Below are 67193 nucleotides of genomic sequence, written 5' to 3'. Positions count from 1 at the left end.
GGTTAAATAAAAATTATTTTGAGAACTACTAATAGAATTTATAAAAAAATTTAAAAATTTATATAATATGAAAAAAATTTAAAATTTTTGAGAAGCCATGCCTTAAGGAGGCTCCGCTACTGTTCACACATGAGGAGAATATTAATTTGTGATAAGTTCATTACTTTACGCATGAGGAAGATATTAGAATGATTTAAATTAAAAATATTTTCAATATATTATATAAAATCAATTAATTGTAAATTGAATAAGGTTTTAAAAATTTCAAGAATTTCCTCGTCTTGAATTGAAGTATTCATGCCGGTGAGCGTAGCATGCACGTAATTTTTGTCTCAGTCTTTGTCGTTTGGTGCACAGTTTTGATCAAGCGCACGATTACATTACTATCGGCCAGGCATAGTTGGAATGGTCTCTATTCCTATATATACTGAGAACAACCCTCTCTGAAAAGTCATGTACCAACATAATAGCATTTGTAAAGAATCCAGTACACCGAGTGAGAGAGTTCTTCCAAATTTCCAAACCCATTTCAGGGGTCAGGATGACTTCTTTTAGTCCACGTTGCACTCCAACAATTCACCCCTTTAAAATCAAAAGGTTTTAATCCCTTTGGCCCATTAGTGATGTGTAGTTCCTGCGTGGTTTAAACGCTTGTTAAGAATATTCTTCAAAAAAAAAAAAGAAGAAAAAGACCTAAACACCAAAACATTGTCTCCACTGCTTTTATGTAGTCAAAATATTACATTTTTATTTGCTAAGAATATGACATGTGGGCTTTTTTGTTAAAATGAAAAAAAAAAAAAAAGCATCTGATCTCTTCCATCTTTTGTTTAAAGATTAAAGATAAAAAATTCAGCCAATATCAAGTCATCTTTAATTCCCTATTTTATTGGAAGAAAAGAGTGCAAAGAACTATTGATGAACTTTCTTTCATAATCATTTTGCTATTTTTTCTGGTTGAAAACTTTTTATTACACTAACCAAGCCGTGGGTTGGCAGTGGAAAAACATATGTTCCTGAAAATGAACTAATTACACGCTATGCACGATGTCTTTATTCCACGATGCATACATGCGTTTTCTTCGCGGCAGTACTTTTTCTATTGTTTTTAGGTAAAAAGTAAGTCTTAGATTTATAAATGAAAACCTTTCTCGATCTAACATGCATATCTTTTCAATTAAAAACGATAGCACTTGTGGGTTTATAAACCATGATTTTTCTCCACTTAATATATATATCTTTTAAGTATTTGTGGGTTTATAAATTATAGTTTTCCTCTACCTAACAAATATGTTTTTTTTTTTGGAGATAACTGGTATTAATGTAGAATCAAACTCAAATCTTCACTTACATGAGACTTTCATGAGAGATGCTAAGATTGAGGTAGACCAAAACTAAAGTGTGAATTCCATAATAGTAAGTGATAAAATGAGTCTTGAGTTTATAAATAAATGTTTCTTTAACCTAATGACATGTTTTTTTATTTTGAAACGTAGGCATTTGTAGATTTATAAATAAAGATTTTTTTTCACTTAATAAATATGTCTTTTGAGTTGAAGTGAGCCCGTGACAAATAGTATCAAAAGATGAGACTCTTAGGAAAAACAGTAAGGTCAAAGCAAATTGGATTAAGATGTGGTCTCTCTCCTCTATGCGTAAAAATAAAAAGAGCTAGTACAATGATAACATAGCACAATTGAGTTGAGTAAAACATCATAAATCTCATATCAATAAAAGATTGATGAATCAATGCAAGATTTATGACTCTCCTCAAAACATAATAAACGAATTTTAAAAAATAAAAATATCCCAAATTTGAGATTACGAGTGTTGTTTATATCCATATTGGTACTATATTTCATCTTACTTGATCATGTTATATATTTGTGCGAATTTGTTTCCCCTTTTCTTCAAAAGATTTTTCTTTTTCTTCACCAAATTATATTAATTAGGTTATATTAATTACCCATGGGAAAACTTGACCAAATAGCTAGTCAAGTCAATTTTGCAATATGTTAATTAGTAGCACCTTTTCTCTCTATTGGCTGATAGCAGTGTGTTGTCGCAATATGCTGTCGCAGTATGCTCATTTGACTAATAAAGTAACACCCTTTATTTGACTACACTGTAATAGATTAGGAGTCTATGACAGTGTGTTGTCGCCTTTCCAAACTATCAAGAGGCCACTGCCAACCTGTTCATAGTTTCTCATAATTCCACGTCCACATTCAGCAAGAGGTGAGCATAATTTAATTTAGTTAAAACTAAATTAACCACAACATTCAGTTAATAAGTAATAAAATATCTAAAAATCTTTTAAATTATTTAACAAAATTTAAATAAATTTTTATATTTTCATTATTTTCAACATCAATATCATATTAGTGTTATGAAGATATAAAATGATAAATAATATTTTTTACTAATGATAATTATTTATTTATTTATCTTTTAAAAAAAATTAATCAATTATTAATTATAAAAATTTATTTAATTCAAAATAAAAATATAAAAACTTGAACGTAATAAAATAATAAAAACTAAATTAATTTTTTTTTAATAATTTAAAAACCTTTTTGAGTATTATGCCTTACTAAGTTAATTCGATTAATGAGTTTGGTTAACTTGATCGCCAGTAACGAACCTAAGATTTTACACGAGAGATAATTAAAAGGTAATTATATATATTTTTTAAAGCCATCTAAAGGGTAATTATATAAACTCATAGATTTATATATCTCATATTTTATACATATAATAATAAAAAAATTAAAATTAAAAAATTGAGAGATGATAACTACTATCACTTGTCATTACCTTGGCTCTGTCACTATTCGTAAACACACATCTAAAAAAATTCAAAAAAAATAATAAAAAATATAAAATAAAATAATAATAATAAAAAATTAAGTGTACGCCCAACCATCCCTTCCCTCAACCACCATGAGTGATGAGGTTTTGATTGCCACCTCCCACCATTACGGGTTATCTAAATTTTTGGATAACTTGACTTTTAAAAAATTCACGACTTAAAAAAAAGAAAAAAAAAAGCAGATTTTGAAAAATCAGAGAAAACGATAAAAAAAAACAATCTTTCAAAAAACCAAAAACACAAAAACTACCAAAAGTCCTCAACCTATAGCAATTGGAACCACAATCCACAAGAACCAAAAAAATCAAAAAAATTAGATAAAAAAAAAGGTAGAGGTAGGGGTAGTTGGGATTTGCGATTTGGGTTTCTAGGGAAAGGTTGGATCGAGATTTTGGGGGTTAGATCTACCCATCTGTGGCGGTAGAGAGAGAGAAAGAGAGTAAGTGAGCAGCATCGGCTGGGAGAGAGAAAAGGAAGGAGAGAGAAGAGGAGAAAGGTGTGATGCCGGCAGGGAGAAAGGAGAGAAAGAGAAGGAGAAATAGAGAAGAAAAAGAAAGAAGAAGCCAGCGGGGAGAGAGAAAAGAAAGGAGAAAGAAAGAAGAAAAAGAAAGAAGAAGCCAGCAGGGAGAGAGAAGGGAAAGTGAGAAAGAGGAAAAAAAAATAGAAGTAGAAAAAGAAGAAAGAAAAAGAAAAATACTTAGAGAGAAGGGAGAGAGTGACGGCTAGAGAGAGAAAAAGAAAGCCAAAAATGAAAGAGGAAAGAGAAAATAAGGTTTAAATATCTAAAGGCTTTGCTGCACCTTGGTTCAAAAAAGAGCTCACACAAGGTAAGGCCTTCTTCCCTTTTTGGTTTTTTTTTTTATTTGGTTTTGATTAAGTATATTGTGAAGTGGTTAGTTTAGTGTATTGGAAAATATTTTAGTTAAAATATGTGAATGGTTTAAATAAAATGAAATAAAATATTTAGAAGAATTATTTAGTGTTAGGGAAAGAATATTTAACAAAAAATAAATAAATAAAAAGAGACGGTAAAATATGTAATTGGGATTAATATTCATATTTAGGAGAATTTCTAGGTTTGGTTTTAAAAAAAATCAATTAATAAATAAAAATAAAATAAAAAATAAAAAAATAAGACCTAGTTTGAAATTATTAAATATAAAATATAATGTTTGATTTGGAATCAATACCGATGATGGGATATTTGTACGGAACGTCAGAAGTCTCAATTTCGAAAGAATTTCTTTAGGTTAAGAATTTCCTTAGGTTAAAAATTTCGATTAAGACTCCACTAGTATGATGAGAGGGTCTTAATTCGAAATTTTAACGTTTTCAATTTTAAATAAATAAAATATTATATATACTTAATCACCAATTAATCAAAAAAATATATAAAGAAATGTGAAACCAATTATAACAATAAATTTGTTAATCATAATAATAAAAAATGGATAAAATACATATACAAATAATAATAACTATGTATAGTAAAAAATATGTGATCTAAAATATAAATAAATAAAGTATATGATGAAATGGAAATGTTATACAAAAACAATAAATAAATGTAAAATATTTTGTTCATGATAAGTAAGCTCAAAGAAAAGTATTAAATAAGGAATGAACATTGAATTTATGAGTACGTCGCGTATCATGGTCGCATTGTTAAATGTCATGGCATATAGATATATTCTGTGTACGGAGTCTAAACCTCGATGATGGGACTTTTCGAGAAAGCTTGAGAAGGCGAGTTTCATCGGTAAACTCCTTATGTGAAAAAATACCTCCGAACTCCACCAGTACGATAGGAGAGTCTGAAGAAATATCTTTAATAAAAGGGTTTTACTCGTATTAAGATTTGCATTAATGAAAACATTGTTTTTTTACTCACAAACGACTATCCCGATGATGGGATCTACTAAGTAAACTTGCGAAGGTAAGTTGCTAAGGTATTTCCCTAGGTGAGAGAATACTTCCGGATCCCATCAGTACGATGGACGGATTCGGAAAGTATACTCAATAAAGAATTTTCGTTTGGCATTATCCCGATTTTATGTCACGCATTTCACAATTGCATCATGTGCATGTTAAACCCGTAAAAAATGAAATAAAATATTCTAATAAAAGATAAAATAAATAAATAACAATTAAGAAAACATAAGAATAAAATTAATGGGTTAGGATAATATATGATTAAATTGTACCGTTTGTGGAACGGGCGTTACGGGGTGCTAATTCTTCCCTGTGCGTAACTGTACTCCTGAATTCAACTTTGACAAAAAAAAAAAATAGACCAGTTCTCGTTCTTTTGACGGACCTACAATTAATTTAGGATTTCGTCGATTTGAATCGAGTTAATAGGTGACCAATCACACCTAAATAAAAAAGATTGGTAGCGACTCTAATAAATCATACCACGTCTAGCAATCGGATTTCCAAACTTGCACGTTACGACACTATTAATCAATTTTAATTTTATTTTTTTTTTTGATTATTTGATTCAACCTATCTATAAGTAAAGATAATTGAAGTTTTGTCACTGCAAATGTTTTTTGCTTTTTATTTATGGATCTATAAATACCTTTTCTCTTTTGTTTTTCCTACTTTTTGGGATAGTTGTATTTAGGTTGTTTTTGTCGAAGTCATGGTGACAAACTAACTTGCGGTTGGTTTGCTGAGAAAGTGTTTTGGGTTCTTTCACTAGTAAAGTCCCTCAAGAACTTAATAAAACTCTGATATCATGTTGTGTAAAATAAAGACACAAAAGATGGTCCCTAAAACAGAGACTTAACAAGCCTTACACACTCTTAATACATGATGATCACACAGTGAAAATAACATTATAAATAAACTTATACATGAGCCTGCATCTGTATTAACATATTAACGCTTGTTCTAAAGAGATTAACAAGTGTAAAAAACCATGAAATGGATCCCATGCACACTACCACGTTGAGTCTTCAAACCAGCAACAAAACATAGCTATGTGCATGAAATACAAGTCGATTTCCACGTGTCACAAAGTCTACTTGTCAAAGCAAGCATTAACTTCAACAGTTTTGCTTTCGGGATGGGTTGTATGCTGTTGGATGTCATGCGTTGGTTTAGACTAAAGGCAAGTTCTTGTAATGCTTCATTAAAATCTAGGGATTCAGAACCATATAATACTGACTCTGATGAAACCCTGTATTTGAAACGAAATGCCATGAAAATGTAGAATACAAGGTTGACTGAAAACCATTGCGGCTAATGTCCGGTAATAATTGTCCTGGCGACTCTTGTTCAGGGTGTCCTGAAACCAACTAGGCTTCCCTCTCCTGTCTCGGAAACCTAGTTTATCGAGGGAGGAACCTGGTTGAGAAAGAACCAGCAACACTTCTTTCCAAAAATTTATGGTAACAATCACTACTCGAGCCCCACTAATCCTATTTTGTTGCTGAAGATTTATGGTCGTCGACGACTGTATAATTTCCACCCCCTTTGACCGGGTGATTCCCCTATTACTCCAGTCCCACTAATCCCTTTTTGTTGTTGAAGATTTATGGCCGTCGTCAATTGTATAACCTTCCACCCCCTTTGACAAGGTAATTCCCCTTTTATATTTGGGCATTCCGGTTTGTGCCTTCCACGAGCAGAACTAAAGAATCAAACTTGCCCACACACAACCAAAATGTCTACATTATCCGCCCCTGCATTTCCTTCTTTCTACCTCAAGTTTCTCCTGCTTGCTCTCTTCCTTACCCACGTAAGCCCTCAACTGCATGACGAATCAGAACAAGCTCTCTTACTTAAACTAAAGACATACTGGCAGAACCCGCCGTCCTTCAACCATTGGGCCCCATCATCAAACTCATCCTCACATTGTAGCTGGCCTGAAATCACCTGCCTCAACGACTCAGTTACCGGGTTAACCCTTGCCAACAAAGGCATCAATGAAGCAATCCCACCTTTCATTTGTGACCTTAAGAACCTCACATCCATTGATCTTAACTACAACAACCTCGTAGGTGAATTTCCAAAAACTTTGTACAATTGTTCCAAACTTGAGTACCTGGATCTCTCTCAAAACTACTTTGTTGGCACAATCCCTGATGACATTGACAGCCTAGGTCAGCTCCAGAGCTTGAACCTTATGGGTAATAATTTTTCTGGTCAAATTCCAGTAGCCATTGGACGGTTACAGGACCTAAGGAGTCTTCTGCTCTGTTCCAACCAGTTCAATGGTTCTTTCCCGCCGGAAATTGGTAACTTGTCTAAACTTGAATTTTTGGGATTGGCATATAATACGAAATTCCAACCATCCAACTTACCTCCCACTTTCAAACAATTGAAGAAGCTGAAGACATTATGGATGACAGAAGCAAGTTTAGTTGGTGAAATCCCCGATATGATTGGAGATATGACAGCTCTCGAGGTGCTGGATTTATCTAGCAATAACCTAACGGGAAATATCCCGAGTGCTTTGTTCTTGCTAAAGAATTTGGAGGGAGTATATCTTTTCCACAGCAAATTATCTGGAGAGATTCCTCAAGTAATTAAAGCTTCGAATCTGAGGGTTATCGATCTTTCTCAAAATAACCTGACTGGAAGAATCCCGAGTGATATTGGAAAACTAGAAAATTTATCAGGTTTAGTTCTCTTTTTTAATCAACTGTCAGGTGAAATTCCAGAAAGCATTGGACGAATCTCAACACTAACAGACGTTAGACTATTCAGCAACAATCTATGGGGCACTCTGCCTCCAGATTTCGGTCGATATTCAATGCTCGAGTATTTCGAGGTTGCTTCTAACAGGCTTACAGGGAGGTTGCCTGAGCATTTATGCCACGGAGGTAAGTTGTTAGGACTTGTAGCCTTTGATAACAATCTTGCTGGAGAATTGCCAAAATCACTTGGTAATTGTAATAGCTTGATAATGGTCAACATTCGCAACAATGGTCTTACTGGGAGCATTCCTAGTGGTCTATGGACATCGTTGAACTTGTCGATGTTGATGATAAGTGACAACTTTTTTACAGGTGAGCTTCCCAAAAAAGTGTCACATAATCTTTCTCGACTTGAGATTAGTAACAACAAGTTTTTTGGACAAATTCCCGTTGAGGTGAATTCATGGAGAAGCCTGGTTGTCTTTAAGGCTAGTAATAACCTCTTTAATAGTACAATTCCAAAAGCATTGACAGCTCTTCCTTTTCTCACTACTCTTTTGCTTGATCAAAACCAACTCCATGGCTTCCTTCCATCACCTATAATCTCATGGAGGTCACTCGTCACTCTAAACCTTGGTCAAAATCAACTTTCTGGCCAAATTCCAGAGGATATTTGTGTCCTACCAAGCCTTCTTGAGTTAGATTTGTCGAAAAACCAATTCTCCGGCCAAATTCCTCCTAAACTTGGCCTTCTGAGGCTTACTTCCCTCAACCTTTCTTCCAATCTTCTCATCGGTAATATCCCAAAGCAGTTTGAAAATGCTGCATATTCCAATAGTTTCCTTCACAATCCTGGTCTCTGTGCTAGTTCTCCATACATAAACCTCGAGAACTGCAGTTCACCAAAAAAATCTAGCATAAGGGCTCTGCAAAATCCTACTAGGATTTGCGGTATTGTGATAGGAATATTTGTATTTATTTCGGCATGTTCATTCTTCATGATTAAGTATAATAGGAAGAGAGAGCATGTATTGGATCCAGAATTGAAGCTCACCTTCTACCAAAACTTCAATTTTACAGAATCAGACGTTTTGTCTAGATTGATAGAAGAAAACAAGATTGGAAGTGGAGGATCAGGAAATGTGTATCGTGTTGAGTTGACTTGTTCTGACAATGTTAACAAACATGCCAACGTTGTTGCTGCTAAAGTCATTCGGAATAATCGAAAGTCGGAGCATTTACTTGAAAAGCAATTTCGGGCTGAAGTTGAGATATTGGGTAAAATTAGACATTTGAACATAGTGAAATTGATATGTTGCATTTCAAGTGAAACTTCAAATGTTCTGGTTTACGAGTATTTGGAAAATCGTAGCTTAGACATATGGCTCCATAAGCATCGGGCAACAACTCTTTCCTGTTCAACACATAATTTTATCTTGGATTGGCCTAAGAGGTTACAAATTGCAATTCAGGCTGCCCAAGGACTCTGCTACATGCACCATTATTGTTCAGCACCCATTATTCATCGAGATGTGAAGTCAAGCAACATTTTATTAGATTCTGAGTTCAATGCTAAAATTGCTGATTTTGGTCTTGCTAAGATGTCAATCAAGCGAGGAGAAGAACCTATAACTGTTTCTGGCGTGGCTGGCTCCGTTGGCTACATAGCTCCTGGTAAGTACTTAATGGTGCAAAATTCATAGACAAATGCTTCTTTCTTCCATTCACTAGCAATGGGTTGATATAGAAGTCATATGAGTTGATCATTTTGACTCAAATTCCATTTAGTATAGAATTTTATCGATTAGGAAATTAAGTGGTAGCAAATGGCCGAAAAAATTTATGTGGTAGCAAAGGTTTCTTCATAGATAAGTTTGCTTAATAAACAAGAATCTAGATTGCTAATAATTTTTGGTAGGCAAGCGACAAAGGGTGTGTATATAATTTTTATAACCAATTATCTACTTTCACACATGTGAACATAAGTAAAAATTGTCAATACATGCTAAATTTCTCCTTCAGTGTACATTTAATTTTGGGGCATACGAAAGAAGGTAGCACTTTTTTATCCTACAAACCTCAGTTCATTCATCTCATAATTTGAACTCCAAAAGGCATCTAATGAAACTAAGAATGGGAGCTCTTAAGTGTGAAGGGTTTTGATTCTGAGTCTAAGCACATGGGAATTAGAGGTTTCAATATGTTAATACAAACGTTTGATTTCGGTTTTGATGCCTATAATTTCTACAACTACATTGAATTTTCCCCTTTCTATTCATAGATTAAGAAAAGGATATTAAATCACATTAAATAATTGTCTCGTGTGAATTTCTATATTGCCCTGTTAATTTCAACAAGTATATTGAATCTTTTCCCTTATATTCATGGATGTAAGAAAAGAATGCTGAACCACATTTAAATAATTGCCTTCTACGTGAATGTACGTATTTCTTTGCTGATTTAGATATGATTAAACTTTGTCGGGGTGGGCAGTGGATTGAATTTAACAAATCTGTCCTCTAAATTGAATTGTAGAATATGCTCGAACAACAAGAATAGATGAGAAGATTGATGTATATAGCTTTGGAGTCATTCTTTTGGAGCTAACAACAGGAAGAGAAGCGCACAATGGAGATAAGAACAGATCGCTTGCAGAGTGGGCTCAGCATTACTTTCAAGATAACAACTCAATAGTGGATGCATTAGATGAGGAGATCAAGGAAGCTTGTTATTTAGATCAAATGTGCAATGTCTTTAAAGTTGGAATCCATTGTACTAGAACATCACCATCAAGAAGACCTTGCATGAGGAAAGTTTTGCAAATGCTACAAAAAAGCAGTCATTCTCGTATTATTGAGGACAAGAATGAAAATAGATGGGACAATAATGGTGTTGATTCGGTATGAAATGAATGGAAGGTAAAAGATTTCAGTTTTGACAGAAAAAGAAAACAGGCAATGGAGAGAAGTGAAAGAAGAGGGAGAGGGGTGGTTGATTGTTACAGTCGCAGTAGAGAGCCATTAATCTCACATCTTGGAGGATGTCATGGTCTCAATGAAAAGTCATTAATCTCACATCAAGGGAGGATGTCATAGTCCCAAAGAAGAGGTATGAATCTCACATCGGTTGTATATTAGAGTGAGACTGAGCATTTAAATATTCACACAATTTTTAACTTGTGAGACACTTCTTGTGAGATAAAATTGAAAACCCAATGAGCTAAAATGGGCAATACATTATAGGTTAGTATGGATCATGATAGTTGGTATCAAAACAGTTCTAGGTATTAACGATATCAAGCTTGGGAATGATGTCATGGTTTTAGCACCACATCTATTGTCCTCAATGACATATTGTTAGTACCTAGAGCTTGCTCTACACTAACCTACAAGATATTGTCCACTTTAGCTTAATAGCCTCGCAGTTTTATCTCACAAAAGGCACCTCATTGGTTGAAGATGATGTGAATCTTTAAATGCCTAGTCTCACTCTAATATACAGTCGATGGATTCATGGCTCCTCGTTAGGATCCTCGTTGGGACCGTGACACAAGGTGACATATTACATTGATCACCCCCACCCTTTCTCTCTTTTCCCTTCTTTCTTTCTATCTCCTCAATTTCCATGGTTCTTTGGCTTACTTGGAACGTATTCCAACAAAGAAATCCCTTGTTACAAACACTACAACATTTTTACCCTTTTACTGCATAATTTTCACTGCATTTTTCTTATATAACTAAATTCATCATATTACTCTTAATACATTTTTATTTAGTTACAGTATTTGAAGTGTAATCCCATAAAAAAATTAAGAGGAGAAAAGCTCACAAAATAAAAGCAGCCAATGGCCCATGAAACAGCCTAATAAAAAACAAACAAAAGCCCCTTACCTTTTACATGCAATGTTTTTTTTTCTAGAAAAATCACCTAAGTTTATCTCTCTCTCTCTCTCTCTCCAGTTGCTCAGATAAACTAGATTCTCTTGATTTTTTTACCATTTTTTTCAGTTTTGCTACTCTCAATTTTTCTAAGACAAGTAAATCTCTTTTTCTTGATTCATCAATTCTCTTTTTCTTTCTTTGTCTGCTAAGAACATTCTCGGTTGACGCAGATCTAAAGAAATCCTCAATGATTTTTTCAACTCTTTTAATTTTATGTTATTTTTTCAAATATTTTTGAAATTTGATAGTTGAGAATTTTGAACAAATGTTTAATAGAGTTTTTTATTGTGTTCAGGCAAATGTTCATATTCAATTCTCTAATTCTGATTCAGGTACTCACTCTATTTCTCCTCTCATTTTCTTTTATTTTAAGCATGATTTATGTAGTTTAAGTTTAGATTAGGGTTTCCTATAACACTAATTATGGATTTTGATTACAAATTAGGGTTGCTTAGGAAATATAGATATAAATATAGGGTTGCTTAAGGTTGTTGGTCTTTTTGTTATTAATTTGTGAGATATTTTTAAGTTGGATTTTCGTTTTCATTAATTTTCTCTTTCTTTTATTTTCCACTTGATTGCAGTTAATGTTTTTCATTTTGTCTCTTTGATTCTAGGAGTAAGATGACTTTGGTTGCTTGAGAATCTGACATAGGTAAGTTTCAGTGCTTTTTCCTTCAATTTCTTTTGTGTTTTAGTCAATGATGGAATTGACTTAAAGAAACTCTATTATAAGCTATATGATAGTGCTTATCTTCACCCAAAAATAAAGATTTTATGGTGGCTTGCTTTATCTCACATCATTATACCATGCTTAATCAATCTCGTGGGTCAAAAAATTTCATGATATAGGGTTCAAATAACCTCTAATGCAAGCAAGCAATCGGCATAGTGTGAAAATAAATTGACTTGAAGAAAAGTTAAACCATTCTATTATATGGCTTAATCATAAATAATAAACTAAAGGAAAGGTACACAAAAGCAATCTCTGAATTGAAATTAGATAATGAATAATACATTTGTCTAGTAATAACAAGTCTAGTATCTAGGTAAAGGGAAGGAAAAGAGGTGCAAGTCAAGTCAGATTATAATTAGTAAGCTTTTGACATTAAACAACGTAAGTTGGATCAAGCAAGAAATGAGAAGGGGCTTTTTCTTTTTTATCTAAGAATCTTTGTTTTCAATCAAAGATTGAAAGCTTATAATTAGTAATCTTTGGTTTTTTGAGAGGAGCTTCTGTGTACAGAGGAGTGACAAGGTAATGGCAAGAAAACGACCTCAATGATAAAATTTCATAATTGACTGCATTTTGTAGCCTTTTCAATTATAATAGACAATAATAAGCTAACATTATTATATAAACTTAGATGATCTCAGTTCTCAGATGTGTATGCTTGGTATGTTATTTTAAATGCCATCCAACTTTATATCTATCAATCTTTCCTCTTACATGTCAAGCTCTCTTCTTTCTCTAGGTAGGCAACATCAGCATGGAAGGTGGCAAGCTAGAATAGGAAAGGTTGCTGGAAACAAGGACTTGTACCTTGGAACATTTAGTAAGCTTTGGTTCCTTTTTTCCTTCTCCTTTAACTTTTGGTTCATTGTTTAGAAAGTGCCATGTCTCAACATCTCTCATAACTGTTCAATTAGTTCAATTATTATAGACTTTGAAGTTAATGATTCTAGGTTTCAAGATTGATTGCAGAACCATTTATGATGGAATCAGATCCAGTTTATATTTAATTCTTGCATTAAGTTTCTTGAACTGTCCCACCAGTTCATATCAATGTTTCTTTTATTTTTTTCCCCTTATAATCGCCTTTATACTGCTCAACTAGGTAATTCAAAGACATGCTCTGATGAAATTGGCAGCTGGATTATAATTTTGTCCTTCACTTTTTATTTATAAAATTTAATGTAATTAAGCTGTCAATTCCCAAAGAATCCTAACTGTGATATGCAATAATATAACTTATATTCTACATTATAGGCACACAAGAAGAAGCAGCTGAAGCTTATGATATTGCTGCAATTAAGTTTAGGGGGACAAGTGTTGTAACCAATTTTGACATAAGTAGGTATGATGTAAAAAGAATTTGCTTAAGCTCTACTCTTACTAATCTCAAGTCAAGTCAGCTTATAATTAGTAAGCTTTTAACATTAAACAACGTAAGTTGGAACAAGCTAGAAATGATAAGGGAGTCTTTCTCTTTGATCTAAGAATCTTTGTTTTCAATCAAAGATTGAAAGTTTATTAGCATTTTCTATAAAAACAGATTAGTAAACAACACCTCCATATCTGTTATATGTATATTAACACCTTTCCAAGCTATTCATTATTAGTACAATAGTATTAGTATCTTTCTAGTTGTAATACTTTTCCTAGCTAGTAACAATCACTACAACATAAATAACTTTAAATGACAATTTTAGATGCAATTTTATTTTTTCATTTAAATATTTTGTTACAATATTTGAATTTAAGATTTAGATTATTTTTTTATACAACTCATAAAAATCTAATACCTTTTATGTTTTTTATTTTAATTAAAAAATAAGGTTAGAAAATATTTTTTTTAATTAAAAACTATACTTGTCATGTGTACTTTCTCTTTCTCTCTACCGATTTCTAGTCTCTATTCTTTCACTATTGGTTCATTTCTCTCTCTCTCTCTCACTCTTACAATACACAAAATTCTTGCTTCTAACAGATTTCAAATTCTTGTTTTCTTTTCTTTTCTTCCTCTTTTCTATTCTCTCTCATGGTTTCTTTCCCTTTAGATTTTCAAATTCACGATTTCCTCTTTATCCAACGTATATATGTTAGATACGACTTGAACATGATATTTTGTGCATGTAAAGGGAGATACTGCATTTGAGCATAGCATGCCTTTAAATGTAGTTACTTTTTGGCTATTAAGAAGCTCTGAATTCTTTTAAACTACTTCAACATCACATCTGGGAGTAAAAAAGTAATACATATGCTAATCTGACCTTGGGATATCTATATTTTTCTGTTTTACATTTTTTAACAATTAATGGAATTGTTAATAGCCCATTTTCTTTCTATGTTAGATGGCACCTTTGTTACCCTTGCAATTGAATTTATTTCTTTTATGGATAATATTTATATATTTTGGTTTAGTAATATCATTTTTTATACTAACACTTATTGCATTAATGTCATCTATTGCTTGCATGTTTTAACTACAGTTACCTGACTTTAAGAAGTTGCTTGATACCGAGTTTGAAAAGGTCAAGGCTAGTTCATCTTCAAGTCCACAGAATCATCCACTGATACATTAGTTCCGGCAAGCTATCTGGGTATGTATTTTAAACACATCAAGGCAATTTTTGAAATTATTAAGATGGAATAAGTTAATGATTATCTTTTATCCGTATGTTGTTTTTATTTCTTTTTATACTATTAATCTTATTTTGTATTTAGGGTCCAAGTTCATCTTGGTCTTTGAGTCTAAAACATTATATTATTTTATATGTATGCATGTAGACAAAAGTATACATGTTTGTTTCTATATATATGCAAACTAGCTACTATTTAGGGGATGAATATGAATAGTTTTCAATCTAAATATTCTGTCTTGTGCTTTTTGTTACTGTTTTAATGCTAGTTATTTTTTATAGTGTTGTTATATATTTTTGTCTTGTGTTTTATAGAATTATCATAAGTAGACTTACTTTTCAATAATATTTTTTTCAATGAATTTGGATGGTTCTGTAAAGATAATAGATAAGAGTTGGATGTGTTGTTCTAAATTAAGTAAAGGATACATAGATGGAGTTAGGCAATTTCTTGATTTTGCATTTGAAAATGGGTCAAAGAGAGGATTGATTTTGTGCCCTTGTAAGACTTGTAACAATTGTTTATGGAAAGATCAGGATGAAGTTTATAATCATCTTATTTGCAAAGGAACCGATCAAGGTTACATCCATTGGATTTATCATGGGAAAAGGTCATCACCCTCTATGAATGTTCATGATGATGTAGGTATGGGAGATGAGTCAAATATGCATGATGACGTAGAGCAATTAGTGCAAGATGTTATGAAGCAAGAAGGTTATGATGATCATATGGGTTTTTTTTTACATTTTCTTGTTTTAAAATTCTTTTAATATTTTTGTTTCTTACTTTTTTATGTAGGTTTTCAACCAAAAAGACTAGCGGGCCTACTAAGGCTCTTCTAATTCGTGGATTGACTGAAAACAATCGCAATTTCATCTTATTAAACACAAAGAAACCAACTTACTGGTCCCACTGATGAAGCTTTTAACAATTTAACCACTTTCTTGAGAACTTTGGCACGTAATGCTATGTTGGCTCTTCTTGTTTATGTTGATTGGCGAACAATGCCTCAATCTAATAAAAATGATATGTGGGATCTAGTGAAGGTATTACAAACCCTTCATGTTAAGGAATCTTTGAATTTTTATATATGATTATTTCTCAATCATTATACTAATAATAGTTGTAATTCAATTTTGTAGGCAAAGTTTGGCATTGAGGCACGTGCCAAAAAATGGGTCCTAAGCACAATAGCAACTGATTGGAGGAATTACAAATGTCGATTGAAGAGGAGTTTTTATTCTATATATAAAACAGATGATGTTCGGCTTAAAAATTGTCTTGAAGGAGTCCCTTTTGAACATTGGAAAGTGTTAGTTGCATTTTGCAGTTCTAAGGAACGAAAGGTATGATCTTGACTTCAAGTATTAGTAGAAATAATTGTTACAACTATTAAGAACAAGTATTTTAGTGATAATTATATTGTATGAGTTGTAGATACGTAGCCTCAGAGGTATGAAATCTCGTAAAAAGCAACAATGCATACACATTACTAGATCTATGAGTTTTGCTCGAGTTCGTGAGAAAGAGGTAAAAATGTGCAATTGCATAAAGTTATGTGTATGGAATACTATTGATTAATTCCAACTGCAATAATTTTATAATACAAAATTTGGTCAAAGTTCATAGCAAAGTTCATTTACTAAGGTTTATTAAAGGCACCAAATACTAGCAGTCACTTAATTCCCCTATTGTCATGTGAACTTTTATGAATGAATAGGCCATTAGACTAGCTTTCTTAGTCTAATATATTAGTATATTCTTGCCATAGAAGCTAAGCTGCACAAATTTGATTCATTATGCTCTAGAGTGGTTACAAGGGTGGCTACTAGTTTAGAGGTCTATAACTTTAGCAAACAACATCCTATCTTCACTACTGTCAGTTATCAAGTATTTTATTTTATTTTCCCTTCCATCTTTCCCCTTCTCTTCCATTATACCAAGTATTTTTTATTTATGATGTTCTTAACTTGTAAGTTGTTTTGTTAGTAATGTATTTTTATTTTTTATGAATACAGAAAGTTAATAGGGGAAACATAGAGGAAACATCCCAAGCTGATATGTTTCTTTTGACACATGAACACAAGAATGGAGAATTGGATGAGGAAAGCATGAGAATTTTGGTATGACTACAAACTTTATATTGATATGATGTAGAAAGATCATATAAACATGAATAATTTAATTATAATTATTTATGTTTAATTCAGTTTGAATATAAGCAGTAAATATCTCAAAATTTAGAGAATTCTAAAGATCTTGAAGCTCAAAATGAAATCTTTGCTCATGTAATGGGGCACGACAAAACTGGCCATGTGTCTCTTTACAGAAGAAGTGTGACTGCTTCAAATCTAAAGAAAAAACCACCTTCATTTGATTCCATGGATGCCTAAAGAATGGTTGAAAATGCTAGAAGAGTTGCTATGGATGAGATGAAAGAAGTGAAAGATAAATTAAAAGAGGAGATGCAAAAAAAGTTGCAGCAACAAGTACAATCTATCAAGATTGAGATGACAGATCAAGTTCTAACGATCAAATTAGAAATTTTGCATCAAATTAACTTGTTGATCTCACAATTACAAATGAGGTTTCCTAAGCCAGCAACTTCAACCATAAATGACCGACCATCAATTTCTTCACAAATGGTATCATCTATTGCAACTATTTTTTATTTTCTTTTGATTCCCAAGTTTCTTTACTTATAATAATTTGTAGCTTAATGAATCATCATTGATCGATTGTCAAGAAATGGAACAAATAATCAAACACCAAATATTTGATAATATATCTTTAAATCAGATTTGTAAGGTTAGTAAGTTGTAATCACTTTAAAAGTTTTTACAATTTTAAGGTTCTAATTTGTAATATAATTTAAGATTTATGATTTGTAATGTCATTTTTACTTTTCTTAGATGGTGGAAGTTAATGTTCCTCAACTTCTCTTTGAAGAATAAAGGCACAACTTTGAACAAATGAGCCTAACAAGATCCTTGGAAGAATTGATTCCAAATGCTGCTATTGATGACTCCTGTAAGTCATTTTATGTTAATTTATGTAATTGCTTTGAAGATAATTTTGTTTTGGCATTATCATTGGAATTTGATGAAAGTGACTGGTAATTGCTTTATTGTTTGTTCAGTCTGATTATTGTGGCATGGTATCAACAAAATTAATGGTATTTGGCTCTTGATTAATTGATTGTTCATGGCTGGACATATTTAGATTGTTGTGTTTCGTTTTGAATTATTATTTAATTAAAATTCTTAAAGTGTTGCATAATTTATACATGAATGGAGTTTGGGATTTTAAAAAAAAAACAAAACAAAATGTGGTTTTGATTCAGCAATGAGAGATATATAAAGGATTGAAACAAAATGTGGTATTTGGCTCCTTCTGATTGCGGAAGGGTGAGGGAAGCTCCTTGGATCCCTATCATGGTTTTCTAATGTATTGTTCTCTGCTAGGGGCTTACTTGTTTTTTATGACTCGTGATCCTAAGGGTCTCTTTTTTAATTTTCTGGTGGCAGTTTCTATTAGTGAAACGCAACAAGATCCTGAGGTCTGTTGGTTTGGCTCTAATTTTACTTTTGTGATAGGAGCATTTCTTATTACCTTGCTTTTGGCTCCTGTTGTTTTCAGTCTTCCTTATCATCTTGTCTTTGCTGAACTTTGCCACTTCATGGAGATTTTATTGTAATTGTACAGCTCTCTTACCACACCAACTTTTATGCCACTAAAGTCTTTAGCTAATAAGACAAAAGACTTGCCATGGCATTCATTGGTGATGGATTAATATAATTACGCTTTTTAGAAAAAAATATTACCTATTATATTACGATTAACTGGATATTATCTTGCTTTGTCTCATATTACATTATGAATTATTTGCAAATTGATATTATCTTGCAACTTAATCTTTGTAGGTAAGGAACGCTGGGAACTGCAATGTCAGCTGGTTTTATTAGGATGGAGAATAGACAAACAAATATGTATAGAGAGGAATTAGAGAGAAGAAGAGAGAAAGAGAGAGATGACTAAAATTAATTGAGGAAACCCCATATTGTAAACATTGTAGAGACCTTTGAAAGTGGTTTCTAAAGCATTTGATTTTTGAGGCATTAGTTCTACAATTTGATTTTAGAGGCACTTTATGATTTGTGAGCATGTCTTTCTATCACATATTAAAAAGTTATATGTGTCTCTATCTTATACCTTTTAACTGCACATTTTATATGCTACCATATGATTTAAGATTGCAGTCATATAGCATACAGCTGCACTTTAATTTTGCTATTGAATCCCATAAACAAGTGCAGCCATACTTTTTCATACATTGGCTAAGGCTGTACTTAGAAAAAGTGCAGCCTTAATCTTAGGTTGTATATTTTTCACCTATGACTGCAATTTTTTTTGCAGCCAAAGGTCCAAAATGTCGTAGTGAAAAATGGCATACTTTTTCTATAGTATGGTCAGTTTGGAAAAGTAAGAATGAAATAGTGTTTGAAGGAGAAGGGTGGGATACGGATCAGTGTTTGAAGCTGGTAAGGCTTAGAGCGGCTTCCCGGGCTAACGCAAAATGGCCAAGGGAGTACCTGCCAGTGTTGGACATCTACAAACAGCCTCATGTGCACACCCAGTAAAAAAAAAAAGTGGCAAAGGAAGAAAAGGAATAAAGTGAGAGGAACCACAACAAGGGTAAATGAAATTCAGCATAGACAGAGCTGCTAAAGGATGCTCGGGCCTTGTTGGGATTGGTGGTATCTTGACAAAATCAAGTTAAATCATCTTCTCTAAACCCATTGGTACAATGTATTCCAATCTTGCAAAGATATTGACAATGAGGGAAACATTTCTTGTCTTCTCTACGTCAAGGTGGAAAGAGGATCATAGCCTTGTCATCAAAAGTGATTCAAGCAACGTAGTTAAATGGGGTCAACACCTAGCTACAACACCTTGGAGAATGTGAAAATGGCTACTTCAAATTGAAAGAACGAAAGAAAAACTGGAACGTTGGGATGAGGGAGGCAAGTTAGAGTGCTGTCACCTTAACAAAGGAAGGAGTGCAGCTGTAGTCAGAAACCTTGCGAATATTTCTGTATGTCTATTACTGATGCTGAACAACTGTAGTGATTATGAAGTTGCGTAGGTTGTTTTGGGATACTGTGGGATGGGGGGAGATAGGGTTTTTATATATAGTTCTAGTTATTGGAATTTTTGTTTTCAGGGTCTTGAATTGAAGGTTGAGGGTTTTTTTTTTTTTTTGTTCTTTTTGTGTACAAAAAGGTTAATAAGGTTTCAGTTAATGCCACCTGTGATATTGTAAAGTGCAAGATTGATGGTTTTTGGTTGTTTTTTTTTTTTTGTATATGAAAGCGGGGGACTGAGTTATCAAAATGCATTGTATGTACGAGTCAGAGATATATTGGATGGGTGTACTTGTTTGCAAGGTAGGGTATATCGACCAATATCCGTTGTTCTTGACCGGCAACCCGGAAATGTAATTGCGAAAGGAGGAAAAATTCATTCCCTTGATATTAATGAAAGCAAGAGGATAAAACATGATTATGATGCCTCATGTCACCGATCTTATATCAGTAAAAAATAGAATGAGTTTTGAACTTATAAAAAAAAATCTTGCTCTATCGAATAAATATATCTTTTGAGTTAAAAATATGAGTATGTGACATCTCACATGGTCTTCTATGAGCCATAAAATACATAAGTTATATAAGTTCCATTATGTATTCTATGATTAACATTTGACAGACCAACAAATTAAGATTAAGGAAAAAGAGTTATCTTATTTTTTATAGTCTAATTTATTAAAATCCTGAATTTAATAAAAAAAATACACAATTGATTTCATCCTAACTAAGTTACTTGTGTGACAAAAATATATCTATTAATAAAGAAAATCTTCTCTATATTTAACTAAGTTGCGTGAAAAAAGAATCATCTATTAATACAGAAAATCGTCTCTATATTTGTATTTGTCGTATATTCTCAATTAAACATAAAAAACTATTGAAACTCCCTTGATAGGTAAATCTCATAATTACTTAACCTCTTTAATTAATGATTCTATAGAATAAAAAATTAATCTAGATACGTTGTTGACACAATGAGTCAAGACCTCGCAGGATTTCCTTTAGTGACATATGACTTTGTTGGAGGGACTGACTTGCTGCTAGACAAGTAGAACTTGGTTGATCGACCAAAAGCCTTAAAGCATTTTGGCTGGCTGTGCTACCACGCTATACTATTGTTTTGAAAATAAAAGTTGTTCAATTGGTCGGCTCGACAAAATTATAATGTCGCAACATATTTAATCTAATAAGAAAAATTACCTATTAAAGAAAATTTACCTTGATAAGAACTTCAATATTAATAAGAAAATAAATAAGAATAATTAATCTAATCTTTTAATTTTTCAAAAAAAACACATTTAATTGAGAATAAAAGATAAATTAGTTTGATAAATTGTTAAGAATATGCATGTCATTAAATATTTACATTTTTAGAATTCATAATTTTGTATATAGTAATGAAAATGACACTATTTTTCAGTTTTTACTCCCAAATGGCTCTTTCTTTAACCTATCCCACTCTTTCTTCTCTCTAACAGAGTGAAGAAGGAGAGACAGAGAGAGGTGAGAGGAATTTGTGTTTTAAGAGAAACTTAACTTCAAAGTTAGAAATTATAAGCATCTAAATGTAAAGATCACACAAGGATTCAAATCGAAGACTGAAAGAAGTAATCAAGTCTATTACTTTTAAGAGGAAAATCGCCTCAATCGCAGGCAAGAGTTACCGGATTCGATTGATACTTTCATTTTCTAGGAGAAAATATGCTAGCTTGTACAATTAGAGAAGCCAAGACTTTGTTAACTCAAGGGGAAGGAAGAATGGTCGACTTGAATGCAGCAAGACTCTTATCTCAAGGACCAAATAACCTTGAGCACTGCTGGAAACAATGCACTATAATTTATCTGGTATTCTTAGATAATTGTGGGTATTCCTTAACAATGGTGCATTTGCTACCAACCTTCAGCTCCATTATGAGGAGACGCCACTAATTTTGTAACTCTATTCATATAAGGAAGCTGGGAGTCTGGGATCTGGTCTAATCAGTTTGTGAGTTCTTAAATTGATTGTTTGGGGACAGGGAAGGAGAGAAACGGCCAATTCTAACTCCCTGGTTAACCATCTCATCACTCACAAACTAAATGTCAGCTAGAACGCAAACAATTCAAACAAAACAATGGGCATATGTTTACCTGCAAGTTTACTTCTTATTCTCAATGAGCAAAGATCAAAAACTCAAAAGAGGAGTTTACTTACCCCTATCTTATTATCTTCTGATTCAGGAGATTAAAACTTATATATGGGTGTACTAGTATAAACCTCCAACACCAGGAACGAAGCAGAGTGAAAAGTTACAGAAATGAAGCTTACCTTCAGGCACTTGCACATTTGATCCATTACTCAATTATAAACTCCAGATGACCATTAACTTAAGGATTTGGTGGCACAAACTCTTGGATCAGGAGATGCAAAGAGCTCTAAGTTCTGGATGAGTTGCAAGAAGAACGCAAAAGCTGAAAATATACAAAAATCCCCATACTTGTGATTCTTTAATCTACCTATACTTCAATCATCTTCAGGATTCCTCAACCTCAATGTATTGGGAGTGACAGGCTGCCAGGAGGGTTGCCCCAATGCCAGAGCCATCATTGGAGTGCTCAATGACAATATTGTCAGAGACTTCATCTCCTAACAACTCCGTGAGGGTGTTCTCCATGCAGGTCCTAAATTTAGTGTAGTGCTCATATAATCCACCATCTAGAGCTACCACTGACTTCAGCTTTTCACCATCTTTCACTATGTCTCTTCCCAGTTTCTTGAGGATGCCAACGATTCCGGCAGCAGATAGACGGGCACCACGAGTAGCAACAATGTCGCACAGCTCAACAATAACTTTTCTCATTTTCAGGGAGGTATTAGATATCTGAAATAATACAAAGAAAAGACAGCATAAACATAAGAAAGCCTATTAAAGCAGTAAATTCACATGAAAAAATCTCATTTAATCTCATGTAAAACTTCTTTCCTTCAAGATGAGAATGTTTCCAAACTTAGTAAACATCTGTTATAAGGGAGTTTGCGGTTGAGGTTAAATTCCTTCTGCTCTTAGTTTCTTCTTTTCTTAATTAATTTAAAGATTCCTAACAAAAGCATTCAGAAGAGAAAAGGGAAAGCAACAGAAAAGATTTCAGAAAATTATGCACTCATACAGGAAATTACAATCATATTCTACCTCTAATATATCCTTTAGTTTGGTTGCAACCACTTTCAGATCAGGAGACGTGTCATGATGCATTGCAGACATGTGAGGAGTTCTGCATATTTAACAGATAAATGTTAACAGCATTGAAACTCTTATGAAGCCCCAAATCAAAGCCTGCTATATTTAATATGTTGCAGAAACAATTATCTTACAGATGAAGAATTCAACAAAATTCAACAAGTACCATGCTATAATAACTATAAACTGCCTAATTCTGTAACTAAACAAATCATTAGATCAGGTTATGATTGGGTTGGTTAAGGCTTCACGTGTTGTTATACATTTAATGTGGGCCTTGTGTGGGGTTACTATCAAGTGCTAGGACCTAGGAGCCATGTCATTCTAAAACAGCTACATGATCAAAGTTCCATTGTAAAATATGAAACGTGGAAAAATTAACTGTACCCTTCATGATGAATGAGTTAACAAGAAAGTAAAACGAAGCCAATGCTTAAAGAAACTAGTTTTAACAGGGGAGCAAATATTATGGCTTACCTTAATATGAAAGGAATTTTCAACTTTGGTGGAACAGTATCACCAAAAAATTCAGCTTCTTCAGCCATCTTGTACAAAACTCTGCGTACAATCTCTCCCAAATACATACCAGAAATCATTTTTTCAAAAATCTGGAAAAAGTAGTTAATAAAGTTAATTCTAGCTTATGTGAAAATTAATAAGCTGGAACTAGTAACTTGAACTGAAGAAAGTGACCTGTTCTCCAGGGTTTAGACTGTCAGCATCAAGTTCTTGGTCATATTCTGTTAGTGGAAGGTGTGAAGACCGAAAGTTACCCCACTCCATGTTGATAACCTGCAGAACAGGGGAAAGGTTTAGAACTCTTGACGGAAATAGTACAATAGCTAATTGAGGGTTGCCTATTAAGAATCCCTGTCACAAAAACAGGGAATAAGTTTAGCGTAACAAGGTCGATGTATATTTGATCAGACATTAACAAAAGCAGAGAAAATATGTTTCAAAACTGCTTACCATGTCTCCTGATTTAGGTAGAAGACCATGCCATTTGGGAATTGCGTGGGCACGCTCTACATAAGCTGCATTTGTGCCTGTACCCAATATCACAGCAGCAACAACATCTGGGTTGTTGTATCTACCACCAGCCAATGTCCCAATTGTATCATTAACCTGCATGTTCCATAAGACATTTGGGAATACCAACTCAAACATGTATCCAAGTAAAAGCACCAGATCACATCCATCTAAGAGAAATGAGAAAAGTAATCCACCACGCCCAACAGCAGAAACAAATTAGACTCACCAAAGCTGCCACACGCATGTCAAGGCCAACCCTTTCCATGGCTTTGGTCAACTCACCCACAACATCTTGTCCAACCTACAGGGTACCAGCCAAGAAACACATTAAGGATCATACAATAGACAACTCTGGGAGTTACAATATAGCATAAAGTCATTGCAATCTAAAATTTTGAATGTCAAATCCAAACATTTCACTTCACCAACATCTTGGTCTAAAAGTAGCCCATAAGCACCAAGTATTAAGATTCCCGAAGGTGGGGAGACCAAAGGTCAGCATGCCTTAGACTATGGAACGCAAAATTAGAATAAAAATCACAGGGATAGAGTCCTAATTCCAAAAATGTGGACAACGGAACAGAAACAGAATAGTAATGACCACATAAAGAAATTACTACAAAAGGCAGCACAATAAGAGCCAAGGTTATTAGAATTAACTGTATCATCTATCGAGAAGCCCTTTGTCCATTTTATAAGAGTCCCTGATGATATTGATGTTTGCCTAACAGGAAACGAGAAAGTGAATCCCAGCTCCCTTTGTCTACCAGGTGAAACATGTAAACCTTCACTTTCTGTAGCAACAAATTTTGCAAGAGCTGAAGCAATATAATCAAATAATGCCTGGAATCATATCAAATAGAGAATTTCAGAAAATGAACCATTATAGGCTGGATTAAATTTTGCTAGGTAGGATGGAGAAGGATCTCACATCAGAAGATCCGGTCATCAAATGCGGAGGAATTGAAACTTCCTCAAATTCCTGCTTAACAACACGGCTTTCTTTACCACCCAACTGTACACGTAGGACACGAAAATTTGTGCCACCAAGGTCAAGGGCATAAAACAACCCTTTCTCGTCACTGCAAATTTTAACGATGAAAATATGACACATGCTTAGCTGAAATTTCAACCAATTTAAAAATCAAGAAAACTAGAATATTTCACACAATACAAAATTTATGACAGTTCACCAATTTCTTTTCTCTTGTTAGGAAAAAAATTGTCGCGTCTATGTTTTACGAATCCATTGATAAAGAGTTGCCACTTCTTTTCTCTTGATTATGATAAAATAGTTTATGATGCAATCCCATAGATAACAAAAGTTCATTTGTATAGTCAAAATTTACAATCATCCCATCAAAGCAAATTCTTTCACAATAAAAGGCTACCTCCCATTATGTAGCCTAAGGCCCAAAGGGTCTCGACGTCTACCCAAAAAGAAAAAAAAAATCTTTCCCAATTACAACCCACTAGCTATTCAGTAGCAAATAAGGGAAACATTTTCCCCTGGCATAAGGTCCCACATCATAATAATAAAAGATTTAAACAAAATGGAAAACCCTTATTAAAGAAACAGGTATGAGTATGACTTATAAGAAATTAAGTTTATACCAAAACTTACTTAAAGCAGTACTGAACCAAATATTCCAAAAAGTAAAAGTAAACTGGAAAATCATGACCTTGTCTACAGCAAATAAAATTACTGCTTAATACCTAAAACAAACAGCTCACTGATCAGAATATGGCAATGTTCCACGACAGAAACATCCCACCTGGATGGTAGAAATGTTATAAATTTTAGTCAATCAATACACAAGAGAAATTTGGGTTTCTTATCTGTCAAAATATGAAGTGATGTTCCACTTCAATATTCTCTCAGGAAACCACCAAGCTTTAAAAACAGCAAAAAAACATAGAACAAAACATTGGCAAGAGAATTTTCAGTATAAAAGATTTAACGTAAACAGCAAAGGAAGTACCTATAATCAACCAGCAAAACACTTAAAAAGCAAAAGGTGGGATACTTTTAGACAGTAAGCTATTTATCAAAAGATAAATCATTGATCTCACAATAAGAAATGAAAGCAAAAGGCAGATATTGATGGTGAAAAAGAAAGGTAAACAAGAAACAAATAATCTCTCGACAAACCTAACCGAGAAATCAACTTTTATGAAAGACCAAAACAAGCATAAAGTTCACAAGAATGAAGAGTAGATAGGAGATAAAGTTAAGCTAGCAAAGTTAGACTTCCCCCATGGAACTTGAAAGGCATCATAAGTGAAATCCAACACATCAATCACACCAAGTAAAATTCGAAACTATTTATCTTTTAGGTATAAAAAGTTTGATTCGAGCCATCTAATCAAACTCGTTAACAGCACATTCAAATGGACCACAGTGCAAGTAAAATCAAAACCACGAAAACCACCACGCTCTAAAGCTTCTTCATCACACAATTTAGTTAAATTTCAATAAAGAATTAAACTTTCTATAACCAACAAAAAGCTAAGCATGGAGAGCTTAAAATTGGGGTTAATTAATCAAGAGGTCATCTTTACCCAATCAATCATTCTCTAATTGAATCATTAAATTTATAAGGAAAAGAAGATTAGTTAATTTACCCAGTGGGGAGATTATCTACGTAGCTGATGATCATCTTGAGCTTGCTGCCACCCTCTGATGCGAGCCCCGCGTGCATCTCAACGGTCATAGCATCCGCCACCTGCTTCAGCTTCGAAATTGGGGTCCCACATTTTTCCTCGAACTCTTTCAGGATAGCCAGCGTACGGGCCCACTTCCCCGAACTCTTGATCCTGTGACGCACCACCAGTGCCGCCGCAGCACACACCGCCGCAGCGCAAACCACAGCCGCTCCCACCGCCACCTTCCCCATCACCAATCACAACTACAATCCCCGATACTAACCAAACAAAAACAAAAGCAAAATCCTTTTTTTGTTTATATATAGCTTTGTTCCCAAATAAATAGAGTTTTAAGAATTGAAAAAAAAAAACAAAAGAAGAAACCGGTTCCAAGTGTCACTGTTTTCAAAAAGAAATAAGAGGGAGGGAAGCCCTAGATCGCTGAATTTATGAGAAAGTTTCCCAGAGAACAATAAGTAATTGTTTTTTTGTCGAATAATTCGATACTTTTGGTTTCTATTTCTCGGGCTTTGCCTCACCAATGAAGCAGCTCTGTTCTGTTTCAAAAGCAAAGAGAAAGATATTTATAGTTATTATTTTTTTATTGTTATTTGCTAAAAATACTTTTGTCTGAAGCTGATATTTAAGTGAGGTTGGGAATTTATACGGGAGGGAGGAGATAACGTTGGGAAAGTGGACATGAGAGTGGATTAGAATTACGACAATGACCTGTCAGATTTGAGCTCTACTTTTTAAGGCATGGGAGAGGTACAGTGGTTCATTTTGGAGGTCTTGTACTTCTTGGGAGTTCAAGGAAGGACAGGTGCCTGGCTTTGGCCGATTTGCACGTGCCGACTTTTGCGTCCCGGAATCTTTCCTATTTCCTTTCCAGGACTAGGCTGCCCTTTGATTTTAGACTCCGGGGTTTCCCCATTTTTCTGTGTCCTTGCTCAAATTGCGACCCAACTTGCCAAATTCTATTTTGGTCCTTCCGACGTGGTCCAAATTCCTTTTTATTTTGATTTGGAGTTTTTTCACTTGGCAAATTAATAGCGATGGAGTGACAATGAAAATTAATTTTGGTACATATATGTATTCATTTTGATTTTGATATGATCTTCAACTTGATCTTCATATCGTTAATGAAGTTGACTTTGTTTTTGGGTCCTGATTATTTATTCAATTTTTGTTTTTGGCAAATGGAAAGGTCAAGGCAAAGACTTTTAGATCCCAAAAAACTGTATAAAAGGAACAGCATTTTCACAGACATGCTTGCATCGAAGAATAAGTAAACCAATTGGGAGGCAAGTCATGTGAGAGTGCAAAAACGCAATTCCAATTTTCATATAATAAGAAACGACCAGACGTGTTGGTAAAACCAATTGGTGCCTTAGTTTTTAAGCCATCAATATTTGACCAAAGTTTCACACCTAAAAGCAAAGGAAAAGCAAATTTGAATGAATGTTTATGGGGTAAATGTGTTGAACATATTATTTATTCAGAGTTTACAAGTTATCCATTCCCTTTGAAACCAGGTTTTGACCAAGGCTTGGTTTGAATGTCCCGACACAAATCTGACTCAGCATCTCATCTGCGCTGATTTTTTATTGGCGAGTTGGGTGGGTTTGGCCATCAAATTTGACAGCACCGAAATGTTTTGGATCATGACATGCAATTAATTCTTGCTTGCTATTACATAAATGATGGATCATTGAGCCACAATATTGCTATAAAAGAAAGTATTGTAACAATGTAAGGATCGAATACATATAGGCATGTTGCGAAGTCAATTACTCAAAATGAGTGTAAAGCACATTTTTATATCGATTGATTTTTAAGCTTTTCATTTTTCAAGTATTTGGAATGAGCAGGGACACAGAGCATTAGTTTGAACAGCCTCCAAATGGCATTAGACCCATTATTCTGAATGATCGACTTGGAATTAAGAGGTTTTATGTCTCCAAAACCAATTGAAACTATATAATATTTAACAAGTTTCCTCATGAAATTTGTCTTTAAAGCCTGATATATAAATAGATAAGAAACAGCATCATAGAGATTCCAAAATCTTGAAAAGATAAATAATTCAAGGCACTAAGGATGCAATGATCTAAGACAAAAAATACTCATGATTATTAGAAGAGAAAATACGGAAACATGAAGATAATGTATCATAGTCCATATCAATTTTCATAAAGTATTATCTATTTTGACTCGTTAGTTTCATAGTTTTGTCTCACAAAAAAATTTAAAAGTTGAAGGTGATATGAACCATTAAATATTCAGTCTCACTTTAGTATACAGTCGATGTGAAATTCATAACTATCTTCTACGACTATGTAAGATTCACATGGCTCTCTTTGATGTGAGATTGCATACAATGTGGGATTCACATGGTTTTTCATTAGAACTGTAATATCCTCTCCGCTTCAAGGGTCCATTGTTTTCAGTGACACATCATTAGTACTTAAGAATCCATTCTAATACCAACTATCACAGTCCATATAAATCACTGTGAGGTATTGTCTATTTTAGCTCATCAATCTCTTGATTTTATCCCACAAAAAACGTTTTATAAGTTGAAGACGGTATAAATCATTAAATGTCTAACATCATTATAATACACAGTCGATATAAGATTCATGACATTCCTATAGGACCATGAGAATCTTCCTTTACTCCTCTTTGAGAGCTTTTCTTCTATATAAAATTTATAACTTTACTCGTTAAGAGCATACGATGTGAGATTTAGATAATTCTCTGCAGAAACCATAATATAGTGCCAAACAGCCAAAGGTGGAGCGGTGGAACATGTACATATGCTTAATGCTTACAAACAAAATCCACCTCAAACCATGCGGCGCCAGAATATTTGATATCAAACCTAAGATTAATATTTCCTCCCACCTCTTTTGGCTTGGAAAAAGAAACGGTTCCATTCCAAAAAGTGTCAGCCATACCAGTTCAATTGGGACACTGCATGCAACGAAAATGATCCTGTTCAACCTTGCAAGGGTTTTCTTTACCAAAAATAGAGGAAATTAAACAAAAAAAAAAACCTTGAGAAAAGAAAAGTCATGTGCATGGATCAATGTCAAGTTGATTTGTTTGTACTCGCCTATTATTATAATTAAGGTCGATTCTTTGTAGAAGAGAATGATAATATTTGTGTCGCATAGGTACAGCATTTATCCCCGAAAAATCTATCTTTTATTCGTCGTCTTAAAAATTGACATGTTATTTATTCGTTTATTTATTATAGAATTTTTAATTTATTTTATCCTACCTTTTTATCCCCTCATGATGCTAACACTTTCATCCAAGAAAAGAATGTGGTGTTTTAGGAATTCGACCGTAGGTTATAAAGGCATCCAATATATTATATTTTATAATAAAAAAAGGTTGGCGTACAAATTAGGTTTATTCTAGATTTACAGGTTGGTTAAAGGGTTCAATTAAGAAATATAACCAAAGAACAGAGAAGGGCAGAATAAGGGATTAGCGAGTTTCAGTTGAAGATCGGGTCCACGTGTATGGGATACTTGTCCTTCCTTGAACGGTGGGATTTCAGTTCCTTCCTTGTTTTGTTTACTTGTTGGTGCTCAGATCAAATGTGTTGATAAGCGTTATGTCCTGTCGCTGTTGGCCCCATGATCCATATTTCAAAAACGATGGTGACTGCCGAATTTGTCAAACTCCATTTTTGTTTGGAAGGTGTTCCTCATCTGTTCCAATGGGAATTATGGGATTGAAGTTTGGAGGCAAGACCTCTGCCCTTTATCTTGAATTTTGATTAAACATATAAGATCACAAGTTTGTTATTGATTGACGCCTGAGGATCACATTTATTCTTGCCAATTATGTAAACGAAGAATGTTGAAAATAATTGGTCAAAATATTCCTTAAAAATCCATTTCAGCGGAAAGACCAATCACCTTTTTTCTTTATTACTTGGATAGGGAAATGGAATCGAAATTGAGCTTGAAAGAGACCATGGGCATTTCAAGCCATCCAGCTTAATACAATTGGAAGACTCTTGAAGCCCAGCTAAAACCGTAAGCCCTTTAGTTCCATCTTATTTGTTTCGGCTTAGTCCTAGACAAGTGAACCCAAGATAAAATTTTGGGCCGAGGTTGGTTTTATAACGAAAGGAGGTGTGATATGAAGAAGGTAAAATTTTTACACAGAAATGCCATTATCATTAGTTATTATTACAGCTCTTATTGTCAAAGAAAAGAGAATAACGGCATCCAAGAGATGACTCTTATCCATATAGCAAAGGCAAAAGAACTTAATAAGAATAAAATCTGTTTGTGTATAGAACTACTGTGGTCACGATTTCTGCAGATAAAAAACCAATGAGGTACAAAAACTTATCCGGTCAGTTCTGCCCTTGATGGAACAACTGGAATCAGAAAATTCCCATACTGCGAATCAAAATTCTTATAATTTCCGGTGCAGCCATCTTGCTGTGCTTGAGCTACTGCAAAGTTCTTGGCCTGTTGGATTCTGAAATTGATGCCACTTGTTTGTGCCCATGGAACCTGCACATCCAGTCACGTTATAACTTACCAAGGTTTAAAATGTAGAAAAATGAAACTCCATGAAAATACAAGGGAAAAAGGCTTTACTGTCAAACTACTTGGCGATGTTGCATCTTTTGCTTTGCTCGAAGCAGGTGAAGAGACAGTGCTGTAATATTTTTAGTTTGGTCTCTCTGAATTATAGTAACTTACAAACATAGAAAAAGAAGAATAAAACAACATAATGCAAACAAACTTGCAAGGATTTCAGTTTTCTTTTCCTTCTTACAGGAGCTCCGGCGCATCGGAGGAGAGGTTTGAAATTGAAGAGGCAAGGGGTTTAGAGCCAAATCTTTTCACTATTTGGTAAGAAATTCCAACAATGTTATCTCCCTACCATTGATCCCAAGTGTAATTAAACTTTCAAGTGCTCATTAATCTCTGGGTCTATCCTACCCATGTCATAAAAATGGGGGGAAGAAGAAGTGTTTCAAGGATTTCAGAACAATCAAAGAAAATGTATTATAAATCCAACATCATAAATGAATTTCCATCACTAAGACATAACTTAGCATTCCCTAATCCAAACACTAAGTTTACCATAAACTGCCAAATGAATGCCTCACTCTACCTATTCATGGCCAAACCCTAGTCTGCCACTCCACACCTTTGAGTTTTACATTCTGATCTTTCCTTATGCATGCTTAAGCTTCAATCCTTCCCGAACAAAACAATATCGAAAACTTAATTATAACTCCCACCCTTAATTAAAACCAGATGACCATATACTGTAACAAAAAAGAAAAGTAAAGCAAAACGAAAAACCAGATTGCTGTATAAAAACATTACCGGCGAGGCGGTGGCTTATGGACTTTCCTCCTCTTGGGTTCAGGTCCGTCAGGTTCCATTCTCGCTTTCGGCTTCAAAAATCTCCAATTTTATATAGAGAGTTGGTAAATGGACCACGGGCCGCCCCATAATAAGAAAGTTGGAGCTTCCATTCCAGGTAAACTTGTGGGTTTGAGACCCAAAGCTACTAAGCTTGTCTGCTATGGTTAGGTCCAGTTGGTGTTCAACAACAAGGCCCATATCCGTTATTTTCATTGCCTGTCAACAACTTGAGGATTCTCAATGTTTTACTCCAAAATATTAGTTCGCCTAATTTGAGAAAAAAAGATTGAAAAAAGGGAGTGATAAAATCATTTTTCTCGTTTGTTGGAGAGGGAATAGGCAAGGGAAAGCAATAGAGAGTGACATCATATCTTTTTTTTCACACCTGTAAAATCATATTAGTAATTATTATTTTATAAGGACGTGTTATACGCAAGGTAAACAATAGGTTTAGAAGCAGTTAACACATGTGAAAAACATTAACGCATTTCATTTTCAAACCAATGTCACATGCCTAGCTATGTCTTTTAAATTGCCACATTGGGACCATCTTAATTAATAATTGGAGTTCATATAGAAAGGAGATTGCCATGCAGCAGGGGAATTTAATACTAGTACAAAAATTTTGGATGAAAATGCCTCCCATACTAAACACATAGTAACACCCTAATTGACATAGACACTTAAAATTCAACTTATGAAACAAACATGTCAACATTTGATACTAGTGTATTGATTGTCTATATTCAATTTAGTCAATTTGATTCTCATAGGCTATCACGTGCCTATATGGAAGAGGTTTTTCTTTTGTTATATTTTCCCATCTAAGCTACGAAATGCCCACTAAAGGGTTTAAAATTTTAATTGGGGCTAGGTAAAAATTCATTTCTTAATTTCCTCATGTTGTACGGTTGGAATTATGCTCTTTCCTTTCCCTATCATGTTTTTTTTCGTTAATAATGTTACTATGTAAAGAAATGGAGATGCGAGGAGTACTTAGTTATGTGGCCATTAATTAGTTGTAAATGCCTAGCCGCTGGTAGCTAGTTGTAAGTGCCTATCTATCATATTTTCTACACTTTTAAACTGGACCCTTGTGGAGCTAAACCTAAACAGTTCCTGCTTCCTTTGTCCATATCTTTACTTTAGGGGATTGGCCGCGGGCGCCCCAGGGCTGGTTTCCTGAAAGCATGTCCATGACTGCTAGAGGAGGAATAATTGTGTTTCTCAATACTAAACATAGATTTACCATCATGAGATTCCTCATTTATTAACCTTTAAATCTGTCATTCCCAGCCCCACCTTGGATTTTGTTACTTTTTAAATTAAAATTTAAACAGTCTTAAACCTCAAGGTAAGATATTGTAAACTTTTTTTTTTCTTTTTTTGAGGATATTGTAAACTAATACTATCGTATGGATAAAAATCTTTGCTATTATGATTCCCCTCATACCCACCCCACCATCTACTTGTATATTTCATTTTCATTTTGCTTTCGGTTTTTCATTGATAATTAAAATTAAATCTATTCCACTCGGATGCATGCATGCTTCGTTTGAACTAAGATTTACATGCATGGATACATTTATATTTCATCAACTTTTTCGATTGGTGTGTGTACAACTTATTTCCTCAAGTAAAAATTGATTAAAGCATAAATTTTTAGATATGCATGCATGACAAAACGGATAGTTTGAGATGATTACTTTCAAATGCATATATGTAAAGATTGATGTTGTTTCTCTGAATTGTCAGAATCTCCCAAATTGTCAAAAAGAACTTTGACGAGAATAAAGGAATTAAATCACAAAGTGAGGCAGCATGACTTTGGCTTGACATATAGATATATTTTTGATTGTCCTTGTTTCGGTGGGGGGGTAGTGACCTAATAATGGTGGGATCGATAGATTTAACGAAAAAATGATGGTTGTAAGGGACTCTTTTAGATTCCTGTAAATCCAAAAAAACACCTATGATCTTCTCTTTTCATTCTCCAAGCAATCATACCTTTCCAACGTCGTTGGTGAAGTCAGTCGACCCCCCAAATCCTATCATATCTAATTCTCATCATTCCATGTGTTTTTGTAGATTAAAGACAAACCGGTTTTCCCTGATGCAATTCTCTCATCTTTGTCAATGGAGATAATCTCTTTTGTTTCATCCAAATGGTGGTAATTAATTGATGTTGTTGACTTGCACATTTTTTATGTTTGACAGGAACATGAAGAATGTACGACAAAGACTAGTTTATAGCATAAGTATTGATTTTTGTGGAGATTGCAAGCTGCTTTAAAGATGAAAAGATGTTATATTCTCCTTAATGGAAGGTTTGAGCTAGGGCCACCAGTGACTGATGAGTGGGACTTGCAATATTCTCTAGAATCAAAAACTGGAGGAAAATCTTTGCTCATCACTCTCCGATCACTTCTGCATCAATTAAGGAATCCAAAACATAAAAAAATGTGTTCACTTTGTGGAACACATCCACATTCTGACTAGAATTCCTTGATCTCCAAGGGTCTAAATCTAATCAAAGCAACCTCATTTGCCATTAATTGGCCTTTTGTTTTCTTCCGATTGAATCTTGAAGAAACAATAAGTGGGTCAAACATTGTGGCTGAAGTGAAGGTCGTCGTCCAAGGTGTGATCTACTAGTAATTAAAATAACTTATTAAAGATCAAATCAATCAAAGCTGTATTTTCATTTTATCTTTATTTTTTCTCTCCACAATTACATGGGAAACGGAAAATGGATTTTGGAGCCTTGTTGTTGGAAAAGGCTGAATGAAGCTAAACATGAATATGGAGTGGCTCGTGGGGGAATAATACATATTTGAATAAGTAAAGAAAGGTCATCTATGCTGTGGACTTAGACAAGTATGTCTCACAAACCATGTGCAGAAATGCGCCCCACGTGGGATATGGCATGCGTGTGGGTCTCTTACAAGTTGGTCCTGTTTTTGTCCTTTTTAATGACCCGTTTTTAGAAGGTACCAGCGCAATCAACAATACCCACGCAAAAGCTTGCAAGCAAGAGAGAAAATAGGCCTTATAGTGGAAGGATAGGATTTCAAGTCCCATACACAAAGGACATTCAAATAATAGGGAATTAAGATATGCCTTATAAAGCAAAGCAACCATACCTTCCTACTCCTAGGGGACTTACTTTCTTTTCCATGTTGCGTTTGAGATGTCTGCATGCAAATGATGATAAATACAGGTTCTTTGCATTGGAATCTTTGATTGGAATTTGGAGGTGGAGATGAGCTGTGCGTGTGAGGCAAGGAGCTGGCCTTTGTAAAAGATCCCTTGATCAGCCCGTTGTCTGCTTTCATGCATCACGTGTCTATATTTCTTTACTGTTTCTTACCCTGCTGTCCCTTTGACAGTTATACGGGTCACTGCTAATTTTCCATTTTGATAATCTGAATCTGGAATCCCCCCAAAGGCTGATAAAGCTGTTCTAAAAGTTTGGCTTTTGAGTACGATTCAGTCTGCATATATATAGTATACCCTTTTTTCTTAAGCATCCGTTGAATCCAGCTTCTTGAGTCTTGACAAGTTTTGCCTAAGCCTGGAAACATTTTTTTTGGTGGCGTCAACATCCAATACTAATTGCACTTATAATGCAAAATGCGCTGTTAAAGCATTCGTCTTTTCCCTTTCGAGTGTTTTGCTTAAATTCCTTCAAGCATTCCATCTGCAGCCGCAACTGCATATATGGGACCCACCCACTACCCCCCTGCAAATTTAACTTCGTTAAATTATGATACTAATATCTGAATCAGATACTTATAAGCTTAAATTTTAGCTGATCATTACTTGCACATAATGAACCTAGCTAAAATTAGATGCAACTAAACCATTCCTGAAAATACCAAGGTAATACTAACAACTGATTGACAAGTAACCCTAAACTATAAATCTAATTATTAATAATAATAATAAAGAGCAGGGTGATGCCACTCCTCCATGTTATTACCTGCCATTGCCATGTATATATATATTGGGGTAGGGTTGCCTTGCTAGTGCAGAAGATTTAAAAAAAAAGGCTCTGTGCTGATCGATCATGTTGTGAGGTGTGGCCATTAATAAGAAAAGAAAAAGAAACAAAACAAGGTCAGGCTCGGGTCTCTGTACGTGAATCGTGATGTGCTGCAGTCGGCTTTATGCTCATGCCTTTTTAGCTTGTGCTTGAGCAAAGCTTTTTGCCTAAAGGGAATTAGAAGGCTAAAAGCAAACCCGATATGTAAAGGGGAAGGGAAGAGACGTTGTAAAAAAGCGTCTGGCTCTTACGCATCTGGGGTGCTGCCACGCGTCAAATTCTCGCAATTTTAAGTGTCTCTTTCCATTGTAAATTCTTTTTTTTTTTAATTACTCCTCCAATTTTATTTTGTTATATTACAAATTTACTTTTCATTATTTTTTTAATTAGAAAGTATTGAATATTTATATTATAAACAACTTTTAATTTTAATATAAAATATAAAAATTATATTTTAACCTTAATTTTGGTAAAAACTCAAAAAAATAAAAGTTAAAGACGAAGAAAGTATTAAAATTTTATTCCATTTATTGAGAGGGTTGTTGGGCGATATTTGACATTCCAAAGTTAAGTTTACTACGGCCAACATGTCAAGTGCTTATTGGCATCTCATAGTCATCCTCAAAGAAAGTCAGTTTAAAATATTTCAAAGATATTTTTTTTATGTTATCTGCTAAATTATGTTGCAAATAATGCATAATGGACCCCATGCACGCGACAGATGGGGGAGAAGGAAAGAATTTAGTGGAGTTCAATTTTTTATTATTCTTCTTTGATTTGACTATTTCTTCAATTTTATCCTTAAAGGGGTATACATAGAAGAGCCTTATACATGCTTTCAATATTAATTACTTGGAATAAGTTTCTCATCAGGGTAGTGTACCTATTTCCAACAGTTAGAAGAAGTTCCTCCCTGGAACCAATAACCATGCTAATTCAAACATCCTGAGTTGAATTGGTAGAGTTTTCTTCTTTCTTTTTTTTTTTTCGTTTTTAATTAATTTAGATGGTTAATCAGTAGTAGTTAGGCCTTTTTATCATCTTCCCTCTGGGCTTCTCTGCTCGTTTTTGGGCAGACAGACCAAGCTACAATGGAACATTAGGGATAACGTGTTTCAACCAAAAGGTTTGGAAAATGTTGCATTTGTGGTAACTTGGATATGCCATTGTTGATAGGATGAGTTAGAGAACCATTATTATCGATGGGCAGCCCCACTTTTCACTGTTCAAGGAATAAATAATTGACTCGTAACGATATGCATTAAATTGAGAAGCAATTCAGTACAGTGTTTTACACTATGAAAACAGCAAAACAAGTCACGACTTTTTCTAGTTTGGCAATGGGAAGAAACTTCTGTAACCATCCTCGAGACCCCAGGTTTTGGACCAAACACAACCATTCGTAGTGGGACATACCATTACAAGAAGAATTCATAGTTGATAGGGATTACAACCTGTTTTTCAATTCTTTCCCTTCTTTTTCTTTCAGTTCTTTTACTTTGGATGTATCATTAGAAACCCAAAAGAATTAAGAGGCCTGAATCTTAAACGTGTAGTAGTTAACTTCTTAGGGATACATATTTAACCATTTGACCAAATGTATATATCCATCAATTTTCTTATGTGAAACGAGATGTTCAAATTTGAATACTTGAAAAACATTAATATGCTAAAGATTAAGTTTACTGTTATTAGACAACTTGGAATAGTAACTACAGCATAGAAAATTGCCAGGAAACCATGCAGCAGCCTTATTTTTGTGACTCATCAAATCACCTTGTGCATCCATGATCCATCAAATGACAATCTGCTAACAAGATATTAGCCCAAAACCCCATCACCCCAAGAAGATACCCCTGCTATGTTCAATGCGGGACCCGCCATTTTAGCAACCAAAAACTAGGATGGAATATACTCTCTCAATCTCAAACTTTGAAGCTGTTCAACACCACGGCAGCCTTCAATGCCCGTCCCTCTCAACCCCTTTTATGCCACACCTTCAAAGTATATCATTTGCCAGCTGCTCTTTGACCGCCAATGATTTATGGGAGACAATTCCTATAGGTGTAAATCTCCAACTCTAGTATATATTTCAAAATTTATGTTGACGATTTAACAAAACTTTATGGATTGCTTCATTAATTCTGAATTGTGAGACTAGAAAATAATTAATGACAAGTTGCTTGAATCTTTGATATTTATGGAGGCATTGAAGAAGAGTCCTCGCCACTATTTGTTGGTGGTATGTTAGAATAATTATAATTGGCAGAGGGGTATAGGTCATACGTATACGTTAGGGAAGATACACATGAAGGAAGGGATGAGAAGGGATCGCTGGGGTTTGGTGCATATATACCTTACCCAAGTTGGGGAATGAAATAGTCCAAAATCAAGCTATCAGGATTGAAAGAAAGGCCAAAAATCTTTTCAGGGGAAAGGGAGCCCACAAAAACGGCACAGCACGCACAGAGAACACACAAAAGACGCCCCCGTTATAGAAACACAAGAAGTGGTGCACGGAGCTAGGAACAGCCAGTGTCAGATAGAGGGGGCGGGGAGGTGGGGCAGCCAAATATGTGGGTCATGTTCACTACAAGGTTGGCTATACCCCTCTTCTGTTTTTCTAGAACAAAACGACAACTACAGTCAATTGTACCCAACTCAACATAGACAGGGAAAGAAAGAGAGTGAAACAAGATTAAGGGAGAGATCCGCAGATTATGGGGGAGGGAAGGCAAAACTTGTAAAAAAATAAATAAAGGATGTATGTCTCCTTTCTTCCATCTGTTTGGGAAAATCCCGGCTATCTTGACTACTGCCTGCCTCTTAGTCCTCCGTTGATCACGTACTTATCCAGCTGTTTTTTTGACCCCCCCTTACCTTTTTCCCTTGCATGTGAAAATCTTGTTACTTGTTATCACCATCATTATTCCAAATCCCATGCATTAATTAAAAACGTGACCGAGAAGAAAAAAGAGAGGTTCCCCCCCTGACTCAATCCCCAACATGATCATTACCTTGATACTACTCCTACTTCTACCGGAAAGACAATTCCTAGCTAGGTATATTTTTTTAACTTTAAACTAGCTAAGAGGGGGAAGGTTGACGAGAAATGACGTGGTGGGGGAAAGGCCAGCAACAGCATTTTGTGCAGTAAAATCCCTGTTTAGTTTAGGGATGTTTTAGCTGACGCAAAAGCGGTCCTTGACCGGCTTTGATGCGGGGTCCAAAATTTTGGCAGAGAGATTTCAGTCGTCCAATCAGACATGAAACTGCCAACTATAACAATTTACCAGCGGCCCCTACCACCGCCCGCCCCCCCCCCCCCGGTTTCAGTTCTTGGTCTTCTTCGTCTTCGTCTTCGTCCTCTCTCATAGCCTAGCCTGCCCATTCTGGCCTCTGCTCCACGGCCCTCTAAAAAAGAGGATCCTAAAAGGCAAAACAAAAGCAAGTTTTTAACTGCACGTGTGACCTGTGACGTGTCATTACCATCTCTGAAGCTTTTTTGTACTTGTTTTTTTTTTCCATCAGTAATCAGTTCTTTCCATTTTACTCACCTTTTATTTCTTTCAATTTCATGTTCCTTGTTGAAACGGAATTGCCTATAAACAACAACGACCATTTCTTTTAAGCAAAAATAAGTGGTTAGTAGAATCATCTTGCAATGCCTTCTATCTTTCTAAGTGAAGTACTCATGCTTTTCTTTTAAAACGGTTTTCTACAAAAATTTAAATGCTGAGCCCAGTTTAAGAGTCAAAGTCCCATAAATGGATTTAATTAATTCAATTTAAAAAGCTATCAAATTCAATTCAAGATGTGAAGCAATTAACCAAACACCCACTATATACACTGAAAAAGAGTGCATGCATTTAAATTTATTTAATGTTTCAAACGAAAAAAAAAAACAAGAGAAACTCGTGGATTCAAGAATGATCATTAACCGAAATAATTAATACTCTAATTAACTTTGTTTTGGTCATCATCTTCATAACTTATAATAATAATAATAATAATAATAATAATAATAAATGCTACATAGGAAATACAAATATTAAAATTAATTTTAATAAATGCATTGTATAGAATAAACATGTTTCAAGGAAAAATTTTGTTTTAATCAAGGTTATCATAACACAGTGATAAACGCAATAAATAAAAAAAAATATTTATTTATAAATTTTATAAAAAGTTAATTTGAGTACTAGATAAATTAAAGATGACTTACTAAAAGACGTGTATCCCAGTGCAACAATCAAAATTTAATTAGGCACTAATACAAGGCAACGCTAAATAGGCCCTAAAAAGATGTCACTAACTATGGCAACCCACTTGCAGTCCACTTGCTTTACAAGAAAAATAATCCAAAGGAGCACTTGCATTTGTTTTTCAGATTCAAATGCTTCAATGAAAGCTAATGATTTTTCAAAATATCTGGGGAAAAAGGGAAGATAAAGTGAAAATGAATAAATAAATACCAGTCAATAGAAGTAGTAGAGATTAGAACCTCCCTGGTATTTAGCAGTGGGGACGTTCCCAATCCCTTTCCAGGAGATGCCAAAAACATTCATAGGATAGGAGCCCAACACAGTATTTTCACTGCAAGGAGGGTCCAGTTACTGGATCAGAAATACCACGTAAGGTAATAAGAGGAGTAAAAAGCTGTAGTAATAATTTACGTATCTTACTATGTAGCAGACGCAGAGCGCAGCAGAGAGAAGGGAAGGGAAGAGAAGAGAAGAGAGCAGAAAAACAGAGCAGAGGTGAGCTGCCGGAGGAGGAGGACACGAAATCAAAAATCACCAAGAACAATCTCTCGTAAAAACACCATTTCACTTATCGGAAATTGAACCAATCTGACAACCCCTGACGTCTCTTTCTTTAAACCACATAAAGTAACAAAATTATCACTTAGGCCCTTTGAAAAAAAATAAATCACAGTACATAGGTATAATATCACCCCCATTCAATTACATATATACTGCTTACTGCATACATAACATATTGTAAAGGAGGGGAGAAAAAAAAAGAAATAAAAAAATGAATTCAAAAAAGACAACCCCACCTCAACTCCTCTATTAATATTCCCATCTCAGCTGAAAATCAGACCATTCTATCTGTCCTTGAAGGGAAACCTTAGCATCCATACAAAGTTAGGGAGAGCACAAAGAAAAAAAGGAGTGCTCTTTATGAGAGTATCTCAAGAGAGCTGAAACAAAAAACAACAAACAGGGTTTGCTTGTTCATTGTTTCTTCTTCTGTCTTCCTTCTTACCATCGTCGTCATCGCCATCGTCATGTGCAACCAAAGCACCAGTGCTACCCTCCCCACCATATCTACTTCAACTGAGAAATCATCCCAAACCCACCTCTATTTCGATCTTCTACCACTCCCCAACTCCCTGAAACACCCTGAAATGCATCAGAAAGCAGAAGAACCGGAATACTTACACCCTTCAATCTCAGAGATCATAACAGAAACTAAATCACTCTTCAATCTAGCCTTTCCCATAGCCCTAACCGGTCTCATTCTCTATTCTCGTTCCATCATTTCCATGCTCTTCCTTGGCCATCTTGGCGATATCCAACTGGCCGCTGGCTCATTAGCTATAGCCTTTGCTAACATCACGGGCTACTCAGTTCTCTCTGGCCTTGCTTTAGGTATGGAACCTCTCTGTTCCCAGGCCTTCGGTGCTCAAAGACCTAAACTTTTATCTTTAACCCTCCACCGCTACGTTATTTTCCTCTTATTCACTTCCATATTAATTTCTTTTCTTTGGATAAACATGTTCAACATTTTAGTTTATCTTTATCAAGATCCTAACATCACCCGCATCGGCCAAACGTACTTACTCTTTTCCCTCCCTGACCTCTTCACCAACTCTTTCATTCACCCAATCCGCATTTACCTTCGCGCTCAAGGCATCACCCACCCGCTCACTTTAGCAACTCTCATCGCCACCATTCTCCATTTACCCATCAACCTCTTACTCGTCTCCCATTTCAACTTCGGCGTCGCCGGCGTCGCCGCTTCCGCTTCCATCTCCAACTTCTTCGTCCTCATCTCCTTAGTTGCTGGCATTTGGGCCTCAGGCCTACATGAGCCCACGTGGGAAAAGCCCAGTTTGGAGTGTTTAACTGGCTGGAAGCCGCTGCTCAAGCTAGCCGGGCCGAGTTGCGTTTCGGTTTGTCTGGAGTGGTGGTGGTATGAGATCATGATCGTTTTGTGTGGGCTTTTGGTGAACCCCAAGTGGTCGGTTGCTTCGATGGGGATTTTAATCCAAACGACGTCGTTGATATACGTTTTCCCTTCTTCTCTCGGTTTCGCTGTTTCGACTCGCGTAGGTAACGAACTAGGGGCAAACCGTCCTTATAAAGCGAGATTATCCGCTGTGGTAGCGGTGTTCGTATCAGCCATGATGGGCCTATCAGCTTCAATGTTCGCGTCAGGGATGAGGGATAAATGGGCCCGGATGTTCACTTCTGACTCAGAGATCCTACGGCTGACATCCATTGCCCTTCCCATCCTAGGGCTATGCGAGCTTGGGAACTGTCCGCAAACGGTGGGATGTGGGGTCCTCAGAGGGAGTGCACGTCCTTCCACCGCAGCTAATGTGAACCTTGGTGCATTCTACTTGGTGGGCATGCCCGTGGCAATTGGGCTCGGGTTCTATCTCGGAGTCGGGTTTGCAGGTCTTTGGTTGGGCCTACTTTCGGCCCAGGTGTGCTGTGCTGGGCTTATGTTGTATGTGGTGGGGTCCACTGACTGGGAACTACAAGCTAAGAGGGCCCAGATGCTGACGTATGTAGATACAAGGCAACCAGAGGATTGTGATAACAAAAAGGGTGAGGAAGAACAGCCGTTGATATGTATTCTGGTGACGCCGGCCGCTTAATTAACCCTAGTTAATTAGTAGTAAAATTAGGGGCTGATATGTAACCCCCTTTTTCCTTGGTTTTTATTTTATTTTTTTCACTTTCTCAGGAGTTTGAGGTTGTGAATTATTTATTTATTTTTAGTGAGGAGAGATGGGGTTGTTAGTTGCGTAAAAAGATAAAAGAAAAGTTTTGTTTGTTCTGCTCTATTTTTTCTTTTCTTTTTTTGTGTGGCTTACATTTCTTGACAATTTTCTCTTCCAATTTAGTTTCCCTAGCTTGTTCAAATATCGGATGTTGTAGTGTAACGCTAGTCTAACAAAGGGTGCAGTGTTTGTTTTGAGTTTTGTTGGTAGGTTTTGAGGGGGGGAAAAAATAAAAAGACAAAATCACAGGTACTCTTCCAATTATATACGAAAGTGACAAATAGTAAAAAGAGCTCGTGAATTAATAGAGGTAAATAAATGTCTCAAAGATTCAGACAAGATGATTTTTTGCCCTTTCTGAGTTTTGTTGAGCGGACGACAGACAATGCACTTTAGAATCACCCAACAGGAGACACATGGTGGGTTTTAGCCAAGTGCCCTTTTTTTTTACCAGCAAGATGAGCAGAATGCGCCGATTTGCCCGAAAAGCACACAAAAGGGAAACGTTTCGGTTTTGAATTCTGATCAGAAAACCATATTGCTAACATCATATTTTATTGATTCTCAGCAGCTAAACAGTTTAATTTGGAAGCATTCATAGCAGGTTGATCCCGACCTAAAGATCTTGCCAGCATAGAGTAGGGCTAGTTTTTAGACCTAACGAAATCATGGTGGTGGCGCTAATGGAACTTTCATATATAGGCTGACCTCGTTTTAGCCCCGCCTTAATTTTACGACTTTGTTTGAGGCACTGAGTCTTTGTAGTTTGTAGATTTGCCATTCACTTGACACTTTCAATTCCTTTTGGGTGGGGGAGAGGGCGGTGGGGGTGGGGTGGGAAAGGAAAAAAAAACCAATTATTTCCAAAAGTTCGAAAAGTTGAGCAATCTGTTCGTCATCGAAAAGATACACAATCTTTAGACATCTTTGATATTTCAACTACTTAAAGATCTTTGGTTCATTCACCGACATAATATGTTAATTAGCTTACCTATAAAAAAAAAAAGATTAATTCAATTCTGATTGGTAAATTCATGATAGACTAGAATCTATGGTTATTATTTAATTAGAGCTAGTTTGATTCTATAACCAAACGTGTTCGATGTGAAAAGAGGAATTTAATTTGTTTGACAAAAAAAAAAAAAGCCTACTTGACGTGTGCTGCCATTGAAATCAAATCCAAGATGGCAAAAAAAGCTCCAGCCTTCACGTTACACACAACTTATAATTATGATAACTAAAATTAAATCATTACTTTATTGATTGGGACAGTACTCTTTATATTATTGGGATTTATCTAAGAGGAATAATCTTATAGTTATGGACAACCTTTTTGTCCAATTAACCTCACAGGAAAGGATTGGGAAACAATATTATCATTCATCCCTTAATTCGAAGGTCAGAAAAAATGCTGTATATGTAAACACCTGTTTATCCATATTCCAAAGATCCCCATGCAATTATATCATCAAATCAAATTCATGTGATTAGTAAATGCACGTCATAAATAGCTTGCAAAGGTCAAGTTGCAATCCACTTTATTGAATTTTCTTCTTTGAAAAGGGAAATACATATATATTGATTAATTCGTCATCAGGTAATTCAATTAGTTTCGGTCCCTATGAAATGGATACAAGAAGGCCAGTCCAAAGAAGAGAACAGCACTGCCCATGGCAGCTGTGGAAAGGAAAACAAAAGAGAGTCTTGTCTTGTTGTTAAAGTGGGCAGAGTAAAGCTGTTTTTTTACTTGATGCAGAGAGTGCACGAGGGGGGTATCTGCATTTCACATCAGTCACTGCGTGCTTGTTGTTTTCTTCATGCGTGTGGACCTTTATTTCTTCTCCTTTTGCCATGACAAGGAGGAGCAGGAAATTCACCTCCCCTTCTACATGTAAAAAGAAGCTCATAATTAATATTTCATATAACAGATTTTGCATATCCCCAAACAAAGGGCAGGACGCTGCTGCTTTCCGGGGGTCCATCCCATCAAATCCATCAACTCAAATTCTTAATGGGCACATGCAAGTTCTATAGAAAGGATAACCCTTTTCCCCTCTACGTACACTGGTATTTGTGGTGGAGAAGGAGGGTATCGTCAGCCACTTAACTGTTCATCTTATTTATATATTCACCTCTAATTTGCCTGCATATGTAACTGGAGTATTTTTATTTGCTCTACTCTCCTTATCTTAGTGGACGGAGAAATTAACAACTTTGACACATTTATGCTCCATTTGATTCATATTTTTTGCTATTTGGTTTTGGTTTCTCTATTCAAATTTTGTGTTTTTTACTTACTACTCAAATATATTCAATGTGAAGCTCACATCACTAGGCAAAATAATCTACGGATTTATCCACCAAAAAACTAAATGTTTAATTAATTCATGAGAAGAATGGCTTCATTATTGATATATATATTTTATAGTACTCCCTCCATTTTGTTGTCTTTTTCATGTTTTGATGGTGGGAATACATATTTTATAAGGAAGTCAAACTTATTCTTTAAGCATATCATATAATTGAATTGTATTTATTGTGATGGACATTCCCACCCAAAGTCTTTAAAATTTGCAAACTGCATCCTGTTTTTAGATCTTTTTATTTTTATAAATGAAAGATATAAATATTAAAAAAATTACTAAATAGTGATGACATTTTCAATGGTGAAATTTTAGTTGGGGGAAAGCTCAAAATGGATATATATTCCGGATTTTTAAGATTAAACCCCCCCAAAAAAAAGAACACTTTCTTTTCCACAATCTTATAAAATTATAGTACTTTTCTTTCACCAATGTCTTTGAAGAAATAGTAAATGCATGTTCAAAGTCGAATCCTGCCATTGAAGTACTGGAAATGCCATTGTTTTTTGTTGTGTCCCTATATAGCTTTTGGGAGATATGGCAGAAGCGCATAGCGCATACTGTTCCTTCTATAATGTAGTAAGCTGAAACATCAGGCTTAGCTGGTCCAACCAAATATCTGCAATTGCCATCTCGAGGAAAAAATGGAAGATCCTCAAGATAAACCACAATCTTGCTGTCCAAATCAACAAGCAGAAAGGTAGCTGCATACTGCATTTGCAAGTTTTGCTTCAATAAATGTACTAACATGAATAGAATTCTTTTTTGTGGTCCTAGCTCGATTCTAGGTTTATCAGGAGCTTTTCCACTCCTGAAGTTGAGTGAGGTCAAGTCTTCTAGTTAAATTTGTAATTCATCTTTGGCTTGTATTGTATCATTAAAATTGAGTTTACGGATTATTATTCAGTACACTGTCAGTTTCATTGCATATTCCTTAATTGCTGTTTGATTTACATTTTGGTCAATCTAATCGAAATACGGGCCCCTAAGCGACCTGTATATATAGAATCATATGCTTCAAACATAATCAAGGTTAATCAGCTTTAAGAAATCTGTAAGACTTTAACAAAAAGATGGATATATATAGATTCATCCAACTTCCAAGAACTCTAAAATCGCATCCAACAACCAACTTGAACGAAATGTTTAAGCAACAGATTGGACTCACAGTTGATTTGATTCCTTAACAGCTAAGAAATTGACATCCTGTGTGGAAACTGGAAAGTCAAAATCTTTTTTTTTTTTTTTGACAGACAGGGAGCAGGGAAAAAAGGGGCCACGACCATTGGAATAATCAGGATTAGAATCTTGATTGGTGCAAAAGCTTTTTTGGTTTTTGAAATCTGCCATTGCCTGCAGGGAGCGTTCAACATGCCAAAATCAAAGGGCTGTATCGTCTCTATAAAGTAAAGGTTCTCAATTTCAGTGCCCTTTCTCAAAATCATATCCCACAGGGTTCCCTTATTTTGGCAAATGTTAAGAAATATATTCTGTCAATTCAACTTTTGCCTGTGCACGTACAGGCCTCCATTTTAAGCGCATTCAGAAGACTACTGGACACAACATGCATGTGTTTCAAGAAAGAAACTGATACTTTAAACTCTCATAGCTTTGTCTTTTTATATATATATATATACCAGTCTCCCATCTCTAGCTGTTCATCTGATAGATAAGAACATCAATTATAAAGAATAATTGTCGGTTTCATTTTCAACCTCACGCTGTGGAACGTTTCCCCCGGCTAATTAATCATCATTTCCAAGTTGAACGAACCTAGCTATAGCTAGATAGCTAGCTAGCTCCTCTCAGTTCGAATGGTATCAAAATTTAATCTTTTTCGATCATCAACCAACAATTGGCTTAAGCTAGGTAGATATTTACAGAGCATGTTGGGACTTGGGAGTAGAATAAGCAAGTCTATGAAGTCCCCACAGATGACTGTAGCAAGAGAGAGAGAGAGAGGGGCGGGTCATGGTTGCCATTCCTTTTCTAGTAAAATAGAAGAGCAAGTATTAGAAAGAGTCGACAGCATCATTCTCGAGCATCATGCTTCTCACATGGCTAACTCTTTTTGGCAACCACCCCATTCCATTCCTTCATTAATATCCATACATCTCTCCCTTTGTCCCCTTATCTAATCTTTCAAGGGCTCAAAAAGCCCCCACTATCATCGCCCAAATCACCCCATTATGGCTGTCTCCAATGTATATATGAAAGAATTAAACCACTATTTGTACCAGTTATGGAACAAGCATTGCAGGCTATATTAGGGCAAAAGGGGGTTGGTCTTTTGTCTTCCTTCTAAGCAACAACGGGCAGAAACACACAAAAACACTTTGAACATTCTTCCTTACCAGCATTGCATTTAGTAGGGTTAGTTTCCATGATTTGTTCAACTATCCTGTTTCTTTTATTTCTCAACTTGCCATGACATGTCCCCTTCGGGAGGAGCTGATCTCCTTCTCACATGATCCTCTTTTGTAGTATGATCACTATTACTTCTAGAGCATTGTAGGCATGTTAGGCTTCTTTTGCTCACCCATTATTCTTTACCCCCTAAGAGGTTGACAACTTGGGTCCACTTTATAATATTGGATGACTACATATATACATAAAATATATATATGTATATATATACATAAAATATATATAGCTTGAAAAATAAAATATATAGTACGTTTAGAAAAACAAAGCAAAGCATGCAAACATGTCCTAATGTTTTGTGTTTATCAAGGAATTCAATTTGGGTGCAACTTGGATTGCGAAAGATAGCATTAAAGATCATACAGCTAGGGATATGTAGATCATGATGTGCTCTAGCTAGGTTGATGTAGATAGAATGTGTTGGTACTGCTGGGAGATATGCAGGCGACAATCAATTGAGGGATAGGGACCAACTTAGGGTAGTCTATTTCGTTATTTTAAAGTGCCGACCCTGAAAGCAATGCGAACGGAGCGGACCGGTGCACGAATTAAATATGCGGTTGCCGAAACTTGATAAAGTTGATACAATCAACGCATGGATTTCTTTTTCTTTTCTTTTTTTTTTATTTATTAAGAAGGGGATTTGAATCTATAAATGTACCTATTGTTAAACCATATATTTCGGTATTATCAATTCATGCAATTTGAGCATACATATGCATATGTAAATTAAGATACTTACTATATTACTTTATTCTTAAATGGACATTTCGATAATTTGTATCAAATTAAAAAATCTTGTTTTACAGTGAGAGATTAAGTTTATAAGATACTAGAGAGGTTTGTTTAAAACTCAATTAAGTAATATATATATATATATATATATATATANGAGAGGTTTAGTTTAAACTACTAATTAAGTAATATATATATATATATATATATATATATAAATAATTATAATTATTCATACAATTTAAGTATAAATAGGAAAATGAAAAAATGAAATTTGTTTGAAATAAATACATGAATAGATAGGCACATGCACTTCACTATATATCTAAAGCAACACTATTCATCCTACCAGCTATCAAGGCTTTGTACATCTCCTAACAAACAAAAGCTATGAATTTAACTTAACATTACGACTAAGCTTTCAGTCCAAAGAAAAGGGGTTTTCTTGAGAAGAAAAATCTATCAAGCTTATCTCAAAACAATATCAATCGTTCATATGCAGATAAGAAAATGCCCCACCATCATGTTATGAAAAAATAAAACAAATTTTGATGATACTGACATTACCAGAGTATTCAAGTGGTAGTGCCATAAAATGTCCTACTAGATATTTTGTTGTTCATAATACCTGGCTTGTGATTCGCAATTATCAACATATCTCAGCAAAACTAACTTCAGATGAAGACTTGAGTCACTTAGGCCTGCAAAGCTTTAAACATCATTTCTGGTGTCTGGCGTAAGTTTTTAAGAAATGCTTACAACATGAAACCAATTTGGGCAATAGCCAATAAATACCAACTTCACCAAATGTGAATTATTCTAATTGAGAACTAAGCAGAATGTGGACCAGTGGCCTGAACATGGACCCTGTGTCCTTTATGGCTTATGGGTTCAATTATGCAATTTTTTCCCAAAATACAAGCTCAGAGGTTCCAGGGTTTATGAGGCTTAGGGGTTCTGGGCTTAAGTTACTAGACCTCAAAGCGTGCCAGATTCCCTTAACTTTGGACTCTGCCCAGAGTGTTGTGTCATTTAACCTAAATCCGCACACTGCTGAGAAGTGTGAACTGCTAAGCGTTAATCCTGGCTAAGCCCATTTAATTTCCCCGTTCTTTCTCGAAAAGAATGGCGTCTGGCCTGGTTGGTTTAGGGACCTGCCCAAACCATTCGTTCTCCAATGACCGCATCAGTTATCCAGCTGGATTTATCAGAAGCTTTGGGCAAAATGGTTGAATATACATCACTATCGTCAACCAATTATGGATTGTTATTTGAAGTTTGGAGAACTTTCGGATTCTTTTATGTCATAACAAAGAAAAAAAAAAGAGAAATGTCGTAAAAGATAATGGTTTTGGCTGTTCTAAATGTTGCTTTTTTTTTTTTTGAAAATTGCAGGCAATTTATTCACTTATAAAATTCAATGATGCAGCAGCACATAATTACAGGGCATAAATTAGATATTGGAAGAGGACACCTAAGACCTCATCCTCCCTTGACAAGAAACCCCCAGAGCTACTCTAACCTCACTTTGATATTAGACCGTTCTAGCAGTCAACCACACACCATGGAACCAATCCTAGTTAAGACAAGCCATACTGAACGGTCCCCCAGATTCCTGTGGGCGGCTACAGCCACATCTGCAGCACAAACTGCACCAAACTAGGAATGTGCCTGCAGAAGTTTTGTATCAATGGGTAATCTATCATTTAACTTCTCAGCCTTGGCTTGCGGTTGGTTATAGGACAAAGGTTTCTGAGCAGCACAGGTTGCCAGATGAAGGAAGGGACAAATTTCGCAAAAATGTTCAAGTATAGTTATCTAGGAAACTGCCATAATTTCTAGGTTCCTAAGAACCGAAATGTGGCACCCTATATTAATTCAGCCAGCTTAGGAGCCCCGTTGGGAAATTTTCCTCTCTGCAACTTGGAGTAGCTAGCTTTCACCCAGTTTTAATTTGGCTTGTTGTCAATCAGTTTTATTTCTTTTGTCTCTGCATGATATACAGCTCCTAGAGAAAAAGGAAAAACACAAGAGAGCCTCTTTTGCCAGATTAGGAAAAAGATGGTTTTCCAGGCAAGGTGGTGCAAGAACACTCATTCAATCGGACATTCACTAATGGCCTGTGAATTATTCAATGAAGTAGCTGGCTACTTCTGCTTTTAAACTACTTTGAGTAGTTCCGATTGCAGCCCATCTAATCCCCTCTAATTTCGTATACAAACTTCTCAAGTTCGAAACCCTTTTTGTTGTGATGAAATGTGCCATTTACAACAATTAAGTGGTCCTTCAGGCCTGGGAACATTGATCATCACTACACTTTTATCTCCTTTCGGGTACATTTTTCTCTATAAGGACAAAAGTTATTGGATGATGATAGAAACAAACTGTTGGAACTTGAGATCAAAATCCTTGTAATTTGTAGAGTATGCTCTCGCTCCACTCCCAGTATTTCGCTTCAATTTCCTGTTAATAAATTTGTAATTTAGAATCTATTATAATCTTAAGCATTTATTTTGGTACCTATAGAGGTTTATTGGGTTTTACTTTTTCTCCCATCACATAAATTGTAACCAATTGTAATCAAAATTACCTCAATTACTCATATTAAGGAAGAAAGACAATTTGAACTTTTAATTATTGGTACCATATATCTGTTATATAGCCAAAAATGAATGCATCAAAGGGATTTCATAGGCATTCATTTTGATGGATCATGGATAATTTGGGTACCATGGGATATGTTTACTAGTAGCTTTTTGGGCCTTTGACAAAAAACATTCTATTCAGAGTACACGAATAAACAGTAGCACGTAAAATCAAATTAAAAAAAAAAAAGGAAAGGAAAAAGTGTGAATAAATCTCAGTAGAATTTTCTTCAATGTCCTTTTAACCAAAAATTTATCAAATCAGTATATAAGGCAATTTCTCCACTGCCGTCCTAGACAGCCCAAAATAAAGTTATTCCGTAATATCCGTACGAAAAAATGATGCAAGCCCGCCCTTGATTGTCAAACCCCTTTCGAGTATTCCCGTAAATACAACAAATTGCCATGACCTCATTTTGGATTTTGTCTTTGAATGGTCTGAGATACGCCATTGCCATCAAACCAGGCCAGCTAAGAAACTAGATCTCGTATCATCCACCAAGTTACCATTGTACCCTTCCCCCACTCCCCTATTTCGTTCCTTCGGCACCATTTTTGTAAATAGTGACATGTAGCGGACATTTTGTTTTCATTTGTCTGGATATATATAGTCAGCAAAGTACTCATAGCAGAAGAGAAGGAAAATTACAAAGTCTTAGCACTAACTAGTGAATGAACCCCTTAAAATTTTTTTTTTATATATTTCAAGTTTTTGTTTTAGTTGGGTTTTTCATGATTGTGAAATGACTGAGAGCACTGGTTAAAAAAAAGTACATGAACAGGTTTTATATCACCTTTTAAGCTGGGGTCACAGTTTGTTGCAGAGAGTTAAAGGTCTAGCGTTTGTGAAACATAAAATAAAATAACATTGACAAGAGAAAGTTGAATTAGAGCACAAATAATTGAAGAACAATGAAATAAAACAGTGAAAAAGAATTCTGCAAATTCACAGTTTTAGATGCTGGCAGTGGCAACAATAGAGAGAGAGAGAAAGAGAGAGAGAGAGAGAGAGAGATCTTTTCGAAACCCGAAAGAAAAAAGGGCTGAACTTTGCAGCCAAGGCATAGCTGTGTTATAGTAACAGAGGGAATTAAGAAGAACAAAATATTCACAGAAAGCTACTTTCATTGGCTTTCTTTACTGTTTTGATGCTGAGAAGTTTTACAGTGACATATCATTTGCTTCGCTATACTCGCTTTGTTGTCTTTCTGATACCTGGTTTTAAGGGCCTGGTATAGTAAAAAAAATGAGATTGTTCATTGTTGCGTATGGGAGATGAGAGTAGAGTAATAATTTTTTTGGTAAAAACAACATAAATATATATATATATATACATATGTATATATATAGGCTTCTTCAAGTTCAACCTCCCGTACTTTCTCCATTAATTCACTTTCAATTTACATCATGAATAACATCAACGAAATTTAAACTAACAATGCTCAAACTCAAAAGTTTTTATTATGAAGATTAAACCAACAAATTGATTCAAGTAACCTTTTAGCCATAACAATTTTATTTTTCTACTTGCATGATCATATCATTTATTCGCTAGGGTTTAAAGAAAATAGAGGGGAGGAGAGTAAAAACAGGTGCAGAGAATTAGATAAAAGTGAAGTTAAAAAAGAAGCATAAGCATCTAAAAATGAAAGGCTTCACGAGATTGTCAGAAGCTGAGGACCCTGAGGTATCTTTCTTTTTGAAGACACGTCGCTCCAGAAAGCAATGACAGAGAAATATAGGGAGAGTGTTTTGTTTTTTTTCTTTTTCTTTTTCTTGTCAAAGCAAAAAGGTTTCCCGAGTTTCCCATTGGAGGAATGAAAATCCGAGCGTTTCACTCCCCTTGACCTTCCTCCCTCCTTTTTACATTGCTTCTTTTTCTTTTATGTATATACATAAGGAGAATCAGATTCTAGTAAGGTGGGTGATTATGTCTTTACTGTTTATATATTAATCTGTGTGTGGTGATTATTTTATTGCATCCTCTTCGTTTAACGCTTGCCTTTGTGGGGTTTTACCACTTTGTAATTGTAACTCTCCTTTTTAAACTTGGGATTAATAAGTATTTTCTTTTTAGGACCCTCTGAATCTTCCAGCGGCATGTTTTTGTCATGTAATGCAGTTTCTCACGAGGCCATGACAGTATTTTTATTCCCTTTGAGTTATTTTGAATTTCAAATAGTACTACTACCATGAAACACACCATCGAAAAATAAAAACAATATATCCTTATCTCTTTTGTTCATTTACTATTATTTCTTTTGTTTTTTCAACATATTAGACGTTTCTTTTAAAACCATTTAGTTATATTATTCTTCAACAACTTTCCATCACCACTTTTCGCAACATGGAAAGCACCTAAGATTGTGAGCTGTATCACCCTTTCTAGTTTCTAAGCTTTCTTATCACAATGGGCATTTTTAGATTTCACTTTTAAAACCCTCTTCACCCCTTTTTTTCTTTTTAATTTTTATTCCCTCTTTCTTTGATTTTTCCTAAACTCCCTCTTACTCCCTAACTTCTCCCCACTCAGTGCACTGAGAAACATGGGAAGGGCTACAAGGTGGCTAAAGGGCTTGTTCGGGTTAAAGAACAGCAAAGACTACTCAAATTCCAGTGACCGGAGAGACCAGAAAAAGTGTAGCAGTGGGCATTCAGGGAGAGACGCTAGCGCTGCCTTGTGTCACAACCCTACAACAATACCCCCCAACATATCACCAGCCGAAGCTGCCTGGCTAAGATCATACTATAATGAAACAGAGAAGGAGCAGAACAAGCACGCAATTGCTGTGGCAGCCGCAACAGCAGCGGCTGCCGATGCAGCAGTAGCCGCTGCTCAGGCTGCGGTGGCAGTGGTGAGGCTAACAAGTCATGGCAGAGGGACCATGTTCGGCGGTGGACGTGAGAGGTGGGCTGCTGTCAAGATTCAAACTGTTTTTAGAGGTTATCTGGTAAGTATAGTTCTAACAATTTCGTCTTCATTTTTTAAGCATTCGCAAAAGGCCAAAATGGTGTTAATTATTTTCCTTAGGCATTCTTCCCCGGTATATCTGTTTGAACTTGAGTAAAATTTAAGGCTTTTTTTTTTCTGATTTGATTTTGGATTTTGGATTTAAAACAGGCTAGAAAAGCTCTACGAGCTTTGAAAGGGTTAGTGAAGATACAGGCGCTTGTTAGAGGATATTTAGTGCGGAAACAAGCCACAGCTACTCTCCATAGCATGCAGGCCCTGATAAGAGCACAAGCTACCATTAGGTCCCAGAAAGCTCGTGGACTTATTAATCATGATGCTAACAGATTTGACATCCGAGCACGAAAATCTATGGTAAGAAAAATCCTTTTAATACAAGAAATCTACTCAATTTAATGCGACTCCCATTTAGGCTTTTAGAAATCATTTACTCCATCTTGTAGGAGAGATTTGATGATACAAGGAGTGAACATACAGTTTCTTTCCATAGCAGAAGATTGTCAGCTTCTCTTGACACTGCAATTAACATCGATGAAAGTCCCAAAATTGTGGAGGTTGATACAGGCAGGCCTAAATCAAGATCTCGCAGAACCAACACTTCTGTATCAGATTTCAGCGATGACCCGCCTTATCAAACGCTGTCTTCTCCGCTTCCGTCTCGAGTTCCAGCCCGTTTGTCCCTACCAGATAGCCGCCATTGTCAAGAAACTGATTGGGGATTAACTGGAGATGAATGCAGGTTCTCCACAGCACAAAGTACACCTCGTTTTATCAATTCTTGTGGGTCTAATGCCCCGGTTACCCCCGCGAAGAGTGTCTGTGCTGAAAACCTTTTTAGACATTACGGGAATTTTCCAAATTATATGGCCAGTACGCAGTCTTTTAAGGCTAAATTGAGGTCACATAGTGCTCCAAAGCAAAGGCCAGAGCCAGGTCCGAAAAAGCGCCTTTCCCTCAATGAAATGATGGAATCTAGAAGTAGTTTAAGTGGGGTTAGGATGCAGAGATCTTGCTCACAAGTTCAAGAAGCTATTAATTTCAAGAATGCAGTGTTGGGGAAGCTTGATAGATCCTCAGAATTCGGTAGAGATCCTGAGAGAAACTATTTGCAGAGAAGGTGGTGATTATGACGGCAAAGAAAGAAAAATTGTAACAGAGGAGCTCTGCCTCTATGACCCCCTCTTGTTTGCTAGTGAACAGAGATAGGTGATAAAACAAGATAGAACGTGTGTAGAATTTACGTGATCTGATTGAAATTCCTGTCCATCTGATTCAAATGTCAGTGTTATGTGAAGGAATTGGCCTTATTGTCAATGAAATGAAATTCCAATTGTAGAATTAGATGGCCTTGTGAAGTTGAGTCCCCCATGTCGTCAATATTTTCTACAGAACAAACATGACTTTGTTTCCTTCTACTAATCAAAGCTGATCAGATAATGATTTGTTTCAATAAATTAATCCAAGTCACCAGTCTTTCAAAATTCTGTGACCTCGTAAACATATGGTGACCCCAACGAGTGACCGCGCCATCACTGCTTGATTGATTTGATGTGAGTGTAGTATTTTCTTGACTTTAGGAGCCAAAGATAAATGTGAATGTGGAAAGAAAATTCCATGGTTGGGTGATTTTCGAATTGAAATGTTGGAAACCAAAGCTGTTGTATTCTACATGATTGCATCTCCAGTACAATATTCCCTCCTTCCCCTTTTTATTCATTTTGGAATTGTGTGCAAGAGTTCAACTATTTGCTCATGCTCTTTGTTTGCATTTGATGTGTGATAGCTTGGATCTTTTCATGGCAATGGCCCCTTTGGTTCCGCTCATGCATGACCCACCTTCTGTTGCAAGCTTTGTTTCTTTCTTTCTTCTACCTTATCAAGGCTTTTTACTTTGGCAATCACTGCTCTTTATACCAACAATGCCATCTATCTACCAAATGTAAGTTTTTCATATTTGACTGAAAACAGCCAAAAAGAAACCTCGAAAGGGAAATAGCACTGCAGTGATTTCTCATTATTGCAGAATTCATGATTAGAATCATGGTTAAAACTTACACTAGTTCTTAGCAAAATGAATCAGGCTACTTTTTCTGTCTTCCCAAACTCATAATCACACTGTCACTATTGTACTAAGTTGATGAAAGGAAAGGAAAGAGTAGTTCAATCAATGCCTTGATAAACCTGATTCCTAGCAATAATTGCATGCAGTTATTCACTGAGTCAATCGAGTGCAAATTAGAGAAGAAGTTCCGGACATGCTCCACAACCACCCCTTGGTAACTAGAAGTCAAGCCTAAACTACCAAGCCACTGACTTACAGCATAGCTAAAAAATGATTTAAAGGTTCAAACAAAGAAAGAAAATTCTAACTCATCTACTACAAACTTTTTCCTCAAATTTCAATCAGATCAAGTGACAGTACTTTTTGTTGGGTCTTATCATCATACACATTACAGGACGTTTGATATTTTCCTAAAAACGATTGGCATTTACCAGTAATTTCACGTTTCCCACACCAATAATGCTTAGCTTTTGATCTGACATACCTAAAATGTTTCTTGAATTTAGGGGACAGATACAACCTTTGTTTTCCACTAATTGCTTGCGCCATCTGCTACACATCAATCAACTACATCCCTTTTAAAATTTAAAAAATTAAGGCCTGTTGACCGGTTCTGTGCACTGTTTTTGGCTGAATATTTCGTGAAGCGCGCTGATGAGAAGGATTTCAAGTTGGGAGAGCTGTTTAAGTAAGTCGAGCACCGCCTCTGTAACTCAATTTTCACCCAAAATTTTTTAGATATTCTACATCAACGTGGTGAGTTATGGCTCACGTCACCTGGCAATAGCATGTTTTCACTGCCGAAATTTCGATAGGCTTCCAATGTCTGCCAAAAGCCTAGATCTCTAGTGAGCTCGGCCTAGCATTGGTAGCTGGCCTAGGCCTAATGACTCAACCTTTTCTTCGTCTATTAGCTTTCAAAGACATAGATACCTAAGCTAAGAGCAGTAGCTAGGCTCTCAGCTCACCAGGAACATTAGCTGCTTCTAATGCAGGCCCAGTCTCTAGTCCTAGCTAGCCTTAGCATATCACTTTTCAGGCTACAAGTAAACTAGCGAGCTCATTGTGGGCACAGGCTCACGAACCCGGGTTCTCCCAGACAGTCCCTTTGGCCCAAATGAATGGTAATCCTTACTACATCTCAGAAAGAGAAAGACCTTAACGTTCAAATAGAATGGGCCTGGCCATTTTTTCTATTTATCCTCTAAGCCCATCAGGAAAATGGGCCGTGGATTGATAAATGACAGTAATTTATTCTATCTCGATATAATAACAATTTCCTTAGAGCGCCTTCTTTCGGAGAGGAATGAGAGACAAGCAGGCAACCAAAGAAGCTATTCATGTAGAGGAGATAGAAATCTTTCCTATTAATTTTTTATCAATAATTTTGTTTGGGATTATTGGAACATTAAATAATTTGTTTTATTTGACTTTTCTCCTGGAAAAAAAAATCAAATTTGAGCACAGATTACGAGTAAATGAAGATTTAGTTATGGCTTCTAATTATCGAATTATAATGACTATCATCCCTACAACAGATCAAAACTGTATATCATTCATTATGAATTTTAGAATTTATGCATATATAAAATAAATTTGATGATCATAATTTGATCCATTCAGACCCATCAATGAAACCAAGAGAGATAAAAGGTTTGGCCTCCTCATCAGTAAGTTCTCTTGACCATGAAACCCTCCCTGCAAAGTTTGATCCTGGCCCCGCGCATTTGTACTGCCCATAGAACACCGTCCTGCCATAGTGCCAACCAACAAAAACCAAACCACATCAGTACAAATTACAAAACCAAATCCTCTCAAAAATGCATGCGCATGCTATTCCAATACTGCGGTATATAATTAATAAACTTTAGCCTGCAGGCTCAACTTGAGCTAGGCTGGCGTGGCCTTATCTTTTATATGCCAGCAATATACCTAACATTTGGGTGGATCATGGATGGTTAGGGCTTCTTTCTGCGCTCTTTTTCAGGTGCATTACACGTAGATTTTACGGTTCAAAGGAGGATAAGGGCACACAGGTTTGATGGCTAGGTTCCTAAAACAGTAACCGCCCAAACTTGTCGTTTTACTTGCTTTGCAATATTTATATGTACGCATAGATATGCCTAATTCCCAATATATGACTGTGATGATGAGCAAGAGGAAAACAAGAAAGCAAGCTTTGTATATAGTTTGAGGTGCTGCTGCTGGGAAAAGGGTAAGCTGACAAACACCTAAAACCATCCAAAGCCTGTTAAGGTATGGGAAAAGCACTGATGGCATACCGTCCATGTATCCACTACTGCTATAGTGGGATTTATATATCCAAGTATATAATCACATATACATGGACAAGTCTTATGTATGCAATGAAGAAATTAATTGCCTCTTTCTCTTACCCTATGTTTGGTAAGAGAGAAGAATAAAAGGAAAAAAAAACGAGGATAGAAAAAATGAAGCAGGGGAAGGAAAGTTATTTTTCTTTTCTCGTGGTTAGTATGAAGATGAAAAATAAAGAGAAAGAAAGAGGCTAAGAGTAAAATCGTAAAAAAAGTGATCAATTTAATTAAGTAGGAAAATGTTTATTTATTGCAAATAAATTGTTATCTCTTAATAGATTATATACCTTTTAATTAAATTTCATTTATAATGTGCGTGTATGCATGCATGAAAGGGGTGAGGGAAAATTACATTTCACGGTTAGGGTCGCCCCAGTTATACCAGCCCTTAGGAATAATAATGTTGTCCATATAAGTATAAGCAAAGACCACCCTGGAGAAAGGACCCCATGCCCTGCCTAGGTAGAGAGCCCCTGAGCCCGTGACCTTGCAGTTGACAAAAGAGAACCCCGTGTCTTCCAGGATACTCCCTCTGCCTTGTGCTGTTAGGGCCCCCGTTAGCCTTGCTATTGCATGAACGTGACATCCCTGAAACCACATCCAACCAAACCACATTACACTTTGGCAACGTAACTCATAGGATTACCCAAACATTTTCAACTGATAGTTAGTTATTTACCTGAATGAAGTTAATACTGTATGCAACTGTTAGGTTTTGGTTTTAGTGATGTTATGCAGTACATAAATTTGGTAGTGAAAGCAGCAAATTGATGTCTCAAGCTCATAGTTGAAATGTATGTATTTGTTTGGATACAAGACAAGCATTTGTGGGGGAGTACATTCAAAAGGCTTTTCCTGCGTGACAAAAGCCGTTTCGCAATTTATTCCCCTGTTTCAAAGTTAAGTAAATTTTCTTTTGGATGAGATAATGAGTTTCTGTGTTGGGATACTTTTGGAAAAGCATGGTTTTCACATCAATTATAGGGGAATCTTAGAGATTTTTCTTGTCAATGAGGATGAAAATTTATATATATATATATATATATATATATATATATATATATAGTATGTATGTATATAACACAAGGGAAAACTGCTTTATATTCTTTCCTTTTTCTTTTCCTTTGAAAGGAAATGTGATCATGAGCAATTACTCCATTCTATATGTTCTGCTCCAGCTAGCATGTAATAAGTTTATTTAACAACTCAATTGTCTACATACTCTATGCGATTTAACATTTGAGTTCATTCTGCCATTTCCATAAAATTTGAAGAAAAAGAATGGCTATACATAAATGTACAATTAGGATAAGAAACTAACCTCAAAAAGGGAGAGGGCATTGCCAAAGATAAAATCCACAGAACCTTCAATATAACAATCCTTATAATAATGCCTACCCAAGTGATCATAGAGAGTATCCTGAGCTCCCAAGAATCTACAGCCCAAAAAAGTGGCTGTATCTGCTGATATTCTAAATGCTACAGCTTGCTTTCCAACTGCTCCTGGTGGTGGAACTGGAGTAGTGTTCTGCACCAACATTTTCTTTTGCAATAAGAAATAGCAAAAGAGGAAAGGAGGGTGAGGGATGGAAAGGAAGACTTAATTACCTTGAATGTAATGTTTTTGGCAATAAAATAAGGGGAATTCACAGCAAAAGTTGCAGAACCGAAGGTTCCCAAAGGTTGTCCTCTTGGCCCAGGTGTTTGAGCAGTGTCTCCCCATTGAACAATTGTTTTATCTGCCCCTGCTCCTTCAATGGTTATAAAGGATTTCAATGGCGGTATGTTAACCTTCTCCCTGAAATATTAGTTCCTTAAATCAGTTACCTCTCATAAAACTTCTTTCACAACTAAGAAATGACTAAAAGTAAGACAAATTGGATTACAAAATGTCTTAGACTCTTGGTCAAAAGACCATTTCCCAGAGCATTTTAAAAACAAGGATAAAGGCACAAAAACAAACAAAAAAGGGAATCACATTCTTGTATCAGTATGACAGTCTCACATTGAACATAAATTAGCATACACGTGAATGTGGACAAACTCTAGAATCCAGAGTTCAGTGGAACTAAAGCAATTTGGCTCAACCAAATGAGAAAAATACAGCAAAGCATAAGGACAAGAGTAAAACAACAATACAAGCACTACCAAATTATATAGAGTCAAAGTACTCACGTGTAAACCCCTGCATGGACCTTGATGACCACTCTCACAAGATTTATAAAAGGAAGAGAATCAATGGCATCCTGAATTTTGGTGAAGTCTCCAGCCGCTGGATTCTTGTTCACAGTGAGAGTGTAAGAAGGGAAAAGCTTGTTCTTTGCTGTCCTGAAAACGGAGTGTTTGAGGCTACCAACAAATTTGACCCACTGCATAAACTGCTGCTCTGAGACCTGGGTTCTTGTCATATTTATTTTTGTTTGCTTTCCTGTAGAGCTTCTGAGTCTGATTCCTTTGGTATGGCATAATGTCTGGCCTGCATTCAAGAGAAGAAGAAGAATGGTAATGTAAAAAAAAGGTTGAAACTTTGACATATCTAAGAATGAATAAGAATGAGAGCTAGTGTAGCAGAAGGGAATGTTGCTTTAGAGGTTCAAGTGGAACTGGCCTGGTCGAATTACGGTTTATATACAAGTTTGTTGGTACTTTGTTTTAGGTGGAAAAGCGATGCTGTTGATAAATTAGAGAATCAATGACAGAAAGTGAGAGGTCACGGGTGCTTCTGCTGACAAACGTGTCGAAAAGGAGAATGAGAGAGAGAGAAAAGGCAAACAATCTCGGCCACAAGACAGGTTGCACTTTTTCGCATATAAAAACCTTCTGTCTAAATTAAAATTTTTTTCTTCTTGCTCTTTATGTTGTTGTTTGTTTCTAATGCCCCGTGAGTGGTCTCTCCTCCTCCCTGTTTGTGTATGAATGTGAATATATTCGTGAAGCGATAATGGGATGTCTGTATCTGCCTTTCTACTAATTTTCATCAGTTTTATCATTCTTCTTCTGTCACCTACCTCTGTATTATTAGATTATTGGCCTAACTGACCAATTTGGGTGGTTTAGATTCAGGCTGGGCTGTAAAATTTTTACAAAGTAGTTAAAGGGTGAAACAGAATTTTGGCAGGGCCAACTTGGTGAACTAGACAAGAGAAAACACACATGACCCTGGCTTAATCACATATGTTTTTGCTTGCGTTTGGGGATTTTGGTGCTGTGATGGTGGGATTAGACTATTAGCCAAAATAATGTGGTTGTTTGAGTTTCGGAATTGAAACAATTCTTCTACATGACTCTTTTAGTCCATCTCTTCTCTTTTTGTGCTTTTCTGCTCAAGGTGGTACCACTTCTCTGCTTTTCTTGGGGGCTTCTACAATTTGCTGGTAAAGAGTTCATTCATTCCGTGACCAATCCACGTGTCTTGTAAAAACTATGACATTTGGCAGCACATTCGTGGTTCAGGAAATTATCATCCAGGATAATTTCTTATATTTTTCATTCTTGATGTTTCGAACCTCACATGAATCAAGTCCATGTCAAATAAGCTCATATATGATGCCCTGTGGATTCTGGCCGAGAGATCTATCAGATGTTGGTACTCTATTTTTGTAGAGGGAAGAAGAATAATATAGAATGGCAATAGAGGATAATTCCTGACCATTCCAATAAAAAAAAAGAGAGAGAGAGAACCAAAGGAGCATGAAACTGTTTTACTCATTTGGTAGGGTAATGAGAAAAAGAAAGGAAGAGAGAAGGAGCATGGAGGGAGATTTGCATCCACAAAACTAATCCTATAGAAATGAGAAACAAAATTAGGAAAAAAAGGAATCAAAACACTTTTTTCCAATTTACCATACAACATCTAAATTACCCTTTTAATTTGCTATCTTTCTTTGTTTTTTTATATCCCTTCACATGTTGGGCAACTAAGCAGCCGTGGAGACATCCAACAAGTATTATCGTATCCCTAGCATTAGTTTTCTACTTCTATCGTGAATATACCTTTCTTTTTTAAGTTCTCCCATGATTATATCCTATGCTGTCAGCTAATCATTTCTTCCCAAGTTTTGAACCGTGGTTTTATTTTTTGACCATGGATACATATCCATAATAGGTCCAGAACATATAAGTTAGGAACATTGGATAGAGCTGAATTTCTCCAAGGTGAAAAGTGAAATGATTGGATTCAAATTCAATGGGGCAGGGGCAGGAGTAGGACCACTCTCTCCTATTTTTAGAAGTGGAACTCAAGGCAAGGCAAAACAAAAGATTAAAAATTGCAAAGCGAATGGTACTTTCATATGATGTCCATTCTAGGAATGAAGCTATGTTTGGTAAAAATTGTCCATTTTATCCAATATCAAAACAAGTAAAGATAAAGAGAGATTCGGAATTTATGCCTCAATCAGGAGAATTCCCCCAGAAAAAGCAGAAAAAAAGAGCTGTGAACCAGTGCACGGGATTGACCATGTGCAAACAAGGAGAAGATGAAGAAGAGAGAGCAGTGACTCGAGTGAATGAAGTTTGCGTCTCAAACTAGAAGAGGTTCACTGGTAGCCTGTCAAGCAACAAAATTATGACATGGATCTGATCCCGTGAGCAGATCAGTCCAAATCCCAACACAGTAAAGGGCCAGATGATCAGGAAATGTTCTGGAAACCCCCAGTGAACAGCAACACTTTCTGTTTTTTGTTTTCTGTTTGAAAAGCAAATGAGAGATTCATTAAGAGAAGAAGGGAAAGAATTCTCCAAAAGAGAGACAACTGCCTCCAAAAAACATCCCAGAGAACAGGGGAGGAAAGCTCCTCTTTCTGGGAGAAACCTCCATTTTCCGTAGACTTAAGACAAAAACCAACATGCCAAAACAAATCAAACGGCATGGGACAAAAAACAAGCAAGCCAAGAGCAAGACGTCCTCCCCCTGCACCAAATACACAGCAGGAAGGGAGCCCACCCTCTTAAAACCTCTACAACTCAAACCTTTACAAAAGTGCCTTCCCAAGGTAATGCAAGCGGAAGAGGAACACTCCATGGTGCCAAAAAGAAATCATAAACAGAGCAATCATACGATTCCCAGTAAACCCTGTTGCAACTTCAAACACCATTCTGGCCACAGATTTGAACAAAAGCGACCCATTCCCAACCTTTACGACTCAATTTCAGATTCACAGCTAGCAATACACACCCTCCATGGAGGAAAACATAACCTAGAAGACACTAATCATTTCAGATTGTAAATCCACACCTTCTTTTGCAAGCGTGTCAGCCCTTTGATTAGCTTTCCTCAGTACATGCCTAATTTCCCAGCCAATTAAGTTCTCTTTTATGTGTTCAAACTGGATCAGCCACTGCCTCATTCTCCAAAGAGCAGTGTCGGGTTGAACTATCCATTTGACCGCATTGAGTGAATCACTTTCAATGACCAAGCAAAACTCGTCCTTCCACCTTGAAGCCAGGAAGATAGTGAGAGCTTCCTTAACAGCCCATACCTCTGCAAGATTGGAATCAGCAACACCTACAGGTTTAGAGAAGGTAATTTTAACCTCCCCGCTTGGATCTCTTAGAACAGCACCGATCTCTCCTGACCCGGACATCCTCTAGCAGCACCATCCACATTACACTTCATGTATCCTGCTCTAGGCTTTTCCCATTGAATTCCTTTCCTCCCCTTTTCCCTTGCCTTCGGTCTGTATTTACATGAAGGCTGTCTATATGTATCCAGCACAGAGGGGAACTCCTTAGGCCATTTCGCATTCGCCCAAGTAGCAACTCTAATTCTTGCTACCTCCAAACAATGATCCGCATTCCACTGTTTCCCTTCAAAAACAGCACCGTTCCTACACTTCCATATATCGAAAAAAAAGCCATAATCCAGATGCGATTATCCAACTCACCAATATTACATTCACTCCATGCCCAAAAGAAGTCAACAACATTTCCTGGAGCAACCCAATATATTCCCCACCCTTTACACCAACCCATCCATACCCTCCACATTTCATAGCAATCAATAAAGAGATGGTTACAAGATGCCCTTTCCCTGTTGCACACCACACAGTTCATCATGTTTACAAGATTGACTCCCCTTCTCCGAAGCTCTTCCTTGACGCCAATCTTTTCTTGTAACAGCTGTCACACAAATGATTCAACCCTACTCGAAGCTAGATTAACACAGACCTTCTTCCATAACCCATTAGCATTGTCATTATCATTTAACACATCCCGACAGAAGGATTTGGCCGTGCACTGACCCGTAGCTTCATTTTTCCAAACAATCTCATCTCTGCTAAGTTGGAATTCCTTGAGCAGTCCCTCAAATTCATCCCATTGAGTAATCTCCAAATCAAAAAGCTGCCTTGTCAAGTTCACCATCCAGACCCATCTTCCTTCAGCCCATTCCCCATAGTCAGCAATTCTTCCATTTTTGTTTACAGCCAACGTGAAATCCTCGGAAATGCTAATGACAACACTACCCCATCGATCTATTGGTCATGCCAGAACAGTAGGTTCTTCCCATCACCCACCACGCACCCAATGTTATTTTGTACCAGCAAAAAAAACTAGTTAAAGGGAGAGAGGGGGTTAATGATTTTTTTTCACAAGGTTGACACTCTCCTATTCACACTTGGCTTTGGTAAGAGCGCAGCAGGGTCACTTTCGGTTTTTTCCACTAAATCCTCCCTCAACAGGCTGTCACGTTCTTTCCCATAACACCAAATCCACTCTCTGTTTAAGACTAGCTACTCTCATCAGCGCTTTAAAAAGGAAACAGGTTCGTGCATAGGCAAGCAGTCAGCCAAAATTTTGTGCATATATTAAAATTATCAATTTCATTCATTTTCTTTTATTCTGAACAATAGGATTAACATGGAGTAAATGTTAAGCTACTGTTCCTAAAGTTCAAATTACTCAAGGCATGTTCAATGTTCAAATTCTTCACCAGAAGACAAAGGGTAATCAGCTAATCAAGGACGGGAATCCATATCAGCCTATCAATCAAGTAGTTGGGGTATTACATCAGTGGCTGAAAAATTCCAATTACAGTTGATGGCTTTGGGCATTGAAGAATAGTTTAGGTGATATGAGGAAAGATGACAAGAAGCAACCCTTTGTAATAGGAGGACTGCGGCTCAATTCTATCTTCCTTGTTATCTCAAATGGGAATCATTTTAAGGGCAAGCGGCAAGCCAATGAACACAGACATGGGTCAAACCCCATCAAGGATTGGTCCCACATGCTAATGAGATGCGTGCAGCTATATCTTGTCTTTTGCTACTATAATATGATAAAGACAATAAACGCTCAGTCTTTGGAGGCAAATTTACCTGATTAGGCTTAGATTCCCAGTCAAATGATACGGTGTTGATAACAGTTTCCCAAGGAAAAAGTTACGGGAGACATAACATTTATAATAACCAAATCCACCTCATTTAATCTCCCTTTTTAAACCTTTAATTTGTTATAACGAAAATAACCCACTTGGATAAAGAATTAAAGGTAAGAAACGGTCCAATAATTAAAGAAAACTTTAAAAATGGGGAAAAAAAAGGGGACATCAAATGCTGTCCACTATGAAAAATCCAACACTACAAGTAAAAGATTGACATTTTAACTCCATTTAAGCATAAAATATGTAAAATATGTTAATCAATCATTATCTAATAATTCAAATCTATTTGGACTCCTTTATTTACTCTCTTTCTCTCTCTCATTTTCAGTGGTGGTCCTTCTAAACCTTTCTTATTTTCCCCAACTCCATTCCAAAACCAGGACCTACTAAAACACAGCCCCACAAGAAACAACAATTAGGCAGTAAGGTTCCTCATACGGTCAACAAAAAGAAAACTAAGCTCCATGTTCAAAGCAATCGCCGCCACGTTCCTAGCCATAGCCACCTCTTTCTCTATTCTCCTCTTTTCTCCCCCACCAAAATCTTACTACCACTCGCTTTTCATATCCGACTCCCTGTCTGACAATGTCTCAATATCGCACCACCTCTACACCCTCACCCGCCGGCCACATGTTGCTGGCTCCCAAGCCAACGCTGAGGCTGCAGCCTATGTTCTTTCCACACTCTCCTCCTGCAACATGCAGGCACACATCGTCTCCTATGAAGTTCTCCTAACCTACCCAGCTTCACGTTCACTGACTCTGACACGTCCCCCTCCAGAGCCACCTATAACTTTTGATCTGAAACAGGAAATATACGATGGTGATCCCTATGCAGATGTGGCTAATGAAGTGCTGCCTACTTCCCACGCATACGCCAAGTCAGGTTCTGTCACTGGAGCGGTGGTTTATGTAAACTATGGGCGGTTAGAGG

General features: G+C 35.9%; 6 protein-coding genes across 7 annotated transcripts in view; 4 read left to right on the top strand and 2 right to left on the bottom strand.

Annotated features, from left to right (window-relative positions):
• LOC18588507 (receptor-like protein kinase 5) lies at positions 6543–19015 on the top strand. The gene is made up of 12 exons (XM_018126780.1): positions 6543–9192; positions 10054–11071; positions 11755–11791; positions 12077–12114; positions 12935–13015; positions 14673–14783; positions 15469–15537; positions 15622–15869; positions 15966–16169; positions 16842–16946; positions 17736–17853; positions 18747–19015. The coding sequence occupies exons 1-2, from the start codon at positions 6543–6545 to the stop codon at positions 10422–10424; spliced, it is 3021 nt and encodes a 1006-aa protein (XP_017982269.1). The 3' UTR covers positions 10425–11071; positions 11755–11791; positions 12077–12114; positions 12935–13015; positions 14673–14783; positions 15469–15537; positions 15622–15869; positions 15966–16169; positions 16842–16946; positions 17736–17853; positions 18747–19015.
• Positions 22136–27472, bottom strand: LOC18588505 (hexokinase-1). The gene is made up of 9 exons (XM_007012959.2): positions 26846–27472; positions 25152–25302; positions 24881–25063; positions 24447–24521; positions 24158–24313; positions 23882–23980; positions 23666–23796; positions 23141–23222; positions 22136–22831 (listed from the first exon to the last, which is right to left on the bottom strand). Exons 1-9 carry the CDS (start codon positions 27115–27117, stop codon positions 22484–22486), a joined length of 1497 nt encoding a protein of 498 aa, XP_007013021.1. The 5' UTR covers positions 27118–27472; the 3' UTR covers positions 22136–22483.
• On the top strand, positions 41351–43404 carry LOC18588502 (protein DETOXIFICATION 51). The gene has a single exon (XM_018126626.1). It carries the CDS (start codon positions 41619–41621, stop codon positions 43215–43217), a length of 1599 nt encoding a protein of 532 aa, XP_017982115.1. The 5' UTR covers positions 41351–41618; the 3' UTR covers positions 43218–43404.
• LOC18588500 (protein IQ-DOMAIN 14) lies at positions 53801–55822 on the top strand. The gene is made up of 3 exons (XM_018126534.1): positions 53801–54461; positions 54632–54835; positions 54925–55822. Exons 1-3 carry the CDS (start codon positions 54057–54059, stop codon positions 55603–55605), a joined length of 1290 nt encoding a protein of 429 aa, XP_017982023.1. The 5' UTR covers positions 53801–54056; the 3' UTR covers positions 55606–55822.
• Positions 58012–61591, bottom strand: LOC18588499 (probable pectinesterase 53). Of its 2 annotated transcripts, none has more exons than XM_018126621.1 (5): positions 61055–61591; positions 60488–60677; positions 60201–60407; positions 59262–59467; positions 58012–58294 (listed from the first exon to the last, which is right to left on the bottom strand). In XM_018126621.1, the coding sequence occupies exons 1-5, from the start codon at positions 61411–61413 to the stop codon at positions 58147–58149; spliced, it is 1110 nt and encodes a 369-aa protein (XP_017982110.1). In that variant the 5' UTR covers positions 61414–61591; the 3' UTR covers positions 58012–58146. The 2 variants fall into 2 exon arrangements, with proteins under 2 accessions (XP_017982110.1, XP_017982109.1); XM_018126620.1 differs by having other exon boundaries at positions 58019–58294; positions 59232–59467; positions 61055–61575.
• LOC18588497 (probable glutamate carboxypeptidase 2) overlaps positions 66625–67193 on the top strand; it is a 4852-nt gene continuing 4283 nt past the window's right edge. The window contains exon 1 of the mRNA XM_018128377.1: positions 66625–67193. This exon is cut by the window's right edge and continues 479 nt beyond it. Coding sequence (XP_017983866.1) covers positions 66725–67193 — 469 coding nt within the window. The 5' untranslated portion in view covers positions 66625–66724.

Source organism: Theobroma cacao, chromosome 9 (assembly GCF_000208745.1).
Source record: "Theobroma cacao cultivar B97-61/B2 chromosome 9, Criollo_cocoa_genome_V2, whole genome shotgun sequence".
Classification (NCBI taxonomy): Eukaryota; Viridiplantae; Streptophyta; class Magnoliopsida; order Malvales; family Malvaceae; genus Theobroma; species Theobroma cacao.
The sequence above is the reverse complement of the archived record's forward strand: the minus strand, read 5'-3'. Positions and strand labels throughout refer to the sequence as shown.

Excerpts from the sequence above, each read along its gene's own strand:
- LOC18588507 (XM_018126780.1), top strand. The coding sequence starts at position 6,543 with ATGTCTACATTATCCGCCCCTGCATTTCCTTCTTTCTACCTCAAGTTT. Across the intron at positions 9,193-10,053 it reads CGTTGGCTACATAGCTCCTG|AATATGCTCGAACAACAAGA; the intron begins GTAAGTACTTAA and ends ATTGAATTGTAG.
- LOC18588505 (XM_007012959.2), bottom strand. The coding sequence starts at position 27,117 with ATGGGGAAGGTGGCGGTGGGAGCGGCTGTGGTTTGCGCTGCGGCGGTG. Across the intron at positions 25,303-26,845 it reads GTAGATAATCTCCCCACTGG|TGACGAGAAAGGGTTGTTTT; the intron begins GTAAATTAACTA and ends TAAAATTTGCAG. Across the intron at positions 23,223-23,665 it reads AAAATTCCTTTCATATTAAG|AACTCCTCACATGTCTGCAA; the intron begins GTAAGCCATAAT and ends TTAAATATGCAG.
- LOC18588502 (XM_018126626.1), top strand. The coding sequence starts at position 41,619 with ATGTGCAACCAAAGCACCAGTGCTACCCTCCCCACCATATCTACTTCA.
- LOC18588500 (XM_018126534.1), top strand. The coding sequence starts at position 54,057 with ATGGGAAGGGCTACAAGGTGGCTAAAGGGCTTGTTCGGGTTAAAGAAC. Across the intron at positions 54,462-54,631 it reads CTGTTTTTAGAGGTTATCTG|GCTAGAAAAGCTCTACGAGC; the intron begins GTAAGTATAGTT and ends GATTTAAAACAG. Across the intron at positions 54,836-54,924 it reads TCCGAGCACGAAAATCTATG|GAGAGATTTGATGATACAAG; the intron begins GTAAGAAAAATC and ends TCCATCTTGTAG.
- LOC18588499 (XM_018126620.1), bottom strand. The coding sequence starts at position 61,413 with ATGTCAAAGTTTCAACCTTTTTTTTACATTACCATTCTTCTTCTTCTC. Across the intron at positions 59,468-60,200 it reads ATGCCCTCTCCCTTTTTGAG|GGATGTCACGTTCATGCAAT; the intron begins GTTAGTTTCTTA and ends ATGTGGTTTCAG. Across the intron at positions 58,295-59,231 it reads GGCGACCCTAACCGTGAAAT|GACGGTGTTCTATGGGCAGT; the intron begins GTAATTTTCCCT and ends GCACTATGGCAG.